General features: G+C 37.3%; 10 protein-coding genes and 1 pseudogene across 14 annotated transcripts; 2 read left to right on the top strand and 9 right to left on the bottom strand.

The window, feature by feature from the left end:
- Positions 1-396: 396 nt before the first annotated feature.
- CLE27 (CLAVATA3/ESR-RELATED 27) lies at positions 397-720 on the bottom strand. The gene has a single exon (XM_068470372.1). The coding sequence runs from the start codon at positions 718-720 to the stop codon at positions 397-399; it is 324 nt and encodes a 107-aa protein (XP_068326473.1).
- A 4,684-nt stretch (positions 721-5,404) lies between these two features.
- On the bottom strand, positions 5,405-8,152 carry LOC137732152 (uncharacterized). Its single transcript, XM_068471453.2, has 3 exons — positions 7,905-8,152; positions 6,190-6,395; positions 5,405-5,915 (listed from the first exon to the last, which is right to left on the bottom strand). The coding sequence occupies exons 1-3, from the start codon at positions 8,004-8,006 to the stop codon at positions 5,648-5,650; spliced, it is 576 nt and encodes a 191-aa protein (XP_068327554.1). The 5' UTR covers positions 8,007-8,152; the 3' UTR covers positions 5,405-5,647.
- A 1,326-nt stretch (positions 8,153-9,478) lies between these two features.
- On the top strand, positions 9,479-11,000 carry LOC137730933 (ribulose bisphosphate carboxylase small subunit, chloroplastic). The gene is made up of 3 exons (XM_068469945.2): positions 9,479-9,792; positions 9,921-10,055; positions 10,546-11,000. The coding sequence occupies exons 1-3, from the start codon at positions 9,610-9,612 to the stop codon at positions 10,774-10,776; spliced, it is 549 nt and encodes a 182-aa protein (XP_068326046.1). The 5' UTR covers positions 9,479-9,609; the 3' UTR covers positions 10,777-11,000.
- A 56-nt stretch (positions 11,001-11,056) lies between these two features.
- LOC148689822 (uncharacterized) lies at positions 11,057-11,678 on the bottom strand (annotated as a pseudogene).
- Positions 11,679-15,744: 4,066 nt separating this feature from the next.
- Positions 15,745-17,491, bottom strand: LOC137732466 (uncharacterized). The gene is made up of 4 exons (XM_068471776.2): positions 17,335-17,491; positions 16,845-17,022; positions 16,664-16,727; positions 15,745-16,506 (listed from the first exon to the last, which is right to left on the bottom strand). The coding sequence occupies exons 2-4, from the start codon at positions 16,988-16,990 to the stop codon at positions 16,195-16,197; spliced, it is 522 nt and encodes a 173-aa protein (XP_068327877.1). The 5' UTR covers positions 16,991-17,022; positions 17,335-17,491; the 3' UTR covers positions 15,745-16,194.
- Positions 17,492-19,498: 2,007 nt separating this feature from the next.
- Positions 19,499-21,235, bottom strand: LOC137732465 (uncharacterized). The gene is made up of 4 exons (XM_068471775.2): positions 20,951-21,235; positions 20,564-20,753; positions 20,411-20,474; positions 19,499-20,273 (listed from the first exon to the last, which is right to left on the bottom strand). Exons 2-4 carry the CDS (start codon positions 20,719-20,721, stop codon positions 19,962-19,964), a joined length of 534 nt encoding a protein of 177 aa, XP_068327876.1. The 5' UTR covers positions 20,722-20,753; positions 20,951-21,235; the 3' UTR covers positions 19,499-19,961.
- A 4,956-nt stretch (positions 21,236-26,191) lies between these two features.
- RPL15 (ribosomal protein L15) lies at positions 26,192-28,394 on the bottom strand. The gene is made up of 4 exons (XM_068471774.2): positions 28,235-28,394; positions 27,825-28,170; positions 27,550-27,701; positions 26,192-26,586 (listed from the first exon to the last, which is right to left on the bottom strand). Exons 1-4 carry the CDS (start codon positions 28,298-28,300, stop codon positions 26,356-26,358), a joined length of 795 nt encoding a protein of 264 aa, XP_068327875.1. The 5' UTR covers positions 28,301-28,394; the 3' UTR covers positions 26,192-26,355.
- A 4,069-nt stretch (positions 28,395-32,463) lies between these two features.
- Positions 32,464-35,145, top strand: LOC137731272 (zinc finger protein JAGGED-like). Of its 3 annotated transcripts, XM_088687740.1 has the most exons (6): positions 32,591-32,732; positions 32,963-33,057; positions 33,422-33,562; positions 33,861-33,942; positions 34,146-34,195; positions 34,303-34,541. In XM_088687740.1, coding segments are annotated over exons 1-6 (474 nt in total). In that variant the 5' UTR covers positions 32,591-32,730; the 3' UTR covers positions 34,407-34,541. The 3 variants fall into 3 exon arrangements, with proteins under 3 accessions (XP_088543864.1, XP_088543866.1, XP_088543865.1); XM_088687738.1 differs by having other exon boundaries at positions 32,464-32,732; positions 34,146-35,145; XM_088687739.1 differs by having other exon boundaries at positions 33,428-33,562; positions 34,146-34,825.
- A 7,814-nt stretch (positions 35,146-42,959) lies between these two features.
- LOC137731958 (uncharacterized) lies at positions 42,960-45,631 on the bottom strand. 3 transcript variants are annotated; one of them, XM_088688300.1, is made up of 7 exons: positions 45,420-45,616; positions 45,068-45,118; positions 44,859-44,991; positions 44,646-44,749; positions 44,178-44,349; positions 43,929-44,069; positions 42,960-43,540 (listed from the first exon to the last, which is right to left on the bottom strand). In XM_088688300.1, the coding sequence occupies exons 3-7, from the start codon at positions 44,916-44,918 to the stop codon at positions 43,193-43,195; spliced, it is 825 nt and encodes a 274-aa protein (XP_088544426.1). In that variant the 5' UTR covers positions 44,919-44,991; positions 45,068-45,118; positions 45,420-45,616; the 3' UTR covers positions 42,960-43,192. The 3 variants fall into 3 exon arrangements, with proteins under 3 accessions (XP_088544426.1, XP_068327330.1, XP_088544425.1); XM_068471229.2 differs by lacking the exon at positions 45,068-45,118 and having other exon boundaries at positions 45,420-45,631; XM_088688299.1 differs by lacking the exon at positions 45,068-45,118 and having other exon boundaries at positions 44,859-45,030; positions 45,420-45,628.
- A 2,329-nt stretch (positions 45,632-47,960) lies between these two features.
- On the bottom strand, positions 47,961-50,738 carry LOC137731126 (caffeoylshikimate esterase). Its single transcript, XM_068470218.2, has 8 exons — positions 50,314-50,738; positions 50,195-50,221; positions 49,837-49,966; positions 49,562-49,708; positions 49,269-49,399; positions 48,773-48,910; positions 48,512-48,610; positions 47,961-48,405 (listed from the first exon to the last, which is right to left on the bottom strand). Exons 1-8 carry the CDS (start codon positions 50,584-50,586, stop codon positions 48,175-48,177), a joined length of 1,176 nt encoding a protein of 391 aa, XP_068326319.1. The 5' UTR covers positions 50,587-50,738; the 3' UTR covers positions 47,961-48,174.
- A 334-nt stretch (positions 50,739-51,072) lies between these two features.
- Positions 51,073-53,558, bottom strand: LOC137732169 (caffeoylshikimate esterase). The gene is made up of 8 exons (XM_068471468.2): positions 53,178-53,558; positions 53,074-53,103; positions 52,723-52,852; positions 52,456-52,602; positions 52,241-52,371; positions 51,776-51,913; positions 51,521-51,619; positions 51,073-51,446 (listed from the first exon to the last, which is right to left on the bottom strand). Exons 1-8 carry the CDS (start codon positions 53,478-53,480, stop codon positions 51,228-51,230), a joined length of 1,197 nt encoding a protein of 398 aa, XP_068327569.1. The 5' UTR covers positions 53,481-53,558; the 3' UTR covers positions 51,073-51,227.
- Between the last annotated feature and the right edge of the window lie 3,580 nt (positions 53,559-57,138).

The following is a 57,138-nucleotide window of genomic DNA, read 5'->3' as shown; positions in this document are numbered from 1 at the left end:
AATTTTGCAAAAATATTTATGGTCTGCCCAACACTCTTTCTCTGATGATGATATATATTCGATCTTCTGAATATCTCAAAAGCAAAGCTAAAAGATCAGAAGATGTTTGGGATCTACAAACGTACGGAGATTCTATCACATCACTATCTAGCAAAGAAATGCTCGTACAAATTTCTCAACTTTTCTGTACAAATCTTGATTCATGATCCATTAATCTCAACAAATTATAAAACTAGATTAATTAACCACTAATCCAAAATACCCCCGGTTTTCTCACTTCATGAATTACCAAAATATAATGAATAGAACTTGACAAACGATATGAGAAAAACGTGGGTATTTTGGTTTTAATTCAAGAAATATTTCCTAAGCAAAAAGGAAATTTGAATAATTTGACTAGTTGTGGAGTTTATCTGGGCAACTGGGCACTCTTCTTTTGGATTCTTCATGTCCTTTTTCCGTTTTGTTGAAGTTGGAACTGGAAGTGCTTCCGCCGAAGTACTTTTGGAACAGGGCTTCTGTGCTTGTCTTGCTCTTCTTCTCCATCATGTTCCTCTCCGCTTCCACCTGCACCTTTGATATGACATTATCTGTATTTCCTGGGAATACCCGTATTGCCCCTGCCCTGCAATCGCAGCAGACCCAAATCTGTAACGCCGAAACGACCAGAATAACCAGCAGGGAAGAATGCAGAAGCCTCCAGCAACCGGCGAACGACATTGCCGGAATATATGTCCAGCTACATAAATCACCAAAGCTCTCTCTACCTCTCTCCTCCTTCTGTCTTGATGAGCTGTTTAAGCTAATGTCTGACCGTTAAAATGCCAAGTTCTGAATTATATATCTCTCTCTCTTTCTCTCACTGTCTGTCTCTCTGTCTCTCGAGGCTGTGACTTATGAGCAACGGATTGACGGCTATTCTATGTAGAACAGAGAGAGAAGGAGAGAGAGGAGAGAGACAGGACTGAGGGGAGAGAGAGAGGGGCAGAGAGAAATGGAGCCTAGTATACGCCCACACTGGTCCACGTGAAGAGAAAATAGCAGCAGTCCATGTCTCAGCTCTCTGTATTTTACTTTATAACTCTATTTTTTAAAATTTAAGAAAAACTAACGGAAAATTTTAAAAAAAATTACTTTTAATGAAAAATGACAAATAAATGTGTAGTGAATAGGATCATGAAAAAGTAAAAATATGATTTTTCGTTAAAAGTGAACAGTATCGGACGTGTTTTGTTAAAACTTCCTTTATTTTATCCTTAAAAAAAAAAGAAAAAAAGGATCTACTACTAATCATCATGATTCATGGATGCTATCTTTTACGGAGTATGATTCTCTCTTCTCTTTAATTTTCTTAATCTTTTTCCTCTCCTCTCACACTTTTTTTTGTGTCTCTTTATAAAAAAAAGTCAACACACAATGTTGATATAGCTTAATTTTAACCGTTCAAACAGGAGGAGATTGAAGGAAAAAGAGATTAAGAGATGAGAAAATTCTAGTCCATTTTTTTATTAAATCACTTGCACAGTTCAATAATTTATGATTTTTTTTTACAAAATGAATATAATTAATAGTAAAAAGTACCCTTCAACCTGCATTTTGTCGGAATACTAGCCGTCACGCACATGGCCCCAGGCGCAAGGTCGGGCTATTACTGCCCGACTCCTTAGTCTGGTGGTCTTGGGCCCACCTGTGGCACGATTGATGCCTTGGGCGGATTAAACCCTGACAAATCTAATCCGCTTTGATATCAAACAAGAGTAGATTAACATTGACACTATTCTGAATTTAATAACGTGCACAATCCAGCATATGTGACATTCTATACATAGACTTCGATTAGTAGTGAAACTACTCAGTATATGTTATGTTGTATTTGAGTCCGTTAGTGTTGGACGTAAAAATACTCGCAATAGTACATTATACGACAGGTGTTTCATATAAACTGTAAATAAGGGCTTTGTCACTAATTTGGCCATCGTTAGGGTGAAGAAAGTTAATTACTGATGCGCTGCTCCTGCACTTGCTGCAAATATATGCGCAGGTATATGATTACCGATGCATCACGCTAGAAATCAGCATGTCGGTGACGCTGTGAGAGTCAAAGCAAAACAAATTAAAAGTGAAAACAAGGGCCACACGCGCTTTGTAGAGCGTCTCTGTTATTATGCAAACAAATCCCAGGGAGGGATTGCGAGCCAAGCTCCACACTTGAGCATGAGAGAGAGAGAGAGAGGGGGGGGGGGTGAATTCTGAGTTTTTACCACGCGGGGAGGTGAACGGTGAACTACACTCTCCAATTATATAGTAAATAATAAACTGTAAAGAATATGTATGTAATGTGTGAGATGGAATTTGGGGGATTAAATATGGAAACGTGTATGGGATTGCGGAGGAGAAGACCGGCCGGGAATCCCGCGGCGGTGCTGGAGACCAATATTTGGTTGTAAAAGTAATAACTTTCTCGTACCGTCGTACGTATGTCCTAATTAATTGTTAATTAGTACTGTAATTTACTAAATTAGGTGCCAAATTTGATGCAATCTTGTGAGCTTCTTGAAGACACAATTGTCCTCATAAATCACTTGGGGCTTGTGATGAGAATGTGACAATGTTTATTCATAAAAATAAAAAAATAAAAAAACAAATGTGACAATGTTTTAGATGGGGGCATATCCACTGTTCAGCCTTGGACGGCTGCCCACCATTCCAATTAATTTTTAAACATTTGAAAATTATAAAAATGCTCCTAATCCTGTTTGGGCGTCCACCTAACTCACATGGGTCGCGACTCTCGCTCAAAACAGAAAATAGATAATTTTTATTTTACATTTTATTCTGTTTAATAAATTGTAATTGACTTACTTTATGTATCTTAATTCAATTATTTATTTTTTTAAGTATAAGTAGTCATTTATTTATACTCTACAATATATATGTCAATTGATCATAATTGAATGGTAGGTGGTCATTTAGTTTTTGTTGTATTTCTTCCCGACCGTTTTTGGATTAATACCGAACTATGTGTGACTACAATTTTCTTTGAAAATGAGATCTAGGAGAATCAAACTCATACTAGATTAATTGTGCCATTATTAACTCATTGCCAATTGAAGAAAGCAAGAGCTCTGTCTTTTGGGCATCGACCAAAGTTAATGGGGTCCTTTTGAAAAGAAAGGAAAGGAAAACAAGAAATGGATTAGATAAAAACACTACCAAACTGTTGAATAAAACTGGTTAAGGACCCATGAAAACTGGAAAAGAAAAGAGATAGACGGATGAAGACACAGATTGCCTAACCCGCCAAGTTCCATCCATTACTCTATTATTAAACAAAACTTAATCAATGTTTTTCGAATGTAGACAATTATTTAAACATATGATTAATTGCAAAGAACTTGGATTATGCATTACGAAAGGAAAATAATAACGGTACGTATTTTTCTTATTTTACTTTTTTCTTCTTATTTTTCACTATCAAATTGAATAAGTCAACGACAACAAATAAAAATTAAAAGAGTTTGCGATTATTATGCTGGATTTTCGAAGATATTGCTCGATTGATCGACTAATCAGGGTGGTAATGGAAATGCTGTTCTTTTACCAACAATCATTGTCTTGGGTGCATTGATAGGAAAGGCTTCACTTCTATGTTAGAAATTCAGATGGGACTTTGAGGTAGCAAGTATCATTTAAAACTTTTCAATGGTACTTGGTACGGTTACAACTGAATTATTAGTCATGGTCAAATAACTTTGCAGGGCCGTATTGGTAAATTTAATTTCAGAGCACGGTTTAAACTCAACTATTCTTTTGGTGAAGATTAAAACTGAAGTTTTGACACTCTATGCGCATGATATGCACCTGTAGATAACAAAATTTTACCCCGACGTATTTCAAAATTGAAGATAAGTGGTTTTGTTTTGTGGTTTTAGTGTGTCTGAAATACTGATTGATATATCATCCTTTATCATCCTGTGTTTCGAACAGACCATAAAATCTCTCATATCGGACCACTTCATCTGCATGCATTAAAGTTACAAATTGAGCTTGTCGTTTGGACTTTTGTCATCCTCTTCTACTTATTTTTGCCATTTTCTTATCCCCTCTTTTATTGCATTTGCCATATTCTTCTTGGCCTCAACTCTCAAGCCAGCTACTAATTATTTCCTCCTCCCCCTCTCTCGCTTTCTCTAACACAAACATTGAATTTCAACCAAAATTTCTCTGCAGGTCAATAGAGGTGGGTACGATTCTGTTCGGTTTGCTTCACTCTCTAAACCAAACGAATAATACAGCCACATTGATTCAGGTTTGGGTCGGAATGGAGAATGGATGGACTCATGTGCAACCGGTTTGTACAATTTGTGAGATGTCTAAAAAGAAAGAGAGAGAAGTGGCAAAACCAACGGCTGAACCGATCTAACCTTGAGCCAAATCACACGTGCAACCGGTTCATTCCGACCTAGTTCACTGGTTCAAGTCTATTTGGTAAAGGACAATACTAGAGTACTCACTCGTGAATGCTAAAATTTACTTACCTCTGACAGGTCCAATAACAAGAAGACGTGTATTGGGATAAAGTTATGAAATACACAATCGATTTAGTAAAGGACAATAATACTAGAGTACTCGCTTGTGAATACTAAAATTTACTTACCTCTGACAAGTCCAATAACAAAAAGACGTGTATTGGGATAAAGTTATGAAATACACAGTCGATTTAGTAAAGGACAATAATACTAGGTTACTCACTCGTGAATACTAAAATTTACTTACCTCTGACAGGTCCAATAACAAGAAGACGTGTATTGGGATAAAGTTATGAAATACACAGTCGATTTAGTAAAGGACAATAATACTAGAGTACTCACTCGTGAATACTAAAATGTACTTACCTCTGATGGGTCCAATAACAAGAAGACGTGTATTGGGATAAAGTTATGAAATACACAGTCGATTTAGTAAAGGACAATAATACTAGAGTACTCACTCATGAATACTAAAATTTACTTACCTCTAACAGCTCCAATAACAAGAAGACGTGTATTGGGATAAAGTTTTGAAATACACAGTCGATTTAGTAAAGGACAATACTAGAGTACTCACTCGTGATCACTAAAATTTACTTACCTCTGACAGCTCCAATAACAAGAAGACATGTGTATTGGGATAAAGTTTTGAAATACACATGTTATAATACTATGGGGCCACATTAGAGGTGATTCAAATTAGTAAATGGGAACAAAATTTTGCAACCTCATTTTTCTCATTGCACACCCATAAACATTTTCAGCTTTTGAATTGAATAAATTAAACGAGAAAGGACAAATATTAACACTGTGGGTAGAAAGCGAAAAGAAGTGTGGAAATAATTTCCCTTTGCTAAAACAGTACGATCCAAAAATTAAAAGCAAAATAACATAGCAGATTTGAAATTTTAAAATTGAAAGTGAGTCGTCAACCACCAAAACTTAATAATTCTGCAACTTGCATTTGCAAGCATTCATACAGGCACTTGTATATATAAATATTCACCAGATAAAACCAATGTAATTGACACACTGAAAAGTATGATATAACAGAGGCATCCCATACTCAAAACATCAATATGCAAAACTTTGAAGCTAACTAGTACTACGAATTGATTCTATGCATACCCAGTCATCCCGACAGTTGAGCTCGAACGATTTGCTTTATGAGTTGCCTGAGCAGCAGTTGCCTTGGTGAAGTACATGTAGTAATACACGTTGAGAATCATAGTTGCAACCACAAATACTGCTCCAGAAATGAAAACACCTTTTCGCAATGCTTCACAGGAGAAGTTCTGAGCATATATCATCCCCCGGTACTTGGTGTGATAGGCATTTTTTGTAGCACCAGCAATTAGACAAGCTTCTGCAACCAGAAAAGTTGCCCTGCAGATACACAAAATGCAGCAAATTATAAAGGTGGAGTTCAAATACACGGATTGATTGAAGAATAATATCTTCAATCAATTTGTCCTAAGGCCAAATGAAGGAGACTAAACATTCAACTAAACATTCATACAGAAATGTTTACCAAACTTTTTTAAGTAAAGAAAACAAAAGAAAATGGAGCAAAAATGACGGGCAAGTTAAAGCAATCCGGGGGTTGATGTTGCATTGTTCAAGATGGGGTTCCTTAATTAAGGAACATAGGACTGCTCACCATGATGAAACAAAATATATAATGGACCAAGCTCGATTTCCACCAGGGGCCAAGGGTCTGCCAAAACACATGCACTTCGTGACACCCATGAGGAGTGATTCACCTGAGAGAAGAAACAAGAAACCGCCTACTCCATAACCAGTTGCGACATCTGAATTATACACACAGTACGTTTGATTTGTTTGAATATCTGTACGTATTTCGCCCTGCCAGGAAATGAAGTTTCTTTATAAATTGATGTTACAAAATATGGACCAAGATTCCACCATGCCAATTGGTAACTCAGACAGTAAGCAAGCATTCAAAGGATAGAAATGGAACTATCATGCTACCAATAAAACACACCTATATTGATATCTTAGTAATGGAATGGAGTCAAACCCGCTTCCTTTCCATTTTGGTAATCAACATCCATTACTTTTTTGCATTAAGTTATACCAGATGAAAGAAAAAAGGAACCAATCAGTAGAAACCTCTTCTGTCTAAAACCTCATCACCAATCCTATCAGAAATAAGTTTTAGACGAGAAAACGCCGAAAAGCTAAAAATCAACAAGTTGACTATAATACTTAAACAAGAATCAAACCTTGCAATATCAAAGGTTGCAAACTTTTAAACTTTCTCTATTTCACACTTTTTAATTTGAATTTCATCATGACACACGAATATGCAGACTAAAAAACTCTAATCCAACTGATGCATGAATTGCCTCTTCATATACGCCCACACGACAATGCATAATTCTTCATAAACAAATTCATCCCCTTAAAATAAAGAACGCATTGAGTGGTACAAATGGAGAAACAAAATCCAAAGACCAAGAAAGCACGGTACATTAACTTCTCAAAAGAGAATGTTCAAAAGGATAAGTACTAGTCTAACAGCTGTGAGAAAATCAAATTTTCTGCGGGCAGCCCTGAAACTCGTTATTGTGCAATTCAGAATGATAGATCACCTATTCAGTTGTATTTTCACTACTCTACAGATCAAGCGACTGCATAACCACTGCCCGCAACTTTTACACAGTTTCAAATATAGATACACATTATGAATGAGCTGGGAAATGGTCATTCTTATTGTAAAAGTTTCATAAAATAGTCTCTTGCATTCGCCAGGATCACACATTGACAATGGCAACAATTTAACCCCGAAATTGAGAAGAGTCGACTCCAACAACAGGCATTACAAAGCAACAATGTACATTCTTGTGGTAGCAATTCAGCGAAAAATTATGAAAATTAAATCATATAGTAAATGAACTAAATTGCATATGGAAATAGCCACCTTCAGAATCTTCGAGAATTAAAAAAAAAAGGGGTAATTAAGAAAAAGAACCATCAAAATTTCGTATCCTTTTTGGCACTGTTTTGGTAATTGAGTGAAATTCAGAATCCTCATTTGTGGATATCCTAGAAAAACCCAAAACCGGAAAAACAGTCTCACCATCAAGAAATCTACCCCAAAAATTGTAACAAACCCACTTTTCCAGTGCACTAATTACAAATTCGACAACATCCTTAAAAACCCTAACCTTTTACATAGCACAAACAGTATGGAGCAAAGCACCAAAACACACAACACAGAATCATGAAAAGTAAGCACAAAAAAACAGATCAAGATGCAAAACAAAGACTTTGGGAAATGCCACATTCAAAAATCCAAGTTTAATTACATTTCAAACTGTAAAATTAGAAGAAAAAGAAAAGAGGGGTTACCACACTTCTTTGTCTCTCAGCAGCAATGGCGAACCCAAAGGCCACTAAGCTCAGAACCACCACAAGCAGGTGCACCAGAGTCGAGCCCTTGCCTTCTCCCATGGCTTCCTTCCTTCCTTTCGCACCTCCCTCCTCTCTCTCTCTCTCTCTCTCTCTCTCTCTCTCTCTCTCTCTCTCTCTCTCTCTGTGCGCCTGTGTGTACACTGTGTAGGAAAGTTGAGTACGAAAAAGAGTGAGACTGAACAAAAAGCGACAACTTTCCTTGCAACGAATTGTAAGCTGTTTAACTAAAAGAACCCTTTTAGACCCACGCGATCATTTAAGAGCGTCAGAGACACGCCCCAGTCAAAGAGTCAAACTATCGTTGGATCTTGCCTCTAGGGGAAGTGTTCTTCGCAGGTCAAGCGATTGCAATGGAATCCGAGGAGGCGGGTAAGAACTTCGAGATGCTTTTCAGGAGGGGAGAGGAGAGAGCGTTCCCACCTTATATTAATCGGGAATATTTTCTGCAAATTCTCGAATAGTATATTAGGTCTTCAAATTACAATATTATGTAAACTTAATTGACAAATAAATCGCACTCGTAGAAGTGAAAGTTTTCTTAGAACTTATAAACTCGTACTTCTTATTGTATGAATTTTGTGAGGGAGATCGGCCAGAGAGATGAGAAAGGAGTTATTTATACTAATAACGAAGGATATTCTTTCAAGTGATACAATTACAACTAGTAATCTATCTAAATAATAAATAATAACTTTAGGAAGGTTATTACGGTATAGTCATTGACTTAGTTATTCTTAAATAGGATTTCTTAAGTGCCAAGTATGTTATCTATTGTATATATATCTTTCTTTAATTGTACTCAACGACTCTGTTCTTTGATGTCCAAGGTCATGTTGTGTAAAAGATGTTGAATGCCTGTCCTTTTTTTCTCCATCAAAACAGCCATGCCACTTAAGATCAATATGAAAAATCAGTTAACTAAAAAAATTCGTGTTAATTGTAAAAAAAGAAAGCATCAAACTCCAATTGAAAGAAAACCAGACAAAAACACATCATTCAACTTGTAGACACCAAACGACACGAAAACGCATCATTCGATTCAAAGTGTAATTACACATCAGTCCTGGTTTCGCCCATGGCAAGTAGGCCGAACGGGCATTCTGTAAGACTGTAAGCATTGAATCCCACACAATATCCGCCCATTTATCAATCGAGGTGGCCCAAATAAGCCCAATAGTTGAAGGTCTCAGGTGGTCCAACATGATAGGTGAATTAGGTCAAAAATATGGGATAAATTGAAGGATGGAGTTACAGTAGATTCTGTCACAGTCCAGGTTTTGGACGACGCGAAGATTAGGAGTAACTAATTTTACAAAAATCTAAGGCTCACAGACGGCAGGAGGAAAAAAATCAAGCGCTGAGAAATAACGTTACACAGCATCATACAAATAATTCAACTAGTGATTCAGATAGGATATGGGTTTTAGCCACCTGTCACAACCTATGGAGTGCATAACGATAAGGCAAAGATTTTCAGAAATATCAATTTTACACCGCTAGATTTTTAGGCTATGGTAACACAGGCTAAATTCAGCAGCGACGTTGCTTTCTATATATACATACATGAAGCAACACTGTCAAGTCCTCTTAAGCTGATCAAATCTACCTAGTTGTGGTAAATTAAAGAAGAAGGAGAGGAACAATGGCTTCCTCTATGGTTTCGTCCGCTGCTGTTAGCTCCGTCCACCGCACCAGCTCCCCGGCTCAGGCGAGCATGGTGGCACCCTTCACCGGGCTCAAGTCCTCCTCAGCCTTCCCCGTGACCCGCAAGGCCAACGATATTACCTCCATTGCCAGCAACGGTGGAAGAGTCCAGTGCATGCAGGTAACCCTAGCTAATTAATTTACCTATATATGTTACTTTAGAGTTATTTTAATTTCTTAAGTTTATTTAAAGTTAGCTTAGAAAGAAAGCTAATTGATCCGACTACGGCTTTGATGTAAAAATTGCAGGTGTGGCCACCAATTGGACTGAAGAAATTTGAGACTCTCTCTTACCTTCCTCCCCTGTCTCCGGAGTCATTGGCCAAGGAAGTTGACTACCTTCTCCGCAAAAACTGGGTTCCCACCTTGGAATTCGAGTTGGAGGTAATTAACATGCACTCTTTAGTTCGTCAAAATGCACAAAAAATTGTAAAAGCGAAAACACATAATTTAAAATAATAATAAAAATTTTACCCAAAAATAATTTTTATTTTTTGTTCTTCCCCTAAGATTAGGTCTTGAAAAATAAGGTATTTTAATGTAATTTTGATAAAATATGGGAATTTTTTGCAATACACAACTAAATTTTGTAAACTAAATGACATGAAAGTTGGTGTTTGAATTATTACTTAATCGTTGATAAACGTGCTCATTTTTTATTGGTGACACCTTATTTAGCTTGCTAATTTAGTCTACAAATTTAATTTCTTTAACATTAATCTTACAAGTTTATCACATCTTTTTTTTTATATACGTTTTATTTTTTTTTAATAAAAATAAAAATTGAATACTTCATCACTAGTTCTTAGTCGAGGATGCTTCTCGTTTAAACGTTGAGTTGACGTGTTTAACATGTTTCGATGAAAAAATGCAGCGCCCGTTCGTCTACCGTGAGCACAACAGCTCCCCAGGGTACTATGACGGACGCTACTGGACAATGTGGAAGCTTCCCCTCTTCGGATGCACTGATTCTTCCCAAGTTCTCAAGGAGCTCGAGGAGGCCAAGACCGCCTACCCCAACTCCTTCATCAGGATCATCGGATTCGACAACGTCCGCCAAACACAGTGCATCAGTTTCATCGCTTACCAGCCCCCAAGCTATTAAGTTCTTCAAAAACTACGCCGTCGCAACGGTGCCCAACCGGCTATAGTTACTTCCCTTCAACAATTTGAATTTCAAATTGACATGTCGGCAGTTTCTGTTTGTGTTTGCACCATTCGTTCTGTGGCTCCAAAAAAAAATTTCTTTCTGTAATTTCTCTCCTTGTAATTCTCCGTTTACTCTGTGATATTTGAATTCTCTATCTAAATAGAGTTTGTGTTCGTCAACTTTGCATATGCATGTTAAGTGGTTTTCGCGCATCCTGACAGCGGCAATGATAGCGAAGAAAACAACGGCAGAAAATGACTATTTTGTTGTTGCTACAAAAATCTTATACATAAACTGAACAATGTAAATACAAACCTTCTCTCCGTCTTTTTGCAAGGATTTGGGACTCTTTTGTGGTTCTCAATCCCCAAATGTCATCGTCCCAAATCACATCACTGAACAATCCGTAATGCGATTCTTCCATAAACTCCACATCCCAAGTGGCAACCAAACGGACCCCCACGACATTTGCTCATCCACCGCAACAACACCACCCAAATTCCCCAGTAATTCACATCCCCGGCCATCAGATTCTGATCATCCGCCACCAAACCCAAAAGTGCTGATCATCTCCGCCGTCGATCCTCGACTCTTCTTTCCCGTCCTTGTCAATCGCTTTCTTCGCCTTCTTGTTTGCAACCGCCACTGTTTTTGCCGTTGTAACTTCAAATCTTGGAGCTTGAACAATGGCAGCACCGCCGCCACCACTACGTCTCTGCCTCTTCATTTATCCCGGTAAATTTGATCTCTCCGGAAAACAAAAACTGGGTTGTAACATATAAGCCGAACTAAAAACCTATAAAAAAAAAATGCAAATTATGAGGAATTCGCGGATGAGACGGCAAGAAGATATTGATCTTGGGTTGTTTTTATATAGGCAGTTGGTTTGGAATTTTAATTTGGAGGGCTTGTAGTAGTTACATGGGCGCAGCTATGAATTTCTGTGTTCACGTAACCTTACCCTGTTGTTTTCGAAGCGTTGCCCTCTCCTTTTTTTTCCTACTTCTGAACTCCCCATAGGGCAATTGGGCAACCTACACGACAATTGGCTCAGTAAAAAAAAATGTAAACAACAGCCCTATAAAACAAAAATAAAAGATTTTAAATTTAATACTTTGTAAACTATGAATCTATTTGATAGCAATTGTGAGTAAAGTTTAATTTTTAACTAACCTATTTCTTAAACACAAGAAATAAATAACAATGATTTAGTTCCTTTTAATGGAAAAGGGCAAGTGGGCAAGCAGATTGACACGAACGCAGTTACCTTATTTGGATAGGACCAATTTTATTATTATATTTTTTTTCCGGATATATGTGTGGCCGCTGTTCAATGAAATTCCAGGTTACAATAAAGATCTTAAAATTCCATTTAAAAAAAAAAAACTGGTATATTTCGGTGAAATAGGAGCAGCCGACTATAAGTTTGGTTTCTGCACTCGTAGGGAGGAGAGATAATTCGTTGCGACTGTCTTGAATTATTATAAAGTTGATAAGATTAAGAATTTGTTTATGATTGTTATTATAAAGTTGGTAAGGCTAAATATTCGCGTTGATAAAAAATTTATAAGTGCTTCTTTGCCATAAGATTATTTTCTCAAAAAACATCTGGCATATGATTCTGCGGATGCATTTTTAAGTACTTTTGAATTTGTGATGAAAAATTCGATATTTTCCTAATGAAATTATCGAAAAAAATACATTGCAAACAACTTTAATAAAATATGTTTTTGATGTAAAGAGTGTCGAAGAAAATGAACTTATGAGTGTAGGAAATACTCTAATTAGCCGATACTCTGAAAGCACAACCGAAGAGCACACTTACTAAATATTTCTCAACGGGAAAATGAGTTGGGATTTCAAAAGATATGTTCGAGTATATGTGTTTTGGTCAGTAAGATCTTTTAGTAGTTTGGGCAGGCAATGATCCATGGGAATAAAAATGTGGCCTGTGATAATGTATGCAATCACTGGTTCTGCAGCAAACCAAAAAGCTTGAGTTGCTGGAAGACAAAAAAAGGGAGGGAGGGAAGTTGGAACAAAATGTTCCACTTGGAGTTGTAAATTGACTGGTTGGAAGCCCTCTGTGTCGGAGAGTGGTGGCTGTCTACCTGACCGACTAGTCCCTTGGCCCGACTTAAACCTGCAAGTTGGGTACCAAACAATCGAAACAACACGTACGCTTTGGGTTAAACTGGTCTCTGTCTTTCTGTTTGTGACAGTGAAAGCCATCTTATCCTGGTGGCGGCTTACATTACGTATTCTATCACTGCCGTCACAGCCATGGTATCCACTTATCCTTAACATTGGAGTGGATGGAGGGTTTGAGAATAGTTTGAACATTTAGAATCCGCCCTTTCTTCTGTAGCCAAATGATTGTTTCTGCAGTCAACGGGTGTGGGCTATAAGGTTAATTATACAGTTTTATAACCGTCTAAGCAGTTAGTCCTAACCGGCCATACCTAAACTCTTCGAAATAAGCCATTTTATTTATAAATAAATAAAAATATCACTAAACCGTAGTGTTAAGTGGTAATCAAATGTTATTTCAAAACTTATGTCAATATTTCTTCCATTTACTAATCAACCCGTAAAGTTATATTGGACAATGATTCATCTCTTTGTTTCACGATCTTCTAGTTTAATGCGAATAACGGATGCTAATATAATTCAGTCTATTTAATGTTTCAGAATGTCTTTGAAAATTCACAAAATATCCAATAAATGAGAACAACGTGTATTTGATTACAGAGACAATTCTTTCACTGAGTGAAATCAAAATAGAGTCTAATACTTTTTGCAAGAGATTCCCTATCCGACCACCCTTACGCAAGTCTGTTCGAGTGATGATATTTGTGATGTATAAGATTGGTAGATATTTTATGAGCCATCAGCCATGCTACTTTTTTGTTGGAACTTGGAAGGAGCAGTCGATATTTGAAAGTTGGTTGCTTAGTTTGGAGGAGAAAATATAGAAAGAAAACGAATAAAGAAAGAGAAAGCATGGTCAATCACAACCATACCAGAGATAACGAGATATGGGATATCTTTTCAGAATATGGGTTGCCGATACACGTAGAGGACATCCGTCCACCGCCCACACTGTCAATAAGATTGCAGGTTTGTTTGATTATTTCTTTAGTATTTAGTTGGATCGTGTGAAAGATATACACGTCCTATATATATAAATATCTTAGGATAAAATTGGCATATATATAGTTGTTTGCTGAATGCTGGTGATGGATGCGTATGTGCTGCACTATTGTAATGAATTTGGAACAGGAGATAATGAAAAATCACCTAGAATTATTTGGTAAAGAATGAACGGCCTAAACATGAGAGATTTTACGTGTCTAGAGCATAGGACAGAACATTATGTAGTATTATATCTCGTGTTCTGATCACCCTAAAAAATTTATCTCAAAACAGGGTGAGGGCGGAGGACTGAGGAGGGTTTCAAATTTAAATCTTGGTACTTGAGTTGAGTGGTAATTGGCCAGTCAAATATTTCTGCTCAAAAAGTCTCTTTGAGACGTATTTAAAAGGCAACCAACGTATATAATGGTACATCTTTTAGACTTACAAATTTTATATTCATCCCATTTGATATTTTTGTTTTTGCTTTTAATAAAAAGGATATTTGTTTTATTTTACAACAACACTACTATATAAATTTTTATAATCAATTAACTGTAATTAGATATTAAATTCGTAAAATATTAGAACATAATTACATATTAAATTCGTCAAATATTGGAAGCACACGTTTAGAGAAATACCACATTCTATTAACATGTTGATATTCTTTGACAACGTTTGACGATCTCTTTTATTTTATTTTATTATTTTAACGTTTGATTATCTTAAATGTTTATTTCTTGAACCATCACCAAAATTTTATGTGTTATATTCCAGATCATGCCGAACCAGCATCTAACGTTTTTTAAAATTTAAATGTACGTACCATTGTAACAAATATCAGAATAAATAATTTAACCGGCATTAACACTAATGTCTTAAGGAGGAGATTTGTTTGACAATGGTACTTGGTGCAACCAGGTGCATTTACATTTTACAGTGACGATGTTAAAGTAGGTGCCACGTAGCTCCTTGGGAATCAGTGGATCATGTGGACCCCCCCCCCCTCCCCTCCCTCCCTCCCTCCCTCCCTCCCAGGATCCGGGTCCCCCTCAACTAACCAACCTCTTTAGATTTATTATTAATATAATATTTGTATTTTATTTTTTAAATATAATATCCCCTGTTTCTGGAGAGGGGTCCCTCTTCTTGTAACGAATTCAAGCACACTCAATGTGCACTTTCTTTCTTATTGTATAACAAAATCTTTGTGTTAATTTTGTTTTGTGAGACTCGTTCAGTTTTTGTGTTAAACTATCATCATCAATGACTTAATGGAGGATTTAAACCGGTTAAATTAGTAAATGGTTATCATAATCGCACCGCAAAACGTCGTTTTAAACCCAAATTTTATTATGCAACAAGAAGTCAGAAAACCCTGATTTCTTATAGATCAATGGGGTTCAACACAATTTGCACATTTGACTGAATCTTCTTGTTTAATAATAACCCTTAAAGACGTGATAGTCATCTGTTGGACGAGGACGGAAGATGCCAATTGACTACGTCTTAATTGTAAAGAGAGAATTTCTTCATCAAAAGCCCAACTGGCTTCGACTGACTTTCGGAAAACAGGTCCACTCTGCATCTTCTTCATCCACACAAAAGGGTTCCATCAAGATAACGATGCTCACCATTTCGAATAAAGTTGCGCGGATCATAAGCTGAACGATTCTTCCAAGCTGTTTTTTCTTCTTTTTCTTTGAAGAAAGCATCAACGATCAATTCGGAGTGAAACGAGAAAATCGGAAAGTAGAAACAGAGCAGATAGTGGACAGCAGAAGATAACAGAAGCACAAATGGTATATTTACACCGTAAATGACTGTTCGGATCGACCCAACAGCAGCTGCAACTTGTACAGATTCGCTTCATAAGCCGCTCGCTGAAACTCCGAAACACCTAAATGGAAACACAATGAAAACTTTTCCACAATGGGCTCTCAATTTTTACAATACAAGAGGGTGGTGTGGTAGAAAACACAAACAGAATCTGTTCTCTACTCAATGCCACACCCCCTCAGAGCCCTCTCCTAAATAAGACATCCGAACCCCGCTCGTTATTTACTTGCACAACACATTTCATTTACACAAATCCCTCGAACATATGTACACTAGACAGAAGGATCTACTTCCTTCACTCTCCGAGAATTTCAAAATTTCGTCTCAATGCTATCAAGTATAGAAAACTTAAGCTCAATTTTCTCCTATGTACCTTCGTTGATTGAATCGGGCTCTTTATGCCAGGGTAGGGATGCTGCAGTTCCTCCGATCCCTGTCCCGGCAATCAAAACCCTCAACTCTCACTGCCGGTTTGCTCCCAAAATTGGTCCGAACACAGCCTCCTTTCCTCGCGGACGAGGAAGGAGACGATGATTGACCTGACGGGACAGGTATTGGTGACAGCGATGAGGACGAGATGAGCTGCTCATCCAAAAATCGAGCGTCCTGAATTAATGGGTTAGCTACTCTGCTTGGCGGCGACCCGCTATAAAATGGGTGCTGCGAGGCCATTTCTGTACACGAAAATTGTTCAACACCAAAAGATCCCTACAAAAACCAAACATCAACAAATGGATTAAAAACCATACATATTGCTTCTTTCAAGGCACAATGAATCTGAGTTAATTACCCTAATTGCCTAATTAGCATTGAGTTAATTGAACAGATTAAATCTTAACTAATCTAACTGCAGATCTGGAAGTACCTTAGTGAGAATACTGTCTAAAATGTCAGACCCAGCTTTTGAATCACAGAACTCCGCCTGGTGGCTGAAATCAAATGGTACAAAATTAATACAAAACCAACAAAATTTCATAATTTGAATTTCGAAACCCCAAAGAAGGCAAAAATAAAATTTTCACAAAACAGAGAGAAATTCGAAATACCCGAAATGCCACCGGAAAGATCTGACGGGATCGTTGAGGAGGCCGAGGCGGCGAGGTTTGGGGCAGACGACGGAGTCTCTGGAGCAAGACCTCATGTCTTCGCATGCTGAGAGAGCACTGCCCTGCTGCATCGCACAGTGATTCATTTTCTCCTCGGTTTAAAACGACGACGTAAAACCTGGTCAAGCAAATAAATTAAAGGAAATAAAAAACTCGAGGGACGATAAATCCAAAAAAACGAGCATAGTAGATGTAAACTGAACAGATCTGATCTGGAAAAGCTGTTTACGGAAAATGGATTTTTAACTCGTGTGTAAAATTTGAGGAAGGAGATCTTGAGAAGTCGGACTCGGATTTTCAAAAACGAAGAAATCGAAGGGATTCGAAAACGCCAGATCCGAACACAGAAATTGGAATTACCGAATACTTTGATGGAAACAAGGAAAACCCATTAACTAAAAATAAAAAATAAAAAATCATGGCAGCTTACCTTCTGAGTCTGAGTGAAGAAGCTAGCTGCTGGTTGGAAAAATGGAAGGGAAAATTAGGGGGAAGAGGGAAGGTGTTTGGTTGGTTGGAAAGAAGGTTGACTAGGAAGGGTCTCCATCCAATTTATAGAGCCAAAGGCTCGTGAGAAAAAAGAGAGTGAACAAAGAATCGCGTGTTAAATTAATATAAAAATTGAGGAGAGAGGAGAGATTTTGGAAAGGGCTTGGGCAACTGGGAGAGAAAGAGAGAGAGAGAGAGAGAGAGAGGTGGAAAAGACAAGCGAGGAATATGAGATGCGTAGGGAGTAAATAACTTACATACTACAATACCGTTATACGAATGATGTGACATTCTGTGTTAATAATATTATTTGAGTCGTTTCAAATTCTGTATGGTTGTGACATTGTTGAAACTGACACGGTTGAGTTTACACTAATTGACAGTATATCTATGACATGTAAGTCCTCAACTTGAGAAACTTTTGAAGTCTGAAGTGTACTGAAAGTTGGGTTTAAAAAAATTATGAAAGTACTTAAGACTAACAAAATTATAAAAGTACTTAAATAAAGACAATACTTAGATTATTGCTAGTTTATAGTGAGCTTAACCTATTTCTCCATTCCCGTAATGTATATAATATTGTTTTTTTTATTAAGGCAATACTTGCATTATGAAAATTTAAGCGTTTGATTATGAAATTTGTGTGGTTAAAATAAGTTTGTCGCAAATGGCGGATAACGTGTTACACTCTATAGGCGGATGAGAGTAGTTTATAAGAAAAAAATTCTCTAAACAAAACTGATTCAATTGTTTAACTTATTATATTCCATCCACGTAATTATCAATAAATTTGATCTAATGGGTTGATGAATTATTACACATCAGAAGGGTTGAACCAGAACCAGTAGTACCTCTGCTGAAAGGAGTCCGAATAAAGGACCTGGCTTCTCTGCCTCCCAGTTCCTATACTCTCATCATCTTTTATTTATGCGATTATGATTAAATCATGTTAATATTTTATATCATTATTTTTTTTTGTCTTATTATCTCTATAAAAACTTAATATAAAATATTAATATGATTTAATCGTAATTGTACAAAAATAAAAAGAAATAAGAGTATGAGAACTAGAAGAAGAGAAAAGCCGGGTCCCGGAATAAATCTCCCTTTTCATTCATTAAAACAAGTGCGAAGTGCCATGTGCCTCGATTGGCCCTTCGCCAGCTTTGTCAGTGGTTACTGGATGTACTAAAAATCAAGCCTAATCATTTTCCTGCGTATAAAAAATCCAAAGGATTCCTACCCTTCCCGCAGTACAAATTCAACCCAAGGTGAATTTTGTCTTAACCTATCAAATAGGATTACCTTGAGTGGAACTCAGAACTTGAATCTTGAACTAGCAAAAACACACGATTGGTATCAACTCAATCAATTCTCGTTGGTCAATCTTAAGCTGAATTGACGAAAATATTACATTACCATAAAACAATTACTGCGACCATGAATCAAGGAAGATGATGAAACAATGAGTATTCAAAATAATTAGGGGCTGTTGGTTATCCTCTAGGATCTAGTTTCATTTTTAATGACGAATGTAGCTAAATTACGTAGTTTCCATCAGTTTAAGAGACAAAAATTTCGATTTGAAAATGGTATCGTATTTTTAACTTTTGTGTGGTGTGGACTTGGGACAAAACCTAGGAAGCGATCTGCACCTTGTTCGTTGCGAAAACCTCAATGCCACCGTTACATCCCGGACAACTAGCAGGATGCCATGAAGAGAAGTTGAAACAACTGACATCACTCTATTTGTCCAGGGAGAGGATTTTTTCCCTCCCCTTCCCTCCGCGCCAACCCTCCCCTCCGATAGTGATGTCCCAGGAAAGGATTGTTTCCCTCCCCTCCCTCTGCTCCGACCTTCCCCTCCGACCAACGTTATTCCAAAGCAAAACATATAGATGCTTGCCACTCCGAATAAAGTTCAAAGGAAAGCAGATCAGAGAAACTGCTTTTACAAACGCATGTATCGTAGATTCCAGTGCTACAACGCATGTAACCCACATCCCACCTGAGCGATGGGATGTGGGTTACACAAGATAAACTAAAACCAGATCAAGAAAGGGATATGCAAAGCAATTAATTGTAGCTCATACACAGGCAGAAGATGAACTAAAACACAAATGATTTATTTACACTGTAAACAACCGTTTAGATCGACTAAACAGAATCTTCAATACATACAGATTCGCTTCATAAGCCGCTAGTTTAAACTCCGACGCGCATACATGGAAACACAATGAAAATTTTCCCACAAAAGACTCTACTTTTTACAATACAAGAGGGTGTTGTGAACTTGTGATAGAACACACCACCCCCTTGTGACAATACTAGACACGATCTATGAACCCGTTTATTATTTGGTTAACATTCTCATTTACATACTCGACACTGACACATTTCATTTACACAAATCCCTCGCACATATTTACACAATGCAGAAGGATCGTTGAAGTTCTAGCGCTGAAAATTTCAAAATTTCCTCACATGCTATCAAAGTATTGTGGTCGTCTATTCAAACTTTAAGCTCAGTCTTTTTTGCTATGTACCTTCATCGGTTGAATTGGGATCTCATGCCAGGGTAGGGATGCTGCAATTACGTCGATCCCTGTCCAGGCAATCAAACCCCTCGACCCTCACTGCTGGCTTGTTCCCGAAACTGGCCCGAACAAAGCCTCCTTTCCTCGCTGATGATGAAGGAGACGACGAAAGGTCTAATGGGGGAGCGATTGGCGACAGTGGGGACAATGGGGTGGGTTTCTCATCACCAAATCTAGCATCCTGAATTAATGGGTTAGCTACTCTGCTCGGCGGTGACCCGCAGAAAAATGGGTGCGGCGAGGCTATTTCTGTACATGAAAATGGTTCGACACCAAAAGATCCCTGCAGAAAATCCAACATGAACAAAATCATTAAGAACCGGATGCTCATCACTTCCCAATTAACCTATTTGAGCATAATTCTTAAATTTAATTAATTTTTTTCAAATAGCAACTCCAGATCCAGAAATTTTTATATACCTTTGGGAGGAGGATGTCCAAAATATCAGACCCTGCTTTCGAATCATAGAGCTCCGCTTGGTGGCTGAAATTCATTCAAATAAAGAATCAAAACCGATACTTAAAACTTGGCATAATTTGAAACCCTAAACAGATACAAAATCGGCGAATTACCCGAGATGCCATCGGAGAGATCTGACGGGATCGTTGTGAGTGACGCTAAGGAGGCCAAAACGGCGAGGTTTGGGACAAACGACCGAGTCTCTTGAACAAGCCCTCATGTCATCGCAAGCTGATAGGGCGTTTCCTTGCTGAATCGCACAGTGATTCATCTCTTCCTCGCTTGGAAACGACGCCGTAAAACCTAATCAAACAAATCGTTAATACGAATTAATATATCCAAAACGTTCTTGATTAGGTCTGAAGTGAACAGATCTGATCTGAAATCAAATAATTTCTCTATAAAATTGCGAATCGCATCGTTTTTGAACAATCAGAAGCAACAAAAATTAAAAAAAAATAAAATAAAAACAGCAAAAATAAAGAAAAAGACGTAAATACCTGAAGTTGGAGTGAGGAGGTGAGCTGCTTGGCTGCCTGTGTAAGGAAACCCTAATTGTTACAGAGATATCATAACAGAAAGGGAAAGAGGAAGCAAAAATTAGGTGAGAGGTAGAAGACGGACGGGAAAGGAAGCAAGATCAACAAAATAGAGCGTCCACCCAATTTATATAGAAAGATAGAATCATAAAAAAATAAATATTAAATTCGAATTAAATCGGAGAGAGAAAGAAAGAGGAGGAGAGAGAAAGGGAAAAAGGCAAGAGGTGTGGAATGGGGCGTGCCAGAGAATAAATTTTTAGTTGTGACGGGATATAGATGAAAAATTCTGAATTACACTAAGTATTTTTATGTAAATGGTAAGAAATTTTATTTTTTAAATTATTAATTTTTTGGCAAATATATTTTTTCATTTATATAACCACATATAATATACCATTCTATATAACAGTCACATTAAAAAATCCTCCGTGTCAGAGGAGTGCGAAGACCGACAAAGCCTCTCAGATTTTTATCTTTTTAATTATTCAACGTGGGATTAAATACTATTTCGTTTATTTAAATTCTTTATTACAAATAAAATATCTTTCTTGGGTTGGGGTTGTCAAGTTGTTATTGGTTATTTGGTTTCACGCTGGCGGTGCCTCCCGCGAGAATGTGTTCGAGTCCGCTGTGCCCTATTTCCCTTTGCCCACCCCATGACCTGCGTAATATGATGACACGTGTCCACACGCCTGACATATTTTATTAATATTTTCGTGTAGATAATCTTACAAGTGATTTATAATACGAAAAATTTTGATTATGAACACAAAATTCATTGAATCGGTAACAAAATATCTTAAAGACCAACTCCTCCTTGAGTGAGAAGCCAAGTTCACCCGATTGACAAAATACAAAATTTCAATTTTATCACATTCCACTCCGAAGTTTTAAAACATATATTTTTTAGTTGTTTGACTATTTTGTATATCGTTAAATTGATGACATGGCAAGTAGTGGACTATCTTTTACTCGACTCGAAAGCCACACCTACATCTCATAAACTAATCATACAACTTCAACTTTTACGTAGTTAGAAACATGTCTACATCTGTTACGTCATAAACTAAGATCATACAAGTAAACATCCAAAAAGATAAACTGATGCCATTTTTTTTATATTTTGGTAAAACAACTGATAGGATTTTAATATCTATTGTTCCCTAATCTAGTTACCATACCAATAAAATAGAAGTTGGACTTCGTATTTTGTAACGAACATGATAAGGTGACATTTCCCAATCTTGGTTTAAGACAAAGTAGTGATGGCCATGATTTGCCCACCTTTTGTATCTGACATTGCAATTGGGCGGTAAAATAGCCTCAAATCTAACATCCTTCCCGCCATAAATCCCCAATCCAACTGGTGTCATTACCCGCGTTGAAAACAAAAAAACAGCCAAAAGCAAGACTGAATGCCACACGCAGTCAAACTTAACCAAAATTTGAGAACGAGAATGGAAATAATGAAGAATTAGGATATTTAAGGTAAAGCAGGGGTAAACGAAGTTGAAGATAAAATGAGAGAAAATCGCTTAAGGTGTCTTGGACACGTCAACCAAATACCTACAGATACTCTAGTTAGAATATGCGATTATGAGACAGAGGTTCAGGATAAAAGCGGTAGAAGAAGACTTGAAAATACTTGGTACAAAATCAAGCGCGATAATATTTTAAAATTCATACAACCAACCACATTTAATAAAATAAAGCTTTATTGTTGTCATTGTTCATGCATTGATGAAATACCAAGGAACTGTTGCAGCTTGAATCAAAATTTCGAATTACCGCATATTCTGAATCGTCGCGGATCATGATCCACGATGTGTATTTGAAAATTGATTTTTGCATGTTTGGACTTGGTGGTGGAACTAAACTCTAATCCTATATATGATACGTGGTAACCATGTGATCAATAGCATAGCCACACCAAAGGTTACGGTGGGCTATAGTTCAGGAAGAGTTTATGGTATATGTGTATATATATTTTAGTGCATAATCTAGTATAATAGACAAATGAACTGCAAGAAGAATTATTTTTTAATGAAATTAGCCTGGCGAGTATTTAGCACAACTAGAAATATAAAACTTATCATGGAAATTGTGATGTCATTTTATTCAAGATTAGTCTGCTTTAATTTAGTGGGCTTTATATTTGTTTGAATCAATTTTTTTAAGATTGCCCTTGCATCTACTTTCATTGTTTTGATTTGTGCTAGTTGTGTGATTGTAATTGAGATGTCAAGTTTTTTATCTTCTTCTTGTGTTTGCATCTAAATATATGTAATTTTTGCAGTTTGCAAATGCGAAAATTGTTGAGTTCATGCCAAGTAAACTTAAAGTATACAAATACAGAGTTAATGTGACATCCCACATCGCTCATGGGAGTGATCCTTATATATATATTCTCATCCCTACCTAGCACGAGGCCTTTTGGGAGCTCACTGACTTTGGGTTGCATTGGAACTCCGAAGTTAAGTGAGTAGCGCGCGAGAGCATTCCCAGGATGGGTGACCCATCAGGAAGTTCTCGTGTGAGTTCCCATAAACAAAACCGTGAGGGCGTGGTCGGGGCCCAAAGCGGACAATATCGTGCTACGGTGGTGGAGTGGGCCTGGGAAGTGATCCACCCCGGGCCGGGATGTGACAATTTGGTATCATAGCCTAACCCTGGTCGTGGTGTGCCGACAAGGACGTCGGACCCCTAAGGGGGGTGGATTGTGACATCCCACATCGCTCAGGGGAGTGATCCTTATATGTATATTCTCATCTCTACCTAGCACGAGGCATTTTGGGAGCTCATTGGCTTCGGGTTCCACTGGAACTATGAAGTTAAATGAGTAGCGCGCAAGAGCATTCCCAGGATGGGTGACCCATCGGGAAGTTATCGTGTGAGTTCCCAGAAAAAAAACCGTGAGGGCGTGGTTGGAGCCCAAAGCGGACAATATCGTGCTACGGTGGTGGAGCGGGCCAGAGAAGTGATCCGTCCCGGGGCGGGATGTCCCAGAAACAAAACCGTGAGGGCGTGGTTGGAGCCCAAAGCGGACAATATCCTGCTATGGTGGTGGAGCGGGCCCGAGAAGTGATCCGTCCCGGGTCAGGATGTGACAGTTAAGCTTAAATTTTTGCATACAATATGTATGTAACCGGGAAAAAAAAATCATTTGATTTTTAGGTAATTTTTTTAACTAGCCTACCCATAAAAAAATTTAATTGCATGTGATGTGTTTCCTACCGAGGTTACAATGCACGAACGCTCTGTCGACAATTGGCCAACCTAAATTAGTACATGCCATATTCTTCCCTCTCTCCGTTTCTTTTTTTTCTTTTTTGAAGTAGAATAACCCAAATAAAGGTGGAAGTGAGCTGAAGCTTATGACTTTAAGCTACTAATCAAGAGGGGCAAAAGAGGTTGGAGGAGAGGCAGGTGAAACCAAAATACAAGTAAATAAATAATTATGTGCACGTGATGTGACAATTATGTCATATGGTCATTTAAACCCAAATTTCTTTGACTCACCATAACTTTCTTTGTTTGGGGTTGGAAATATTTAGGTTTTTTAGCTAAAATAGTTGCTGTGATTTGTATAACTCCTCACTTTAATCTTTGAGATTTGAAATCAATAGAAATGGTCCATGAGATTGTCCACTATCAATCATTTTGGTCCTTAGGTGAAAAATTATGTTAAATATGGATCAAAAGACAAAATTACTCTCAATTTAATAAACAATAGGCCAAAATGATTTGATCAAAATTGAGAGTATTTTTTTCATTTTATTATTATTTTATAGAGATTTTTCATGGAACGACCAAAACGTTTGATTATGGACAAACTCAAGAACCAATTCTATTTATTTCAAATCTCATAAACCAAAATAAGGAGTTATGCAAATCTCAATGATCATTTTGGCTAAAAAACCAAATATTTATGGCTTGATTGTGCTTTTACGTTTCTATTTTACCTGTCCACATAGGCTGTGTAAGATGTAGGGTTAGTTCATCGTCAATTTATCATAAGTTATTCGATGACTTCACATCACCAGCTTTTACCCAAATTAAACCAAAACTCATAAATATTCACAACCGTAGGGAATTTTTGAGACTGAAAATGACGCAATTGGCCCTGTTTCTAACGTGAAACATGAACGCAGATGGGTAATGTAGCAGTTGCGACATTGCCTTAATGGGACCACCTTGTAAGGTCGGAATTGCGGAACCTGGGAGGCGAAGCAATTTGACAACTTCCTAATCATGTTATGGAGTAGCAATTGGACACGCTATCAATTTCCTAAGATTTTGATCGTGATGCATTTCGATCTCCGGGACCAGAGATTAGAGAGAGAATCATCCATCACATTTTTCTGGAATAGCAAATGCTGGTGCGCATTGACATTCGACAGCCATGATTTCCCATGCGGTGTCCAAACTCATGACCCAAATTATTTAATCACTTAAACTTTGGTCGGCATCACCATCATTTTGCCTTAGGTCCCTGCCCTTGCTTTTTAGAGGAAAAATCCAAATCATTTGACAAACTAACGGAAAATTACTCTCATCACGCTCATTTCTCATCATTTGCCAAAGTCGGGCATGACGTATATCTAAATGTTGAGTGAGAGTTGTTTGTACCATGCTTAACCAATCTCAAAATTATCAAGTACCGGTCAACTTCATACCTTGAAGGACTCCCTAAAAGGTTCATGCTGAGGCACCTTTGCTGAAGCACGAGAGTTTCCTTCCACACAGGAGGTCAATCATAATATGACGCATGTCAACGTCAAAATAAAGCTCCTAGAGTCCCACATCGAACGCGAACGAAAGTTGGAGACTCTCCTCAACTATAAAACACTATTAATAAGAACTCCTCTACTCCGTGGATGTAGCCAAACATAGGGTGAACCGCGTACATCTTGTGTTTGCTTCTCTATCTCTATCCCTTTACATATTATCCTAATCAGATGACCGGAGCAATCGAATGAAGGTCACAAACTTGACATCTTACGTTATTCCAAAGTCTCGCTGATTTTGTGCATTACCAAGAGCAATGCATCACTCAATAATGTCACTAAAGGAGCAAATGAGTTGTATCACAGGCAAATCAAACGCGACGCTGATCAATTTTATTGACTCACAAATAATTTCCTAGCAAGGATGCCAACAAAAGACCTATAGATCACTATGTCACGGCCAATTCAAGGATTGACAAATATTACTTCTCACGTTGTATAACAATAGCCAAACGTTACGCTATAATTCCACATAAGGTAAAATGATAATAACAGGAAAGAAGATTAACATGCCTAAAAAATTGTTACCATGCACTACTTCACCTACAGTCTCGTACAGGCTGACTATGAAGTGGTCTATGCAGATACAGATTCAGTTGCAGCAGTTGTTGCAGCAGCAGCTCGTTTCTTGGCGAAGTATTCATCAGCACGTGCAAGGTTCTTGGCAACTGATGGCTTTACCCACTTCTTCCTACCAGGCAATACAGTGAGGTTGCAGCCAGCAGCCTCAAGTTTCTCCTTCGCTGCTGCTGAGAAGGCACGAGCCTTTATATCCAGCTTCACACTCAGCTCCCCATCACCAAGAATCTAGAAAAAAGAGAGCGGGCAACTTTATTCTTCCACTATGCAAAGATGATTAATGAGCAGTGCAAACTGATAATTGCCTAAGTTTTGTGACGTCCATGTCAAGCTTAGCAATTATCGGGCCACATGAAGCTTGTAGTGGCCCTAATGCTTGTACTACATTTCTGTTATTCTATAGTTTTGCCATTAAATGTATCATCCAGATACTTTAATACTAAAAGACGTATTAAAAAAAAAAAAAAAAACCCTTTTCTACTCAATTTTTACAAATTTACACAGAAAAAACTAACATTTATCAATTGCGCAACTGCTGTATCATACATGTGGATTTGCCAAGTTTTGGCCAGAATGCACGCAGTACGGGAGCCTCTAACCAAAACACAAATTCCAGGAACTAGAAACCAACGAATCAAAAACTGATTCAATATATCACGCAAGCTGATCCAATACTTCTATAATAAAGAATTATGTTTGTTTTTACATTAAGTAACAATTAGATCAACTATATGAAGCAAGATAAACTGTTTCATAATTCCTTTGAGAGAAAACTGTCCAGGCTGAAAGTTCTATACTATCTCTACCAGAAACCAAACTACCATTACAAACAAAAGAAACAACAATCTGAAGGAAGAATTTTTGGCTAGAGATTATAACTCTTATGATTTTCCCAAGGCCCACTGTCACATTTAGCTTAGCGCAGCGGCACAACAGAGGCACAGAGGCCAGATTTACAGGGTTTAGGCATGAGAAACAGGCGACATCAGTACGTTATCAACATAAGTTCATCCTCCTCCTAGTCAGAAAAGATGACTAAAAACTAACACTAGGTTAAAGACTCAAGCTTTGTATTATTCATCCATACTTTATCATATTTGAGCATTCGAACATTAACAAACGGTATGACATCAATCTGATCTTAATCAATAACCACTACATTGTGAAGAGCAGACAATTTAAAGTATTTACCTTCAAAGGGAGTTTCCGCTCTCTTCCGGATGGGTTGATCAAGCCCTTGTTCTTCAAAGTTTGCAACGACACTTCTTCGCCTTCTCGAAACCCCGCGGCTTCTATGTCTTTCAAGTTAACAGGGACATACTTGGGCAGCCCAGCACTCATACCTTGTCAAGAAAACAAAACAAGGTTTGAGCATTGCACGAACAAAAGCCACTGATGCATTTTTTTCACAAACACATGGCGTGCATTCATATGTCAAGAAATAACAGATAAGTTAATGCAATTACCTCCAGCAATTCCCTTCAGTTTGGGAAGTCGACGGTAAAGCGGCATCTGACCGCCTTCAAATCCGGGGCGGACGCCTGGTCCGGACCGAGACTTCTGTCCCCGCATACCGAACCCGCAGCTGTTCCCTTGCCCGGCTGCTATACCTCTTCCCTTTCTCTTGCCCTTTTTTCTGGACCCGGGTTGAGGGCCCAAATTATCCAGCCTGAACCGTACATTGCCGACCGAAGCCCCGACCGTGGACGACGCCGCCTTGTTCACAATCACCAGTGGTCTTCTTTCTGTAGCTCCGGTCACCTTGACGGAGGGAATGCTACACAGTTTTTGCCCCAAGTTTCTCGCATTTCCCTGTAAGATTGAAATTATTAGCAGCTGATTTAGCAAATCCTATCAATAATTAGGGAGAGAGAACCTTGAAAGAAGAAGAAGGGAAGCTGAGAGGTGGGGTTGGTGGAAGAAAGAGCAGGGACGACGCCATGGATAAAACAGGGAGGGAGCTAGCTGGCTGGCAGTTGTTTCACAAACCGATAGGATAAGCTTCTTTTGCATCTTCTTTCTTCTTCTTCTTTTTTTTGGATAAAATTGCACAAATGCCACTAGAGTTTTTGTCTAATTACGGCGTGAACTATTTTTATCAACAAATAAATCCCTAAACTCCATGTGTTGTGTTGCAATCTGGTACTCAAATTTCTTGGAGGCCCTCTTTAAGGACATATTCGTCACGTACAAAGTCTCACGAGCTAATAGCTATGGCCAGTATTTAAAATATTGATATAGATGGAAATAGCGATATGTACATATTGATATCGATATGAATTATTTTTGATGAAAATTATCGAAGTTTGCAATACGGTGGGTATATCAACTCATTTAAATTTAGAGAAAAATTTCTCAAAAAAATTCAAAAGTTCAAAATCTATAATGGATTTCTGGAAAATTTCTATAGTGAATTGATAAATATCGTCGATATTCATTGATTTTCCTATCTTGCTGATATAAGGTGAAGTTTACATTTTACCCCCTTACCATATTGACCTTTGATTTTTCTGAGATTTGGAAGAAAATATCGATAATTTCTTAGATATTTTAAACACTGGCTATAGCATGGTGCTCTATTTGAAAAAACTTAAATTACTATTAATATTAAGCTTACCTTTTTTATTTATACGGTTTTTTCCCCTAACGAAGGCCAAAATTTTCCTTCCATTTTCTCTAGAACACTCGTTACATCAGAACCATGATGGGTAAAATTATGAGAATGACCTTAAAAAAGACACAATATGCTTGTCATGTGACATTATTTGACGAAAAAGTGAATGCAATTGGCACGGAAAATGAAAAACCATGGGCCATTTAGGCGAATTTACGTTTTCTGAAATAACGTTTTGGGCCTACTATTTCATGTATTGGGCTTAAGGTATCCAACGGGCTGGTATGGGCCTCCGGGTGACGAGATCCCTTCCCGAAACGAATGAATTAAAACCCAGAAGCAGTTTTCCATGTTGACTTTCACACACTTTGTGGCAAAAAAATCAATTGGCGGCAACCGACATGCAAAGTCGGGCACCACAAAATCTGGAAAATTACATTATTAATCAAAATAATTCAACAAGTCTGCTACAACTACAGTTTACCTAACTTTTTAATACAAACTGCTTAATTTCCTTTATTTTTGTTTTTCAACTTAATGATTTGGTTTTTTATGGTCAGTATTCATCGTGTTCAGGCCACCAGCCCAAATAAATGAATTAAAAAGCAAGAAAAATGCTTAGGGGACTGTCTTAAATTGAGACTCCCACGGATTTTCTGTCATCTTACAGTTTAACGTCAATTTCTCTGCTAACATTGTAAATTATTGTGCCATAAACATAAGCGGGAGCTGCAGATATCCCCCTCTGAAATTTGTTGGTGCATGTGCTGTTCCTTTGAGTATGTGTGACTGCACGTCTGGAAATCATGATGAATATAGGATTTTCCATTAGATACTGTTAGAAAGTGATAGAGGATGTTTGATATTTTGGCAGAGTAGCGAGTGCATGCAGGACCACCTTATTGGAATTATACAATTTTGCGGTATTTGGATGCACGGCCGATGCATACTTGCATGGCCGGACATTGCAAATTTGTATTACCAGTCCAAATGATCGATCTAGACCTATACGTACATAGTGTGGTCCAGGAACCCAACTGACCTGAGTATATAAAACCCACAGAAATTAACCACCGTAGATAACGGTTTTTATCTTCTTTCTTTCCAACTACCATAAATAAGATTAAATTATAGCAAAAAAATAATTAAGGGCAACGATCTTCATCCTCCTCTTTTAGTTATCTACAGTTCAAATTGTGTTGTACTTTATGTGCATTACCAGGAGGCGTGCAGGAATTTTCGAAAAGGAGTACTGAAATCATTAGGCTATACTAATTAAAAAGGTTAAAACTTGATTAGATTATACATTCTCATTAAGCACATCTTCTCTTGATCATCGTTTGGTTTGTTGGACTGCATGCATGCATCTAAGTGGATCTAGTTCGGTTTTAGTTTTTAACTAGACCATTTGTCTACTAGAAAATGAAGATGATCAACCAAACTAGATACTCCTAAAGACTAAAACAAGACATTGGGTGGAGTAGTGCCCATGCATCCCTACTTGGATCATAAAAATACTAACAATCAAACATTTTCTGTTAGATTTTACCTAATACCCGACATGAATTAGCTTTTATTATCGTTTTTAAGAATGACACTAATGAGTAGTTTCATAGTAGTGTACAAAGATATATATATATATATATATATATATATATAACTACAATATCTAATCTAAACTATATATTAATTGACACACCCCGACCGAGATCAGGGCATGTTGGCCGTCACGTGGAAGTGACGTAACCATGTGCACAGTGCGGAAGCTAATAAATAATAATAAAAGTACGAATAAATAAAAACCATCTATACACAAAGTAAGAACATACATGTGCAAGCGTAAGTGTGAAAAACAAAGTTCAGAGCACGGAAGACCTAGTGCAGTCAGGGAGAAACAACACTAAATAAACACACCCAAAGGTGGTCCTACACTGGTGATAATCTGTCAGATATGTCGGGAAAATCCTCTGGGGAGCCACCAAAAGCGCTAGCCAAACTAGAACCTGGAGGGGCGCAAAACAAAAAGCGTGAATGGGCAAAAACAAAGTCGTGAGGGCGTGGTCAGGCCCCAAAGCGGACAATATCGTGCTACGGTGGTGGAACGGGCCTGGGAAGTGGTCCCCCGAGCCGGGATGTGACAAATTGGTATCAGAGCCTAACCCTGGCCTCGTGTGTGCCGACGAGGACGTCGAGCCCCTAAGGGGGTGGATTGTAACATCCCACATCGCCCAGGGGAGTGATCCTTAAATGTATATTCCCATCCCTACCTAGCACGAGGCCTTTTGAGAGCTCACTGGCTTCGGGTTTCATGGGAACTCCGAAGTTAAGCAAGTAGCGCGCGAGAGCACTCTCAGGATGGGTGACCCATTGGGAAGTTCTCGTGTGAGTTCCCAAAAACAAAACCGTGAGCGCGTCGTCAGGGCCCAAAGCGGACAATATCGTGCTACGGTGGTGGAGTGGGCCCGGGAAGTGGTCCCCCCGGGGCGGGATGTGACATTAATAGAATATTCTTTGTTAACCAAAAGATAGTGAAAATATAATTTAATTTTCTACCACAAAACAATATCATGGCCAGTAAAGTAATTTCACACAAACTAAATTTTACAATTTTTTTAAAGCTTCACCCAAAAGTGATATTAACATCCTCTAATTTTAAAAAATAAAAAATAAAGTAAAAACTTCTCTCTTCAATTACACGTTCCTAAACAAAAATAAAAAATATTTTCACACAAAGTGTGAGGCATGTGTTAGTTTATGATTACGTTAAATTAAATGGTCTTCTTTTTTTTTTTTTTTTTGTTGGTAAATAAAGTAAAATGGTCTTGGTATTGTGGTTTTCTAGAGAACATCATTTGTTAGATGAGGACAAAATAGTAGAAATTATAACACTCACAAAGGAAGAGAGCATTTGATAATTATTTTGTTTTAAATTTTTTTATCTATGTTTACACTCTTTTTTTTTTAAATTGAAAATCTTCTTTGATAACTTCTTTCAATTTAAAAAAAATGAAAACTTCTCAAAAATCGCTTTCAAGTTTCACAAAATAAAAACGCATTGTCCCCTAAGTCTACAACTAGCAAGAAATGTCTACTACTACTGCATCTAAATAAGACACACTGGCTGTAATCAAAGTATATGTAGTGCAGAAAGTCTATTATAGCATAGACTAGTGAATAATTTAGAATATTCCCTTGAATAATTGAGTTTTCTTTTTAAAGCATGTTGTAAAAGTAGTAGCATAGAGTAGTGAATAATTCGGGTTATGGTATTTTTGAAGAAGATATATCTATATATCTAGAAAAATAAAATATTGAGTTGCCACTCATGTGTTTCTTATATGGAACTCGCCTCTTTCCTAACTTAAGAGCCACGTCCCTCGTCTCAACCAAGCCAAATGACACTTGCACAATACCTAAAGCCTAAAGCCCTGTCTTCCCTACATTCCGCCACACCACCTCCCCTTTTTAAAGTCACGAGATCAGCTAGCTTTGTTCTTTCATTTTTGTTAATAATTTTATTGAGAGAGAGAGAGAGAGAGAGAGAGAGAGAGAGGGAGAGAGAGAGAGAGAAATGAGTCCAAAGGGGTTTGGCAGAGAAACTGATAGAGAATTTTCAAAGCTCCTTTTCTTCCACCATCACTCAACTAGCCTCTGAAAAAAAATTGTAATTTCCTAAGATCCGTCTTCCCGTCTGAGAGAAGAGAGAGATACTTCGCCTCACTTTCACAATTTTATTTCTCTCTTTCTCTGTCGGTACCATGTAGGTCTTCCCCCGCACTTTTCTCACCTGCTGCTTGCTTCTCTTCCTCTTCTCTTTAATTTCTCTCCTGCCCTTTTTTAATACCACTTTGTGTGTGTATAGGTCTTCTTTTTTATAAGTTCAACACCAGTACTATTATTACCTGGTTTTTTTTTATAAGTCTTAATTATTTTTATTTCTTATTTTTGGATTTTGATCTTGTATTATTTACTTCTTGTTTTTTATTGCAGGCGACCTGATGAAGGAAACCCACTAGACCTCAACAACTTGCCTGAGGATCATTACGGCAGAGATGGCCAACAATATGCCGACGTCAGCTCCTCCGGTACTACTCAAATATCTGATATCCTACCACCATTCCCCAAACTAAAAAAATGCAAAGCCAAATACCCTTAAATTTGCATTATCGATCAACGGGTGCATTTTTCTTGTTTTGTTTTTCTCTTCAAGTCCCACCCCCCCCCCCCCCCCCCCCCCCCCCCCCCCAACCCCCCCTTCTTTTTTGTATTTATTTACTTTTAATTCGATAAAAAGGCCATAAATGAAAGGAGATTGGAAGTTTGAATAAATTGATGAGCTTAAAATTTATTCATGACGATTTTTGGTTAGTTAAAAAATTAGGTAGGGAGGTGATTAGATTGTGTCGTATCGAAGTTGGTTTTTTTTTATGATTGGGGGGTTTCACATAGTTGCAGGCAGCTACAGAAAAAAGAAAAACGGCGCAAAAGATGGAAATGACGAGAGTGGGAAGGTCTACGAGTGTAGGTTTTGCTCCCTCAAGTTCTGCAAATCCCAGGCCCTCGGGGGACACATGAACCGCCACCGTCAAGGTACTCTCGCCTCATTTCTCTTCTATTCAATTTTAACAAGAAATTCAAAAGCAGCTTTTCAGCAAAGCATAATTTTACATTGTCATCCATGATTCCAGCCATGAAGTGTCCTCGGTCATTTCAGTGTCTTGAGGAAAAGAAAGTTTTTAATTTGATTTGATTGGTTGTTTTCTTTTGCTGAAATTCTTGTTTTGTCAATTAAGGTTCATGTGCTTATTTATTTATTTTTGGTTCTGAATTCCTAGTTATTTATATATTATTATGTGTGATTTGATTTGTGTGTTGGAATGGCCATCAGAAAGGGAGACAGAACAACTAAACCAGGCTCGTCAGTTGGTTTTCAATAACGATAACCTAGCCGCCCCTCCTCCTCACCTTGGGTATGTAATTTTATGCTTTAATTTCTCTTCCTTTTCTTTTAATAAATTAGTTGGTAATGCAATGCAGTGTCCTCTTCTTCTGCAATTAAGATCGAATCTTCTTAATCGTGGTTAAGATGATATGTTTTTGTATAAAAACAAATAAAATAGTTGGTATTTATTTAGTGTGATTTGATTTGTGTGCTGGGTTTGATATTTTATAGATGCTGCCATCCGATTCCGCCAGGAGGGTATCATCATCCGGCTGCTACAGGTAACAACATTGGTGGTGCTGATCCAACATTACCTCTCAGATTCCCACCAAGAATGTTTTCTGCCTCTTCATCAAACACCCTTATACCACCGCCACTGCCACCGCAGGGAGGTGTACAAGTACAACCCCCTCAACCCTACTTATATCCGTCTCCGTCACGGTCCAGGCCCTTCCCTACTTCTTCGCACTACCCTCATCATCAAGTCAATGACTATTATGTTGGACATGTTCTTATCAACAACACTACTCGTACTCCTTCATACGGGCATCCAAATGTGAACTACGGAGTGGCACCAGCGGAGTCCACCAACTACACTTGCATTGGAGCGCCTGTGGGAGCAGGAGGCGGTGGAGGTGGAGGTGGAGGTGGTGGTGGTGGTGGTGGTGGTAGAGACGGATCGCTGCACGTGAATCAAGAAGAAGCATTGAATTGGAGCAGGAGCTACGCAGGGACTCCTCCTTCGATCAATCGATTTCAACATGGCTCCTAATATTAATTAAAACACTTTTTTTTTTTGTTTTTTTTTTTGGGTTTTTGTTGAGCGAGTGATAGTCTGAAGCATTATTATTAGGGTCTCTGCCTTGACACGCCACCCAGAACGGACAGATAGAAAGAGAGAGAACTAACAAGAAGACAAATGGGATCATGAGAAAGAGGAAGGAGATGACTGAGCTTTTTTTGGTATTTTTCTACAGGGGGACTGGGACAGCTTTTGAACTCATCGACACTCTCAGCAACTTTGGCTCCGAGTTGAAATTAAAATGTTGTTGTAACTTATGGGAGGATTTCAACATAGAAATCCGAGTGTGTAATCCACACCAAAAGTCTGAAAAGGGGAACTAAAAAAAGGGATTGTGGGACAAGTTAGATTTGAACTGAAAGTTCCAACCCCTTTTTAACATTTCGTGTTCGTTTTGCATGCCAATCAATTTTCTTTTATTTTGCTTTCTGTTTCTATTGCTTCCTTCCATTGCCTTTTCCTAGATCATTTAATTTTATATGGTTTCAGCGTTTTGACCACTGGAAAATAGGGTGGGTGTTTCTCTCTCTAGATTTCTTGGTGCAGTGCGTAGTCTCTGATCCACCCCAAAAATTAGGGTCTTCAGATCTCTGGGTCATATATGGTCACAGTGTCACACCATGCTTGGAGTCTAGGGGGCAATGGCCTGTTGAGGAACTCGCAATTCCATCTTGTTTCTGGCTGCAACTTCCCTCACCAGAAACAATTACATTTCTTGTCTGTTCAACTGTACCCCTTCAAACTCCAAAGCATAATCCAGATCCCTGATCCCCGCCATTAACATATATCAAATGGAACTATATATACGCATGAGTGATCAGTTGGTTGCATGTAATCGAAGAAACATTGGTCATGTTTATTGAAATTTTCCCCAATCTTATAAATTATTAGTTGTTTTTCGTTAAGAGAAAGTGCTGCTATAACAGCTCACGTTTCTAAGTGAATGCCATTGGAAATACTCCTAAATCGAAATATAGAAATATAGTTCAGAAGCGTGTTAAAAAAGATATAGTAATAGTTGAAATTACTCACTATGCATAAAGTGATCAACATTGCTACCAGAATGGTTAGAGACAATGGAAGAAAAGAATCAGGTAAAGAATCCCTAAAATGGCGACGAAATGGGTGAGGCTATTGAACACTCTACCATTTAGAGCCCTTAGATCCACAATTCACAGACAAAGAAAGTTAATCGAATAGGTTTAACTTTCAATTTAGAAAGTGATATAAGACTAATGGTGAACTCTTTTTTTTTTTCTTTTCAATTTTAGTTATTTTGCAAAACTTTCAATTTACAAAGTGATAATATTTTTTACTTCAGTCTGAGTTTTAGATATGTTACTCATGAAACAAAGTACCAGTTCTCATCTTTTCTTACGTAAGTTTATGTGGCTTCGCTATTCAACGATGACGGTGTAGTTATCAATTTAGATTCGTTGCATATATCGTGTTTTGTGCATGTGATAGCTATTTAGAGCTTTCAGCCCACTACACTAATTTCTTGGTCACTACCCAGAGTTATGTACCCAACTGGCATGTTTTGTTCAAATATTTACTAATTTCATATATACAATTGGTCCGTAATAATTTGAATGGCCTTAAGATAATCGATTTTAAGAGAAAAACAAATAAGAATGATAAATATGGGACTGGATGCATATGCAATCTGAGACATGGACTAATGACTTCAGAAGAAATCTGAACCTGAAACCAATTAAATAATCATGGCGGGTACCTATTATCTCTTAAATTCTGTGTTGATTGAGATTTGCCATGAGGAACACAGAACACTTTACTGCAGCGCTAACCCTAGCTCTGGAGGAAGAAGCAGCTGGCTTAAATATATGGGTGGACCAACCTATTTTTGGGCCAATTGCTGCGGCAGAAGATTTAAGGCGATTGGGGCTTCAGGTGCTTAAAAGTGCAACTTGAAGTGACTGATGAAGATTGGTAGGGAGGAGGCGGGGCACCAGGAGCTACACAAGAGACAGATAGTTGAAGATAGAGGACACCAGAGAAACCAACCCTACCCCTAGCTATATATATAGCTAACCCTAGCTTGTTGCAGGCTCAACTTGCGCACACACGTATATATACATACATACATACATATATATATATATATATATATATATATGTTATATTTATGTAATAGGTTAAGCTGGACTGCAACCATCTACAGTACTACAGCTAGTTGTTTTTGCCGATAAGAAATCAGATTGTTAACTAATGGAACTACATCTGAGCCCATACTGGGGGAAAACGGATCATTTTTTTGGGATTCTAAAGATTTTGCGATTGTGACCGTTCATTGTACATTGTACGTTTTCGTTAGGTACTATTTATATTTAATTATAAATTTTAAATTTTAAAAATGATTTCTAACCGCACAATATACGATGAACGATCACGATGTGATCTCTAGAATTTCAAGGAAAATCTGGCGAGGATCCTTTTTCCCATACTGGGTACTCCTAGCAAGCTAGTGTTTAACCCGATTTAGTTCGCAGCTAAAACCTAGCTAGCTGGACCCACAAGCACATATTTATATAACTGAAGATCCTTCAAATTAATTATTTACTTTTTGTTATTTCATTAATTCTATTGCAAGGTTCTGGATCCTAATTAATTAGTTTGATTGTAAATAATCCATCTTCCTTAGCATTTTTTTTTTTAAGTTTACAATAGATAGAGATTAATTTGAAAAAGGATATTTAAACATTTGGTATAGTATAATCGTACTTATAATCATTTTCATTTTTCAACTGTTGTTTCTATTTTTTTGAAATTTAAAAACTGATATCTTGTTTGTAATTACTATTCGATTCACAAATGAAAATTGAAAACTACTTTCTTAAGTTTTCAAATTTTGATTTTCTGTTTTTATTTATTAATTTAAAAAACAGGTTTCTATTTTCAGTTTTAAAAATATAAATATTGAAAACCAAAAACTAAAAACTAAAAACCGAAATACTTATCAAACGAGGCATTCACTTTGTAGAACAAATCACAAACTAGAGCATAGCTATAAGTAGGTCAGACTGGATGATCAAGCACATTCAAATAGTGATCATAAGTAGAGAGACTGGCGCCCTACCACAAATGTTACAAACAAAGATGTATAAAGCTAAGTAACATTTGGTTTCTAATTTGTAAGTATCTTTCATTGCATTTGGTATTTATTTTAAATAATTTAGTCAATTAACTGCTAGATATGCAGGAGCAGCAGTTATATATATCAACTATAAACTACAAATGATAAAAAACAAACCTATATTTCTTTTCTTATCAAGAACATAAAATACAAGATATAATTACGAAAACAAAAGAACAAAAATTAGAATAAAAATCACTCAATAAAAAATTAGAAATAAAAATCAATCAATCAACTGTACTATATATAAATGCAGTTTCTGAACACAGTTTAGGGTTGCCCTAGTGGTAAGCATACTGATGCTTTTTAATTTAGCCTAAGAAGTGTACTCCTTTGTTATATTTCACTCTTACAAGATGATAATGAAATTGTAATCATCCTTCTAAAAGCATGACTAACTCAATTAATTGTCATAAAAAAATATTCTGGGAAGCGTACTCTCTCTTTCTCAATATTGGTGCGATCCCATGATATAAATATCTTATGAAGAAAGGTATGAGACTGTATAGCTAGGTTGACAAAGATCCGGGCACGGAGAGAGAAAGAGATGAATCACGGATAATAATTATGAATTTTTGTAAACATATGTAGAAGGCCAATAATTAAGAGAGCAATTTACATGGTGTGTGTCTATCATAAAGACGGCGTCATGTATCAATGAAACAATGACGTTTGAAGAAAAATTACACATGTTTTTATGAAATTTACATGGAAGCTAAAGTAATAGAGTACTCAAAGTTATTTCAACAATAAACTACTCCTAAAAGTTGCATATAAAATTAATAATAGTTACTGTAATAACTTAATACTCGAGAGAGATCAGATTCAGAGGCTGAAACTGAAATACGGGGAGAGAGGTGGAGCGCGCATGCATAAACTACAAAATATATATAGCCTCAGCAAAAGTAGACGGGCTCATTGGATATAGACCCAGCTTTGCTTAATATTTGATCAGCTTTTTACAGTGAATTATTTTGATGTCTCTGTAAGCTAACTGATCCATCACTCGATCAGTTGCTGTATCTTGGTTATCTCCTTTCATTTATTTGGTTTGCTAATAGTCTCTGATCACATGATCTGATATGATCTGAGATATCTCCCTCTCTTTGTGTATGCGTGTGAGTTCTGTGTACTGTGTGAGCGAAAGAAAGAAAGAAAGAGAGTAAGTAGCTAGCTAGGTTTTTTTTTTCTTTCTTTCAACTACCAAAATACTTTTAACTCGTCATACATACCGCTGCCATCAGTTTTTACAAAGAAAGCCACCTTTAATTAATTAAGGTATTCTGCCTTTAATTAATAGGCAAACGAATTGGACCATTGGTAATTTCTCTTGTTTTTTCTTCTTCAACAATTCTATTGTTAGTTAATACAATTGTCATGATTAGTCACTTTAGCTAATTCTATGTAGCATAATTAAACTTGTAATTAATCAATTTTAGTTGAATGAGAAAATAGAGTGATCTCCGCAAACCCTAGCTTTTTTTCTCTTCAATTCATGTGAAAAGATTTGGATTGTGGTATGAAAAACTCTTTACTACATAGCATGTTAACCACCATAGAAATCTTGCTATTTATAAGAAGTTGTGTTACTCATCCTCATCAGTTGGTTTTGAAGTGAAACTTCCTTCAGTTTCCACTTGAAATTTGTGCTCAATGCATTCTCTCCTTCATTTCACCCTCCTCTCAACCATATCCTTCATTCATTTTCTCACGAATGTAATGTTCCTCTCTCTATAGTGCAAAAAGTATAAAGTAAAATTTAAAGATGATAATCTAATTATAGTCCAAAGTGAATAGCTGCAACGCAACCATCAAACAGTTTCCACTTGTTTGGTTACTTCGCAATCATCAAGCATCTTGCCCTTGTTATTCCACACGTACCTTCCTAAGGGCATAGGACAGTTGTATGTCGTACTTTTGCATGTGTTGTGTTTAACCATATATTTCAATTTTAGCTCGTTATAACATGAATTAGGATTGGGAGAGACACGTTTTTTATCCCCACTTCGTGATGTATTTCAACGATTCGAACCGTCTATATTTTAGTACATTATTCATAAATCATTTTTATAAAAAATTACTCAAATCTAAAATTATTAAGACATCATTTGTAATAAATAAAATGGTCGAATACAATTTGGAAAAAAAAATTAAATTTAATCCAATAATCATATGATTTTTAGATGATCTTTGGTAGATATAATATTTGAGAAAAAATATAAAAGATAAATTGTTGGATCATTAAAATATGTTACGGATGAGTTAGCTGCATCAAAACGTAAGTGAAAATATGTATAAAAATATGCGTCCCCACATCCAACCCTAATAGTCACACAAGATTTTGACACAAGTTCTGGGCCATTAAATTCGTACGATTTTGTTGAGGTCGAAAGTTATTCATTAACCTTATTTATTTATTTATTTAAATAGTTAAATAAAACTTTTAATTATAAATTTTATTTTCTCTCTTATCTCATTAGTTGTGCGTTACTAATTTTCTCCCCTTACTTATTCCACTCTTTCTTCTCCAATTCCCCTTATATACGTCGTTCTGCATTTTTTTTTTCATGGATCCACTTAATATAGTCTTGACACTTGGGATTTTAAATTGTAAGATGAAAACGGTTAATATGTCTTCAATCATATCCGGCATCATGAACCAGGATAATCAAGTAGAGTTATTGGCTATATTATTCATATTCAGTTAGAGGTCTGCAATCAACTATTGGCCATAGTCTGCAGAACATAATTTCATTCTTTGCCTTTAATCAATTGTAGTCATAGGCGCTATAGCTGCAAGGCACAAAAGGTTGCTTGGTGAATTAAGATATGACCATCAAGATGTGGAAAAATAAAAAAATAAAATAGAAAAAAAAACTCTGAAAACAAGATAGAAGGGGAGGACGATGGAGAGAAGAATGAATAGTGGTCAAGGTATCTTGTTTCCCTACTAGGATGCTTTTACCAGTTGCCTTAGCATCTGCAGCGTGGTATATTAAATAGAATAGTAAATAGGCCTTCATATGAGCACAAAGGAAGGACGATGAAGAGGATAAGGGAAAAGAAATAATCAAGCAGGAAAAGGGAGGAGAATTATAAATTTTAATTACAAGGTTTTTAGAATTTTGTTCCCTGATACATAATTATTTAAAGAAAGATAATTAATTAGATTAATCAGATTGCATCTCAACCGTTAAAATTGTATAAATCTAATTATTTAGAACTTGTGTATTTTCTTTGGTGTCACAAATCTGCCCAACACACATATATTTGATGAGAAGTATACGAGAAGGTGCAGCTGGGAGGTCTGAAGCAAGCGACCAATGGAAAATGAGGATTTTAAAACGAAGTTCAAGACGAAAACGACTGCTCAGTTCAACAATATCAATGTGGGTTGTTGGTGAAGGTCACGCGGTTGAGCACGGAGGAGGATTGTCTCCTTTCCTAATATTTCTTTCCTTCTCTTTCCTCCTATTTGAATGGTTACGGTTTAGCCACGTAAACATCTTATATTGATATTTTTTTAAAGACAATAAGACAAAAAGCAATATGTGGGAGGAGGGGAGGGAAGGAGAAGGAAATAGGAAGAGAGAGAATCTTACTCCGTTGAGCACCACCACCACCTCTTATGGCATTTTATGATTCAAACCAGGTTTTCATTTTTGGTGTGATATATACACCTCATATACATATAAAGCTGTCTAATTATAAATCTCTCTCTCTCTCTCTCTCTCTCTCTCTCTCTCTCTCTCTCTCTCTCTCTAGCCCTGCATGCTGCTAAAATGCTAAACCAACAATGTTACATCTTTGTCACGACACGGACACAGACACAGTGAATAAAAACGCACTGCTAATTGTTGTAAGTGTGCCTTTCAGAAGTGTTTGCTGAAGTTTCCTGCAAGCATACTTAGAGAGTACTTTTGTCTTTTGAGAAACCGACGTGGGTTTCGTGTTTGCACGAGAGAAGCTATGTCGTTGAGAAGTGTGATTCTATCTATGTTCAACTATACCCACCATCAGGTCTTGTAAACTTGTCTCTCCTTGCCACTGCACCGTCATATTTATCATAAGCCCTAGCTGCTTTGCTAGGTTAAATGTACATATACATACACTTTATATATATATATATATATATATGTATATATATATGCAATAGTGCAGCCTTATATTATTAGGTCTAGCCCTCTAGGCTCTAGGTATCTAGGGCAATAGGGCTCTCAGATCGAGGCTCATCAGGCTGTGGCAGCAGCTGTGATAGATATATGGCAGTGTCGTTGTAGGTCGGATCGGACTCTCTTGGGGAGCAAACAAGAATGTTTTGGTTTGTTCTGATCATCTATGTCAAACTTTAAAGTCATGTTACTGTGGTTCTCCTCATACATATATACGGTTCCAGCTTCGGAAAAGTTAAAGTAAATTACCAGACGAGTTTCTGGTGTAATAAGAAATCTATGCTTACCTTAAAGAGATTATACAAAGATTAGATGATTAATTAAACGAACAATGGTTGGGTCCTGACTTGGACTTTCCCATCTTTACATTTTCGCATGGACCAAATATTTTGAACATCGATCCAACCACATCCGTTCTCTTCTTCCGTCATTAAATCCTTAAACTAGTCCGGACACCTAGCATATATATAATTACAAACCATATAACTATGGAAATGATTCATGAAATGAAATTAGTTAGTCATGTAAATGAAGAAAAGAAAAGTGGAACCTTACTGGCACAGCAAACTAATACATAGCATCCGGTGTTGTTGGAAGACATGAAATTCCGATTCAAAATTTCATGTGTGCATATTGTGAGTCCATGCCTACTGGTCATGGAGGATAATACATAATTATCAAGGACAATATCTGAATATGATTGGTCTATATTATCCAACATTTTCAAAAACAAGAAATATCCACACAACTGACTTAATGATGGCATGTAATTAGATGGCTTTTACTCTTCCATCTCGCTAATGAAAATATGCAAATCACAATCACAACTAATGCCTCATTGGCTCATAGACGAAATATGTCGGGAATCAGTGTGAAAGCCAGAGCAGTTGCCCTCCAATCAGTCACGACACAAGATCTGTTGTAGAAAAAGTGATTGCAATAACAACAATTTGCGAATGATAAGAGAAACATATGAGTTCTGGACGTCATAAGATAAGATACAAATATACAAATCGTATTCACGAGTACGGTTGAATCCTCAGCACTTTCTTTACAAACTATTGGAAACTGTATTACCTAGAGTAGTAACGTATGTTTTATTTTGTGCTGTTCCTCCTGTGCAACTTGGTCCAAATGATTTACTTGAGCACTATAAGGACTTAACCAGCTCTGCAGCCCGACGGGCAGCAGCAGATGCACGCTCAGCAGAGGCAATGGCAGCTCGAGCTCTGTCCAAGATATCAGATGATTGTGGTCTTGTCTCCCCTTTGGTTTCACTAACTGGTCTTGCTTTATCATCATTCCCTGATGGTTGAATCTCACTACTGAACGATGGTGTCTTGATTAAAGATCTTGGAGCATGGAGGTATTGAGGTTCTTGTTTAATATCTGCAGGCACAATAGTATGTGCCCCATTAGAAGGTGGGGAACTAAAAGTTACTCGTTTTGTGGGAGCTTGAGAAGGTGCAGCAGCACCACTTACGTGCTTCGATCCACCCTACAAATAAGGAGAAAAAAGGCCACAACTTCTGTAATCAAAGTGTAAATAACATTAAAATCTCCTAATAAATTCAAACATATGGTTTCAAGATGCGAGTCCAATTTCAAATGTTGTTCGAAATCAATCCACTTTAATATCCAATCTACTGAATCCATATTGAATAATAAAAGGGTTACTGTTGACAAAAATGACCATTGAAACCAAAAAATCATGTATCATGAATAAGCTTGTGAAAGCACAACCAGCACACACAAGAAATTCCTGATCATGAGAAGTTGCACCCATTGACGACTACAAAACTAAACCATGACACAAATGATGTTTGAAGATTAAGCTACAACTAATCACTTTTAAAAACGGAAAAGAACTTAGTTTGGAAAAGTACCAGCAGATCGTCATGCTTTTTACTGAATTCCGCTTCAGTGTCAGAAGAATCCCAATTCAGCTTGTACTCTTGTGCAATTTCCTTCAATACCTTAAGCCTTGCCTCTCCAGAAGGAGCACTAACTGAAAGCTTTTCAATTATCTGCCAAAATTATACAAAACGAATTGAAAAGTGGTATCAGTTTTATCTTACAAATATGATGCTGTTCTTCAAAGACTCACAGTTGCATACACAATAAAACCGCTTAACTGTTCTATTGACACCAGAATCAGGACGAAGCTCAGACACAGCTGATACAAATTCCTTCCCATATTTTGCTGTAAACAAATTTGTGATCTGCATTAAATCTGGAACATCTGAGCATCTTGGGGCAGCAAAAATTATGCTCGATATAGCTTCTCGTAATTCCGTTGGACACTCCCTATAATTAGGGAAAAATTGGTCAAGAAATTGAGTGGCATAAATAAATTATATTGACATTAACATACATGTGTGCAAAAGTAACACAGTTCCAATATGCCTGCTGGTTAAAACAAACCGCAATGCTCAAAGTTTTTACAACTTGCATTAGTATTTTGTGTCTTCATGTCCTACTGCTTAAAACAAACAACAGTGATAGACTCCAAAGTACATATTTAGAGTAATGCAACTAGTCTGTCATGTTCATATATGACAAGGGAGGCCAAGTGCCAGAAGTTATCTAAAGCCGAAACTTACCTCTGATTTTCAATAATGGGAACACGTGCAAGTACAAATTCACAGAACAGCTCCAATATCTCATAAGCAGCCCAAATGTTTTGCTCTCGTATAACATGCTCCACCTGACCATTATCAAATGTTCACCACAATTATCTATAACAATTCAAACAAGAAACAGATACCAATCAAATAGGCATAGACATTATTTTGTTACAATTTTGGAAGTTGTACCCGAATTCGAGCTATTGCTTCTTGGCCAGCCTGCAAAAACTGCGCAATCTCCTTGCGCATATGTTTGAGCTGCACATCTCTCTTGTTTTGCAGCAATTTAATGCGTGAAATACCCAAATTCAAACATGTTTTGCTACAAAACAAACCCGCCAAGGTTAAGGATTTAGACCCCCTTATTAAAACAGCAATGAAAAAGTTTAGAAATTTGCCTCCAAGTCTCCAAATTTCACACCCGGGAGAGTTCACAAACAACCAATTTACTGAAAACAATGAACATTTAGCGCCAACAGCTCAGAAATGCCGATCAAAGTATTTCCACAAGTATAGTAATGACATAATCAAAGAAACCCAGATGGTAACATGCATTGACAAATATTGGGTACCTCCCAAAATCAAGAATTTCGACAACGTATTGAGCATTTATTAAACTAAAATTTCACGAAAACAAGCAATTCCGGATAACTAATTACAAAATTAAATCATGATAAGCAAAGAACAAGGAGACCCAGATGATTAATACGACTAATGAAACAGACAAGTAAAAGGATGTGATTCACCAACCATTTTGTGCCGAAAACGCCTCTGTTGAAGAGCTGGTTTAACAGAGACATGGATGCCTAACGAAGACGACGAGCCTCTTGTGGAATGCCGATCGCTTAATAAAAATCTCTAAAGGCCTGCGATGTTTAGAGTTTGTGAGGGACAATCGCAGAAAATCAACTGCTTGTCTTCAACTTCTGGGTCAACCTCTGATCAGTGGTTCCTTACCGACCTTATTTTTTTGCTAATCTTCTCTTTTAAAAATAATAAAAAAAGAAAAATAATAAAAAAAATTTAAAAACTTTGAATTTTAATGATAATCACAAAATAAAGAATAAAATAAATAGTATCAGAATTAAACAATAAGCATAAAATAAAGAGGAAAGTGAATCAAAATTGACATTTTAGTGTAAAAATATAGTTTTTCGTTAAAATGAACAGTACCGCAGACTTTTCGTTAAAACACTCAATTAAAAAAACATTAGGGGAGCTTCACCAAAATAATAAAATAAATTCATTGACCATGGGGACGTTTGTTGTGCCGGACTATCTCGGACTGGATTAGCTTCAAGAACTAAGCTGGACTGGCTTAGACTAGACTAAACTGGACTAACTTAGTGAAGCGTTTGGTGCAGTATTGGACTAAGAAGCTGGATAATAACAAATTCTAATATTATATTATTTAATATAAAAATTATTAATATTTTATTATGATCTTATCTTTTTCTCCATATTTTCCTATCATTTCCATCCCACTCTTTTCCTCTTCTCTCATCGTCCCACCCTCTCCCTCTTTTTTTCCTCTTAGACCTCTCAATTCATGTCTCTTTCTCATTCCTGGTCAAACTCCTTATTGATTCCAGTCTCTATTTCTCTGTCCTCCCTCCCTCTTTAGCTATGCGTTGTTCGAACGGAACCTCACGGTTTCAATTTTCCCGACGAGTTGCAGGTTTCCCGATGTGTTTTCTGGCCAACCCTCGTTAAATTGGATGAAGTTAGCACCGCCAAAAAATTCATTACCATCCCTGGATCGAGATCTTAGCTTTGAATGCTCGAATCTATCATGGATTTGAAGAAGCCCAAACAGGCCGAGACTTCCAAGCCATTTTCCTGCCACATTCGACCATATTTTAGCCTCGATTCAAGTAAAATCGTAATCTTGTCACTCCTAGCTTCAATTTGGTATATTTTATATGAAAGTTGGTTGTGAAATGGATCTGAAAGAGAGTCGGAAAGTTAATGATTGATCTAGGTGACCGGAGATGACGAGGAGTCTGTCGGGAGTGGTCGTTAAGCATGACGAGGACGAGAAAGAGAGGATAGTCTTAGCTAGTCCCATGGTTATTGGGGGGTCTCGCTAAGACCTCTTAGTGAAGGGTTTTGTCCATGCTAGTCCCCTTTAGTCTCATTAATGTTAGTCTCAGCATGGAACAAACACAGTATTGGACTAATAGCTAGTCCAGTCCAATCCAGTCCAACTTAGTGAGGGCAAACAAACGCCCCCGTCTAAATAATGGATCACATTCAATTATTGTAGCTAGTACCAAAATATCGTCCCGGGTTTTGTATTTCCTGTTTATCCAAAAAAAAAAAAATCGTTAAAAAGATCGAAAAATATATTTAGGCAAAAAACTTAGCTCAAATATTTAGAGGTAATCACCATGGTTAAAAGAACAAGAAGTAACTACAATTATGAAGGGATATGAAGTGAATAAAAAAAATTCACTTTTCAACAAATTTATTTTTAGAAGAAAATTAAAAAATCACCTGAGTGCCCGTGATTGAAAATCTCTTGCATGTCACACTTATGGAGAGATTAGTCACAGCATTTTGTTTTTATTGGGGGATATAATGAGAGTTATTATGTTAAGTTTTTTTTTTTTTGGTCAATTACAGTTGATTTTCTTTAAAGAGAGCTAGTACAAGGTAAGAACATCCTAAAAATTCAGTCCAAAACAGCCAAGCAAAACTTCAACTCCACATGAAGAAATTCCAATAAAATAGGCCGCAAGAGGCAGCCATATACAAAAAACCCTAAAACTAGAAAAGGAAAGCAACCACAACCACCAAGTCAGCCACACCACCAGCGCAAAGACGCTACCACTTTGAAGAACCAACGAAACAAATGGAAGAATGGAAAATAGGAGTAGCCAAGCTATCCGAGCTTTGAGCGCTCCTATATTCCTACCAAATAGTGCAAATCGAACATAAAAAGCTACCAACCACTAAAGTGTGCTGCCGGATGAGACCCCTCGAGGAGGCACCCGATGGGCTGAGTAGCAGACTTATGTCGGTGAGAACTCGCGGTGAGGACGAATTTTGGTGATGGAAAAGGTATAAATTCCAGATTTGAGACAAGCTTAGAGCAAACTGAGACAAGGCTCAGAAGGCACTGAGACATAAGCTCAGAGAAACAGCAACCAAAAGTAAAAACCAAAATAAAGAAAGAAAGAAGGGGCTAGAGAAAGAGAAAAGCATGCTGAAATATTTTGGTTGTCACCGATCCCACCCCAACCAAAGGCAGGGGTCGGCGATTAGAGAGAGAGAGAGAGAGAGAGCATATTTTCAAACCCCAGCATGGTAAGGTTCAACACGCTGAATGTTCTATTTCAAACAATTTGAGACAACTTGCATAGATGATGAATCTGTGATACAACGAATTAACTTACGATCACGTAACGTTTAAATTTAGATAACTTAAGGTATGCAGTTTCTTCACCAGAATGCGTAAAAAGAAAAAACAAAAGCAATAGATCAAATGGTAGAGTACATAGATTCAGAGAGAAAAGCTATGAAGGGGAACGCGGGAATCGAGCCAAGTGACAATATCGTCAAGGACGGTAAGAATTCTGTCATCGGGTTCTCCTTCGAGAATGGAATGATAACCTTCCGGGTAGAGTTTTAGGGTTTTATCCTTGCTAGAGGCCTTCTCATAAAGAAACTGGCTCACCCGAGGATCAGTCACCTTGTCTGCAGCTCCATGAAGAACTAGGAGTGGCGCTGATACCTGACACATCTCCAATTTTGTTAGTCCGGGACATAACATTAAACGCGTGCAGTGGCAATATGTAAGAATGGATGCACATCAGACACAATATACTGCTGAAACTGACCTTCTCGAGTTGCATCTCAATATCCTTAGTAGCTTGTAGCAGTTCCACAGCAGTCTTCAACCGCACATTGTCGTTGTAGCATATCACATTGTAGACAGCCTGATAAGGGATGAGCAAATACTGTCTCAGTTACCTCCATTCGATACTTTAAATTTGTATCCTCTTAAAGCAGATAAAGATATTTCGCTATTGTAATAAATCATGTCCATCGCATTTTTCATACACGTGCATTCCTGTGGGTAGAGGAAATGAAAGACAAACCATTTCCCGTTTCCGAAGGTCTCTGAAGGCCAGCTCCGCTAAATCTTTCTGTGGGACAAGCTTTGCTTTCGGCATAACTTTTGACATGAGAGTTAATATCTTCAGAGCTGCCGCTGGAGGAGTTACGTCTTCTGCAATCTTTCATCAACTCAAGGTCACCAAACTTTCAGGGAGGAAAAATAACGATGGAATTAAACTTATTAAGAAAGTCTGCAGGCGAGAAACTATATTTGAAGAAGTGTAATATTCAGGGTCTTGTTGAAATAGTGTCCTCTAATTTTCATTTTTCCCCACAATTAGCATGGAGGTCCTTGATTCCTCAAGACAGTTCCATGCCTGCAAACCAAAAGAGGATTTGTGCAAATTCCTGATGAGGTCTCTAGTAAATGCTCAATTTGTAAAAACAGTCATCGCAAGGAAATTCTTAACAACGAGACTCAAACTTTTTCTCGACACATGGAAACCTTTAAATTCCACCGAACTACAAGAGACATACTTTACACATTGGTGCCACAAGAACTACTCCATCCCATGCATATGGTTCCTTTAGGTGCACTTTGAGAGTAACGGCACCACCCATGGACTGCCCCAATATAAAGTGGGGCAACCCTTTCAGCTCCGGTCTTTCTGTCAATCATAATTCAGGAAGAATTAATCAGTCTAAGATCCCTGAAAATACTTATTTCCTGTCAAAATATGTAAAGCAACACCTTTTTCAATTAATTACGCTAAAAGATAATAAGGCAAGGTTGCAGTATCTGATGATCAAGATGCTAATCAGTGCAACACCTTTAATCTTGGTGTACTGTTCGATCACATCATCGGCTAATTGATCAAAGCTTGGGACGTAACCATGCAATCCTTCTGAAAGACCAAAACCCGGATAGTCCATGGCATATACAGCGTACCCGGCTGCAGCAATTCGCCTGGCAATACCTGAAAAATCCGAACTTTGACCGATATCATGTGTTCTAAAACCTTAAAATTCGGCTCAACTATACAACAATATACCAAAATCAAGAACACACACTGGCTACTTAATACTTGAAAGGAATGACACAAACCTTCAAAGAAGAAAACGCAAGTATCACCATATCCGTGACAAAAACATAAAACACCTTTAATTCGAACACCTTGTTTCGGCATCCAGCTTTTGCAGAAAATCTCCACCCCCCTCGAATTCCTTTCGTACCACTACAAACCCAATTAACAGTAAAAAATACTAGGGATACAATATCACCACGAAAAGTGATTTCCGCACACCTCCTTTCTTCCCCGTACACTCAACATAAATAAACAGGGTGCATAACCAGAGAACTGGTGTGCGGAAATCATTTAAGTATCATTAACCAGCCCTACTTATATTTTCTCAGAAACCAAACAGAACATAATAGTTTGAGATGAGCAAAATGAAAACTTTACCTCCTCTGTTCTGATCCCAGTTGGAAACTGCCCACCAAACCAAAAGTACGAACAATTAGATGATTGACGATGAAAAGAAACAAAAATGTTAATCATAAGTAAAATCGAAAGAAACCAACCTTAAACAGGACATGGTCGAGCTGTTCCTGAACTTCAACGAAAGCGGATCGAACCTGCCGGCGAGTGCGGGCAAAGTCGAGGTTCCGCCTGGCGATCGAGTTCAGCTCCTCGCTCAAACCTTCAATGGGTGGCCTTCTCAAGGCTGAAACAATCCGGCCGCGAGCTCCTCCGGGGACCGAGAATGTGGGGTTTTGGTGGAGGTGGTCGATTGGGGTTTGGAATCTGAGAGGAAACTCGAGAGTTTGGAGTCTGAGGGAGCGAGAAAAGTCCATTGGAGTTAAGGGGGAGCTCAATGAGGAAAACGTCAAGGGGAGACAGAGCTTGATGTTTCTCCAGAGGTCTTTGAGATTGATTAAGTTAAGGAATACTCGGACTTCATTTTCTGGGTTTTTGTTTTGTCCACGGAAAGTGCACGTCGCTGTTTCCAACAGGATGCGCATGGACCATGTGCCAAATATATTTTACTTTTTTTTAGCAAGACTGATCGATTATAATTATTAGTTTAATCAGTGTTTTTGTTGTTTAATGACATTTAGAACAGAAAATCAAATCGATTAACCATTTGGAGGACAGAATTAAAGTTTAACTTTGAACGGTAAATGAGATAAAAATTAAAGAAAATTTGATAAACCATCATGACCAAAGAATAATTGTATATGCTTTCTTTTTGTGAGTCATTCCGAGGCTATTCTCATCAGATTGTCGGAAATTTCTTGTTAAATGAGATTAAAATTAAAGAAATTTTGATAAATGCGTCATGACTAAGAATAATTGTATATACTTCCTTTTCGTGAGTGAATCAGAGAGTATTTTCATCAGATTGTCGATAATTTCTCGTTAAAAGAACATGACAATTTTATGCGTTGCTTTTAAGTGCATCGCATTTACCACGTTCAACTGAGAGTAAAAGATTTTAATTGGGGGAGCAACGGGAATCAAGCCATGTTACAATGTCATCAAGAACAGTGAAAATTCTGTCATCGGGCTCCCCTTGAAGAATGCAGTGAAAACCATCCGGATAGAGCTTCAAAGTTTTATCCTTGCCAGATGCCTTCTCGTAAAGCAACCGGCTCACCAAAGGATCTGTCACCTTATCTTCTGCTCCATGAAGAATTAGAACCGGGCCCGAAACCTGCAAATGTGTTCCAACGTCACAAAAGGAAAAGCACTTTGCAGAGCAGCAGAAATGGCAAGTTGGCAACTGACCTTATGCAACTGCGTTTCGATATCACTTGTGGCCTTCAGAAGTTCCACAGCTGTTCTTGATCGCATGTTGTCGTTGTAAGAAATCACATTGTAACCGGCCTACGGAGAGAAATTTAGTATCACAGTTTAATATTGTCACAGCTTTAAATGATGAACCGACTGTCGCAACCATGCGAATAATGTAGCACAAAAGATTAACCTCGAACAACATGTGTACAGAGTCCAATTAAATTGCAAAGTGCACAAGGGACTAACCGTTTTTCTGTTCTTCGGATCTCTGTAGCTTAGCTCGGATGTATCTTTCTGCGGGAAGAGTTTCGCCTCAGGCAAAACTTCAGACATCAGGGCTAATAGCTTCAGTACCATTGCCGGAGGCATCACGTCTTCCGCTATCTTCACAACTCAGAGTCGACGAAGGAATTTTAGTTGGTGATTATAGAATGCAATAGTCTAATATAAAACTAAATAGCTAGGAATTATGGTCATAAGCGCCGTTCCTAGAAGCGGTTTCATCAGAAACCCGTTGAAGTTTTGTTCAAAATTCAAGTGGATCCTGAAAAAAATAAAATTCTTGAAGCGATTCTTGAATGAGCACCTACTAGGTGGTGATCCAGAAAGCGTTTATACGAAACCATAAGCGCTTTCAAGTATTTCTTTTACCCATCCGAAACAGTCCCAAACAGATCAGTTAAAAAACCAAATTAGAGAAAAGGAGCTTACTTTGCACATTGGAGCTACAAGGATTACACCATCCCATTTGTCCGGCTCCTTAAGATGAATCTTGAGACTCACGGCTCCTCCCATGGATTCTCCCATTACAAAGAATGGCAGACCTTTCACATCAGATCTTCCTGGAGTTGCAATCAATTCAAAGAAATTAGCAAAGCCTATATTGTGAAGAATGTCACTGGAATCTAAATTAAGCAATTTCATACCTTTGACATTAGTAAACTGTTCGATTACATCGCCGACTAATTCATCAAAGTTTGGGATGTAACCATGCAATCCTTCAGAAAGACCGAAACCCGGATAGTCCACGGCGTATATAGCGTATCCAGATGCAGCAATTCGCTTGGCGATACCTGACAGTCCAAAATTTTGAAGCACACCATGTGTGGAACTTCTTAAGTTTAAGCAATGCATTGGCAAAAGATTTGAACTTGGGTTACGTATAAAACAGGGGAAGGAGCAGAGATGCCAACCTTCAAAGAAAAATGTGCAAGTACTACCATAGCCATGGCAGAAGCATAAAGCACCTTTGATTCGATCACCAGCTTTTGGCAACCAGCTTTTGCAGAAAATCTCCATACCCCTTGAATTCCTTCCATACCACTAAATTGCCCATGTCAAATTCTAACACAGTCATTATTAAAGAATCAATGAAACTAAACAATTTGTTACAGACGTGAGCGTAACAAAATTGGCTAGAGTGAACACGCTCCTCTATCCATCCAAGTTCGAATCCCCCGCTCATAGAGTTTAAATCGTTTAAAGAAAAATATCACTCGCGTAAAATAGATATAAAATAATAACATAAACAGTTTGCTTGTTACCTCCTCTGTTCTGATGCCACTATGATCCATCTAAAAAAACCGAACAGATTATGAGCGAGTCCATAACTCCCATGAAATTGAAACTTGAATTGAATTGAACGAACCTTGAACAGGCAATGATCAAGTTGCTGATGCACGTCGATGAATGCGGACCGGACTCGTCTTCGAGCCGGCGCATGGTCCAGATTCTGCGAAGCTATGGCGCACATCTCTCGACTTAACCCTTCCATTGGCAACCGTTTCCCGGCCATAACTCTGAAGTGAGTTTTTGGGGTTTTCGGATACGATTTTGATGGGAGGAAAGAGGGTAGGTGCCTTTTTTGTGGATGTTTGCTCGGAGAGCTTGATTTCCGGTGAAACGGAGGAGGGGTTCGTGGTCGGAAAGTCGGAGTAGGTGACAGGATCATGGTTGTAAAGATTGGACGGGCTTTTGGAAAGTCAAGTGGATTCAACGTTTGATGTTCAAAAGTTCTTTGCTTTTTGGTAAACTCAAAGAAAACGTGTAGATTTATAATCGCCTTAATTATCGATTTATCCTCTAAAATTCAATATTTTTTTTTCTAATTTGTCAATTAGTTGACCGGAGACTTGATTATTGGTATGGGAATGCCAGCTATATTTTATATTTGTCTTTCCTTATCTATTTTTTTCACTCACAAACAAGTGATAAGTTACATAGTACCAAGTGATGAGTGAAAAAAAAATAGATAGGGAAAGGCAAATAAGGAAAGTAGCTAACATACGCCGTATTGGTCTAACTTCCTCAATTTCAATTTGGTAGGTAGTCCAAAGGTCGAAATAGACTTTAGTGAGCAATCAAAGACGATCTTGGCAATACCCGTGGACAAAGGAGCTACTTTCAACGAATCAATATATGGGTGAATCTTCCTTAACCCACATGTAACTCAATTTTGTATTTTGTTTCTCGCTTTGATTTATTCTATTAATTTTGCTCTAATCCTTGAATGAAAGGCATCATGAGACTAAAAAGTATATGAAGTTTTAAAGGAGTTGACGAAAATGTTAAAATCATCTAAATATGTAATGTACTTTCTAGAGATTGAGCATGGAGCCAATGTGAAAACCAAAAAAAATATTGTATAAAATTGTATAACTATAGCGTTTCTCACGTTGAGGTGGCATAACATGAGACCACAATACAAAGGAATTTCATATTTTTATGAAAAATGTCCTAAATATTACTTAATCTATCGTCTCAACACAAGTTTTTATCTTGAGAATGAGGATAAAGGAAACATTACTCTAGTTTCATTTACTCAATATCATATTCCTTTTAACAAGGGAAAAATGGAAATTGGAGCTCTATTTCATTAATCTATTGGTGTTGGATACAAGAATTTAAATCTTCAAACTATTTGTGGAGATCACCTTGGGTCCATGCTAGTTTGCCTTTCAGCCTAAATGGGTCAGTGTGGGATCCAACTCCAATGACATGGCTCTGTGGCAGCATATTGGGCTGAAAGGCTAAAGCCCAATTTTCCCTCGTATTGGTGTCGTTGGCACTTAAAAGGTGTTATCGGGCTCATTTGGAAATACATTTAAAATAATTGAAAGTGTTTATAATAAAAGTGTTTTAGAATTAATTCTTAGAAAAAATGCAAGTGAATCTTAAAAAAACATTTGTAATGCTTTATGCAAAACACACATAAGTGGTGCTTATTGCAGAAAGCAATTCAAGTGTTTTTGGAACAAAAAAAATATTTTCTCTATAAATATTTTCAATCATTTTAAAAGCACTTGTAAACAAGCTATCATGCGCTTCTTATACAAATTTTACGTTGTGTTTGTATAAAACTAAAGTGCACAACTACGTTCTTAGAGAGCCGTTTACAAATCTCTCCTTGTCATCATTTTCTTATGTAATTGTGATTAAAAATCTTAATCGGTACACAGAAATGGAGGCACTCTGCAAACAATTGAAAAGCCGTATTCCATTTGACGTTTTGTGGTTCCATTCAACAGCTCTTGAACTGAAAACCTAGGTTGTCCCCAAATATTTAAATATTAACATTAAACCAAACCCCTCTTCCAAACTTCATAAACTAACCTTAAATTCTTTGTTTGTATTATGTTCATCTTTAAAAAATGATTTAATTATCTAATCTTCTCTTAAAAGAAAAACTAAAAACAACACTTCATCATGATAAGTGAGTCTAGATGACCAACAAATGCAGTGTCATATTAAACCAAGTGGACAAAAAATAATCTAACCAAGTTTGTGTAATTAAAAAAAACATAATCCATGTCGTTCACCAAAAAAAAAAAGTACAAATCGTGTCATTTTTTGTTTTTGTTTCTATAGCTTTTATCATGTAATCTAGTTTATGTGTCTTTCATCTTGCATTTGGATTTATTACTTGCATTAATTTAAGGGGTGTGATTAGGAGTTGATGAACATATGTCCTTTTTGTTTGTTTGTTTTTTTTTTTTTTTAATATTTATAAACAAACGATATTATCTACATTAAGATGTGAGGAAGTGGGTCAAGTCTCACAGTGGGTCAATCATTATAATGTAATTCAAATTCGCCTTGACGAAAATCAAACCTAAGACCTCTCACTTACAAATAAAGAGGCATACCACAATACTGTAGTACTAAGTGGCGATGAACAAATGTTTTTAGTACTTGTCAACTTGTCCCTCGCAAGACTATTCTATGTATCTTTAATTTTTGTGTATAGTCATCTTGCGTGTGTTATCGATTGTATACATCTCATGAGGTTACAATATATAAAATTACATCTAGGCTTAATTAGGATAAAATAAATGACATATCAATTTACATTAAGTGCTATAGTTTAGGGATGGTAGAATCCTCATTTGTCATTGACTTTGAATTGGCTTCTTGATTAAGAGTATATGGGAAGAAAGTTGGGGTTTTTATAAAACTGGCTAATTGCCTTCTTATAAGCCTTTATTAAGTTTTTCTCCTCATTGAGGTTTGACTTTTTCACCTTCACATCCTCACACGGCTCTTCATGTGTGCTAGATTTTCAAGCCAAATATACAGACAACACAAATTGGATGCGTGGAACACGTGTAGTAATTGAGATTCACATGTGGCCAAACCATGAAGAAGTTGGAGACCACGATAAAACTAATATGGGAGTATCACAACTCCTTATAAACCCTTGTTAGGTTTTTCATCATTTTCTGGAATGTGAACACAGAACATTGATCGATCATCTTCAAGGTTTAGGAAGTGGTTACGATCGAACTCCATTTTTTGGTGTCGGACTTTTTACAATGCGCATAGAAGACAAGTATATGAATCGATTTGGTGAATTAGTTTTCAACTTGAAAAAGCATTCAACAGTCAATAGTTGGAAAATCGTTGGCCGATCACTGGGATTCTCGTTTCCATTTTCATATCCAGACAAGTAGCTGTGATGTAATTTGATGATGATGGGGTTGGGTGGTCTTTTACTAACGGAAGTTCAATGCATGATTAAATTAAAAGCCCAAAAATAATTTTTATAGCTTCTATCATGTAACCTAGTGTATGTGTCATTGTGTCTCTTTCATCTTGCATGTAGATTTGTTAGTGTATTAATTCAATGGGTGTGATTAAGAGTTGATGAACTGATGTCTTTTAGTAGCAGTCAACTTGTGCCTCGCTAATTACATCACAGCTACTGCTCTGGATATTGATCTTTAATTTTTATGTATAATCCTCTCGTCTGTTATTGGTTGTGTACGAATATATCTAATGAGAAATATATATATATATATATATATTTCACGTTGATTTCATTCATCAATAGAGTTTACAATATATATTTACAGCTAGGCTTAATTAAGATATAGTCAATGACATCAATTTAGTTACACTAGTGATCCACGTTGACTTGGCTTCTTGATTAAGAGTATATCTGAACTTGGAAGAAAATTGGGGTTACACCATAAAATCAATTAGTTGAGTAGCGATACTCTCAAGTCGTTGTTAGGTTTCTTCTTTAACCGATGTGAGACTCTTTTTACTTTCAAATTCTCACACGCACCCTCATATGTGGTGAATTTTCAAGTCAAACACGTGGCAACACA

Source organism: Pyrus communis, chromosome 16 (assembly GCF_041283825.1).
Source record: "Pyrus communis isolate YQ-2024b chromosome 16, ASM4128382v1, whole genome shotgun sequence".
In the NCBI taxonomy this organism is placed as follows: domain Eukaryota; kingdom Viridiplantae; phylum Streptophyta; class Magnoliopsida; order Rosales; family Rosaceae; genus Pyrus; species Pyrus communis.
Note: the sequence above shows the minus strand (reverse complement) of the source record. Positions and strands in the feature narration are given on the sequence as shown.

Coding starts and splice junctions, on each gene's coding strand:
- CLE27 (XM_068470372.1), bottom strand. CDS start 720: ATGTCGTTCGCCGGTTGCTGGAGGCTTCTGCATTCTTCCCTGCTGGTT.
- LOC137732152 (XM_068471453.2), bottom strand. CDS start 8,006: ATGGGAGAAGGCAAGGGCTCGACTCTGGTGCACCTGCTTGTGGTGGTT. Junction 6,396..7,904: donor CTGAGAGACAAAGAAGTGTG/GTAACCCCTCTT, acceptor ATTTCCTGGCAG/GGCGAAATACGTACAGATAT. Junction 5,916..6,189: donor ATATATTTTGTTTCATCATG/GTGAGCAGTCCT, acceptor GTGTATCTGCAG/GGCAACTTTTCTGGTTGCAG.
- LOC137730933 (XM_068469945.2), top strand. CDS start 9,610: ATGGCTTCCTCTATGGTTTCGTCCGCTGCTGTTAGCTCCGTCCACCGC. Junction 9,793..9,920: donor GAAGAGTCCAGTGCATGCAG/GTAACCCTAGCT, acceptor TAAAAATTGCAG/GTGTGGCCACCAATTGGACT. Junction 10,056..10,545: donor CCTTGGAATTCGAGTTGGAG/GTAATTAACATG, acceptor GAAAAAATGCAG/CGCCCGTTCGTCTACCGTGA.
- LOC137732466 (XM_068471776.2), bottom strand. CDS start 16,990: ATGAATCACTGTGCGATGCAGCAGGGCAGTGCTCTCTCAGCATGCGAA. Junction 16,728..16,844: donor TCTTTCCGGTGGCATTTCGG/GTATTTCGAATT, acceptor ATTTGATTTCAG/CCACCAGGCGGAGTTCTGTG. Junction 16,507..16,663: donor TAGACAGTATTCTCACTAAG/GTACTTCCAGAT, acceptor TGGTTTTTGTAG/GGATCTTTTGGTGTTGAACA.
- LOC137732465 (XM_068471775.2), bottom strand. CDS start 20,721: ATGAATCACTGTGCGATTCAGCAAGGAAACGCCCTATCAGCTTGCGAT. Junction 20,475..20,563: donor TCTCTCCGATGGCATCTCGG/GTAATTCGCCGA, acceptor AATGAATTTCAG/CCACCAAGCGGAGCTCTATG. Junction 20,274..20,410: donor TGGACATCCTCCTCCCAAAG/GTATATAAAAAT, acceptor GATTTTCTGCAG/GGATCTTTTGGTGTCGAACC.
- RPL15 (XM_068471774.2), bottom strand. CDS start 28,300: ATGGCGTCGTCCCTGCTCTTTCTTCCACCAACCCCACCTCTCAGCTTC. Junction 27,702..27,824: donor ACTGAAGGGAATTGCTGGAG/GTAATTGCATTA, acceptor TTTCTTGACAAG/GTATGAGTGCTGGGCTGCCC. Junction 26,587..27,549: donor AGCGGAAACTCCCTTTGAAG/GTAAATACTTTA, acceptor TCTTTTTTCTAG/ATTCTTGGTGATGGGGAGCT.
- LOC137731272 (XM_088687738.1), top strand. Junction 33,058..33,421: donor TGCCGACGTCAGCTCCTCCG/GTACTACTCAAA, acceptor GGTTTCACATAG/TTGCAGGCAGCTACAGAAAA. Junction 33,943..34,145: donor GCCCCTCCTCCTCACCTTGG/GTATGTAATTTT, acceptor GATATTTTATAG/ATGCTGCCATCCGATTCCGC.
- LOC137731958 (XM_088688299.1), bottom strand. CDS start 45,469: ATGTCTCTGTTAAACCAGCTCTTCAACAGAGGCGTTTTCGGCACAAAA. Junction 44,350..44,645: donor CCCATTATTGAAAATCAGAG/GTAAGTTTCGGC, acceptor CCCTAATTATAG/GGAGTGTCCAACGGAATTAC. Junction 44,070..44,177: donor ATTCTGGTGTCAATAGAACA/GTTAAGCGGTTT, acceptor TAATTTTGGCAG/ATAATTGAAAAGCTTTCAGT.
- LOC137731126 (XM_068470218.2), bottom strand. CDS start 50,586: ATGGACTTTTCTCGCTCCCTCAGACTCCAAACTCTCGAGTTTCCTCTC. Junction 49,967..50,194: donor CTGGGATCAGAACAGAGGAG/GTAAAGTTTTCA, acceptor TTGGGTTTGTAG/TGGTACGAAAGGAATTCGAG. Junction 48,611..48,772: donor ACCTTCGGAAACGGGAAATG/GTTTGTCTTTCA, acceptor ATCCCTTATCAG/GCTGTCTACAATGTGATATG.
- LOC137732169 (XM_068471468.2), bottom strand. CDS start 53,480: ATGATCCTGTCACCTACTCCGACTTTCCGACCACGAACCCCTCCTCCG. Junction 52,603..52,722: donor TTGCACATTTTTCTTTGAAG/GTTGGCATCTCT, acceptor TTGGACTGTCAG/GTATCGCCAAGCGAATTGCT. Junction 51,447..51,520: donor TCGAAACGCAGTTGCATAAG/GTCAGTTGCCAA, acceptor ACACATTTGCAG/GTTTCGGGCCCGGTTCTAAT.